Source organism: Oncorhynchus mykiss, chromosome 12 (assembly GCF_013265735.2).
Source record: "Oncorhynchus mykiss isolate Arlee chromosome 12, USDA_OmykA_1.1, whole genome shotgun sequence".
Lineage (NCBI taxonomy): Eukaryota > Metazoa > Chordata > Actinopteri > Salmoniformes > Salmonidae > Oncorhynchus > Oncorhynchus mykiss.
In genome coordinates this window covers 31,872,062-31,939,983 of record NC_048576.1, presented here as the reverse complement: position 1 = coordinate 31,939,983, position 67,922 = coordinate 31,872,062, and the positions used below count along the sequence as shown (strand labels likewise).

Genomic DNA, 67,922 nt, shown 5'->3' with positions numbered 1-67,922 from the left:
CTAAAGCCTTGTTCACATTGGCAGTTTGAAGTGACTTAAACCCATTTTTTTTGCATATCTGATAATAATCTGTTATTTTTCCTGCAGTCTGAACAGCCAAAAAGAACATTGAATCAGATATTTCTAGCTGCAGACGGTTGGTTACATGTCATATCTTGTTGCTTGCTAGCTACTCTGTTGACAGTTTGACATGAATATGTGGTAGCTAACTAACGTTAGCTTGTTAATTTTTTGCAAACAAATTAGTGATGTGCTAGAAAGCTAAACAGATACCTAGCTAGCTAGTTGACTGCTGTGGCTAGCCTAAAATGACTTGTTTTGAAAGTTGGATAATCTTATCCTTTGAGGCTTTAAGTGTTTTCCCGACACAATGATTTTTAACATTCAAAGCAACTGCCAAACATCCATGGCAGGCATTGTTGTCACCTTCGCCTGCTATATAACTTCTGAGTGATGGGAAGCACGAGCTTCACAACCATTCAAGCTACACCTCTGCGCACACACCCGTCGTTAATATGACAACCAGCGTAGCCATGTCAGCAAATTATTGCTGTCTTGAACACACACTTATCCGATTTGGTCACTTTAGGCTCCAGGAGTGAACGTCACATTTTATTCCTCTGCTTGCTCTTGCAAGTTGCACAAATGCAGCAAAGATTTTTATAACTAACCCAAGATGGACCACAGCCTTTAATTTCCAATGTCAGCACATGTATCATAGTGACCAGAACAAGCAAGGAGGTGGGCAGAACCAAGCACGAGCTAACGAGATCCTATTGGCGCGTACTAGCAGGTATTTGCACATATCTGTTAGGAAACGCCTACTCTGAAGTGCGCGTATGCAATAACTCAATTCGCACCTTGCACTCCTTTAGAAACTTTGGCAAAGGGTAAAGTCTAAAAAACGTAATCCACAATGATCGTAACGGATTGTAGTTTTGAGAACAGAACACTGTGTTGAGATCAAATGTTTCATTGATGAGAACATTTGCAGAATGTCAGCCAAAATCCATCTTCTCCCAGTGCTGGCCACTGGGCTTCCTCTCATCACCGTATTTGGTGGTGAGTGGGAATTCCAACAGGATGCTTCAGATTTATACATCTGGTGAAACGTCTCGTTTATTGTTCTATCTGTGTATGTGTAACATCTGTCCAGCGAAGAACAGAAGACTGGTCACGGTAGCAGTGTAACAGATGTGATTGTACTTCGTAACTCTCTTGCGTTGTGCTTTTAACGAAAGCACTGTCCAGCCAGCAATCCCAGTTGATTTGTGTTTATGCTAACGATAGACACAAGGAAGCACATTAGATGTGCAGGACAACAATATGTTAGTGGCCCTAGATTCGTAATTCGTCGCTTGCATGTCAATATCAGACTGGGAAGAATTTACATTTCCAATGTCTCCCTATCTGCAAGCATGACCAATGCCATAACACATTATTGATATCTAACTTCAACCAACCAATAGGAATACATAAACATCAAATGCATATTTCTGCAGTGTCAAGTGAAAACATAACCAACCTTGTTACATATGCAGTCTCTTGATCTCTTTGTCAAACCACATGTTGACTTCATGAATCATTATAAAAAGTATGGAAAAGAACTAGCAAGTATAATTGAAAGAGATATGTTTGATGACATGATCTTTGAATAATGACACTTGATGTGGTATACACATCCCCCGGGCCCCCCAAAAAGAAATATATGACATCAGAATTTGGATATACTTATTTTACAGTTACTATCCTGTCTTTGAGGAAATATAGAAAAAGGAACACTGTATCCCATGCATACCTTGCCCTTCTCAAAATTAAAGCATGAAATCAAGCTTTGCATTTGTTTGTTCTTTTGGTACCACTTTTGTTGCATCATGTAGAAACATAGTGTAACTAAGTTTAACAGGGTTTAACCACACAGTTACTATAGTTATAGAATCCACTTTTACAAGGGCATGCAATATAGTTTGAGAGATGTGTTCCTTTTCTTTCATAAACTATTCATTCATAATTTACACATTAATTACTCAATGGTGGCCAGCTGCAGTGCTTTTGACATTTTCAAGGTAAAGTCTAGGAGGATGTTTTACCTATAATTTAGTTTATTCATTTGTACATTAAAAACATTTACAAACGATCAGCAGAATATGCAGGAGATTGATATACCCATATACTGTACAATGCTTGATTTCATGCTTTAATTTTGAGAGGGGCAATGTTTTGCTGAAGAACATGTAAGTTGTCAAATACCATTAGCATACATGCTGCATTGGATTCCATGACCCCATATCCACATTTCTTCAAAGACAGGATAGTAACTGTCAAAGAAGTATATCCGAATTCACACTCCAAAAGTCAGGGCCAACACGTTGAATCCCAAAGAAGTGCCTGATGCTCGCCTTGCCCCTTCCACATCTCCTTCAGCCAATTTCTTCTTCACCTGAAATTGCAATGCAATAAAGGTGTGTTCGTAACACATACTGAAAGCTCATACATTATGAAGGCTATTAAAAAAAATAGGATTTTATAGACTAACATTTATGGACTGATTGCACGCATTTGATCCAAACAGCAAGCAGGAAAATATCATATTCAGGATGGACTAGCAGTAGTAGCCTGGCACTGATGGCTCTTCAGTGTTGACATATTGGAAGGCTCCTCTTTGCCTTTGGGACTCAACACCACCATCTTGGGATTGCATGTCAGTTACAGGGGTGTTTAGAGCCTGTTGAGGTGTGTCAAAGATGAATGCTTAATACAGCTCATCTCTTACCAATTATACTAAGTAAAACCTTCTTAATATAAAGGTACACCTCCACCAAGGCATGCTACCCACCCGCCGACCACATTTGTGACAGAGCACAAGCCACAACTACGTAGGTAAGGATTCACTTAATTTCTCTGAAACAATCACCAACAACCTAAGTAAACAATTGAACCCTTGCAACAAAGAACCATATTCTGTATGTGCATTTTGAAAAATTCTGATATTGTCAAATATAGTGGTGGAAAAAGTACCCAATTGTCATACTTGAGTAAAAGTAAAGATCCTTAATAGAAAATGACTCAAGCAAATGTGAAAGTCACCCAGTAAAATACTACTTGAGTAAACGTTTTAAAGTATTTGGTTTTAAATATACTTAAGTATCAAAAGTAAATGCAATTGCTAAAATATACTTAAGTATCAAAAGTTTGAATAATTTCAAATTCCTTAAATTAAGCAAAGCAGAAGTACCAATTTGTCTTTATGTTAACGGATAGCCAGGGGCTCACTCCAACACTCAGACATCATTTAAAAATGAAGCATTTGTGTTTAGTGAGTCTGCCATATCAGAGGCAGTAGGGATGCCCAGGGATGTTATCTTTATAAGTGCGTGAATTGGACCATTTTCTGTCTTGCTAAGCATTACCGAGCGCCAAGTCTAGGTCTAAAAGGCTCCTTAACAGCTTCTTCCTCCAGGCCATAAGACTGCTGAACAATTAATCAAATGGCCACCCGGATATAATAGATTGAATTATATTTTCTTAAAACTGCATTCTTGGTTAAGGGCTTCTAAGCAAGCATTTCACGGTAAGGTCTACTACACCTTTTGTGTTCGGCTCATATGACAAATACAATTTGATTTGATTACAATTGTAACAAGTACTTCTGGGTGTCAGAGAAAATGTGTGAAGTAAAAGTAAGTTGTTAGAAATATAAATAGTAAAGCACAGATACCCCAAAAAGCTACATAAGTACTTTACACCACTGGTCAAATATTTATTGGGTGGGGAATGTGTATACCACATCAAGTGTCATTATTGAAAGATCATGTCATCAAACATCTCTCCTTGAATTATACTTGCCAATTTTCCTATTTCACTCTTTTCCATACTTAAAAAAAAAAAAGATTTGTAAAGTCACATTTTTTTCCAAAAGGCACATCTGATTCTTCATCTGCAGGATTCAATAGTCATCATTATGATGGAATTCTAAACACAAGAAATGTGTCTGTCTATAAATTGTGTTTTGTGAAGAAGAGTGAAAAGTTCAGTCTGGTTTATCCAGGCTGGTGAGTGGTCAACCTGGTCTCAGAGCATTTCATATTATATGTATGTAAATCCGAGACAATACATTTTTGTTATGTTTCGTATGCTATGCATGAATTTAATCACCAATTTTGTATTATATGTTACGAACAACAATATGTTATGAGTTTTAAAAATGTACAATATGTTACAAATTTGCAAAACGTTATGAATTGGAAAACATATTACATGTTACGAATTCTAGCTAGGTGGCTAACGTTAGCTAGCCGGCTAACGTTAGCTAGGTTAGGGTCAGGGTTTAGCATTAAGGTTAAATGTAGGAGTTACGTTAAAAGGTTAGAGTCAGGGTAACTGTAAATCTTACTGCCGTTTATCCACATGGTTGGTTGTGTTACTGCAGTCAGTCATTTTCCTTGGGGTGGAGCTGTGGTTTGACATTTAGTTCAGAGACTGCATACACAGAACAATGAGTCCGATGTTTCAGCAGATGTATAAATATAAAGCAACCGGTTGGCATTCCCATTCATCACCAAATATGTTGAGAGGAAGCCCAGTGGCAGGCAGTGGGAGAAGATGGACCAATATGGATTTTGGCCAACATTCTGCACATTTTCTCATTGATGAAACATTTGCTCTCAATAGTGTTCTGTTCTCAAAACTAGAATCTGTAACAAACAGAGTGGACTAAGTTTTGTAGAATAAATATTGCTCAGGTTGTAAATCACAGCTGGCCTGGTAGATTGTTTGCTGCGTCTACCCATTCGGGATGCACTGTTTCAGTTTCAATGACTCAATATTTTGAACAAAAACGGACGACTAAGGCTGGGAATGTCAATACAATCAAACTAGCAAGGGCAATGATCACAACTCAGTCATAACGTGGCGAATAGGCTATCGCACATGCGTCAAACACAAGGACCGCGGGCCGAATAGGACAAACACGCGAGTATAAATGAGTCGGTGAATTAAACTTCAATTGCACTGCTTTCGTGGGTCCCGTTTACAGACATGCCACAGTATGGCTAGGCTACTAAAATGTTGCAGGTTGGCTTTGGTTTTTAAAGTTTGACAATGAATAACCAAAAAACTAAACCTGCACCAAAACACCATGCAAAGGATAAACATGTAACGTTAGGCCTATTACAGCAACATTTGAGCAGTAGCCTAGGCTGGCTACTCAAATACAATACATCTGAGCAGTAGCCTAGGCTGGCTACTCAAATACAATACATTGAGTGCATCATACAGCAATGCTGCATTCAACCGCACCGCTGATCCTTGCAGTGTACATTAAAAAAACGATGTTATTTGGAGTTGTTAAATACTTTTTGATTAGGGTCTGAAAGCATAACAGCAAAGGCAAAAGCAAAAATCTATTTTGTTTTAATATGTTAAAATGCTATATAGAGCATCCTACGTACATAAGTGGACATGATAAAAGGGACATTTTTTTCTAATGAAATCAATGCCCAATTTTTTGGGAAAAGCAAATATGCTATGTCTGGCCCTATAATTCATAGTATATTTTTTTTATATATGGCCCGTGCGCTGATTGAGTTTGACACCCCTAGGCTAGTTTATCTATTTATGTAGCTAGCTATTTATTTAGCCAGCTAAAAATAAGTAGCCTAACATTAGCAAGCTGCTAAGTCATTGGAGGGGTGGGCGAGTGACCAACTTTACCCTCTCATATCGTTTTTAGGTGGCTACAGCTCATTTGGTTAGCTAGCAAGAAATGTGAATTGCTTTTCTAGCTATGCTGAACTTGAATGACTGTTATCCATAGTTAGCATATCTCTTAGTTGTCATCAACTGTATTTGGCATCGGACGTGTTAGCAAGTTTCCATTCAGTTGTCAAAACAAGCATGCATTGGGAAGCAAACTGCAGAAGGACAAGGAGGCTACTATTCCCCATTGTTAATCAGTGCAATTTTGACAGCCAACTAGATACGTTAATCTAATGTTCCCTCATTACATTTTAGCTCATCTGGCTCTGGCTAGCATTAATTGATCTTGTTGTTGACGTGATTCAGCAACCGAGGGAGCGATAGTCCTATTGATTAAACAGCCATGAAAAGGTAGGCTGTTAAGTTCCCAAATGTAAGAGGACTCCTGTGGAATTTACAAAAATCCATTCAGGTGTATTGTGTTTTTTTGGCGAACGCGTTCGAATGATGCCACTGCCTATTAACAAGCAGTCCAGCTCAAAGTGAATAATGAAAGGCCCGTGTGGCAAATGGCTTATTTGCATATAGGCTTACCGTGGTTCTGATTGGCGCACGGGTCTGCATAGACTCCAATTCCGGACAAGACAGATGTTTATTAGGTTTTATTTACTGCAGTTTCTAAACGCATGGCCGCTTTCCCATTCTATATTGCTATAGAATTTGGACAAACGTCTTACTATACGCAAATCCAACATTCTATGGATTTATTTAAACGACCATATCCAAGTGTTCACTTGTCAGGGGTACATATGAAAATATTTTATTAAGAGTTAATTTTGCTACAATGCAGTCAGTTCTAGTTTAAGCGTTGTTCACACTGCAGGCCTTATTGCTCAAATCCGTTTTGGAATACTGACTGTCCAAACAGTGAGTTACAAATGACGGAGTTATGTAGCAGGCTGTGACAATGCCTGCCATGGACATTCCCAGTTGCTTTGAATGTTAAAATCATAGTGTAAGAACACTATGCATCAAAAGATAAGATGAACCAACTTTCAAAAATAGTAATTTTTTTGGATAGCCACAGCTGTCAACTAGCTATCTGTTAAGCTTTAACACATTCACTAATTTGTATGTAAACAATTCACAAGCTAGTTAGCTACCACATGTTCTTGTCGAACTTTCAGAGTAGCGAGCAAGCAACAAGATGTGCCAAATAACAGTCTATACTAATTGGCTTGTAATGTCATGTGTTTTTGGCTGATCAGACTGCAGGAAAAAGAACATTAGAATTGGATATGCATTTCTTTAAAAAGTGTCACTTAAACTGCCAATGTGAACAAGGCTTTTGAACCTTGAGAAACTGCAGCTATATACAGTGTAGGTGACCCATTTAGAAAAACCTGTGTTCCTTTTCTGTGAAATGTGACCACAGTTACCACTGCATATATAGTACTTTTCCCCCCACAGTTCAAATCATGCCATTGTCTTGGTATTCAGTAAGCAAAATCATCAAAACAATTTGTGAGTTGAAAAGGTTGCCAAATCTTGACTCCTATAAAGCTTTTGGGGAAAACAAATATGCCAAAGAATGCATTGTACTGTGCAAAGAAAATTCAAAACAAAAAAAATGACAGACAACATGCCATTTTGTCACATTTATGCCTCCTTTAATTGACCAAATTGTAAAAATTCAAAGCTCGTTCTTTTGGCCACTGATTGCAGAAATCACTCCTTGATATTTGATTGGACATTATGAAACACTACCTCCTTCCATTCCCAGACGAGAGAGACTCCACATTGGTAAGTACAAAAAACAAAAAATAATTCTACAAACAAAATGAAAAAGTTAGACCACAGGGGAAGGCTTTTCAGTGCTGTGTGCTAAAAGAGGTGCATGAACGATGACGGGTTGGAGGGCTTTACGTCCGTGAGAGCCCTCGGTTATCCAGATCTTTCACCTCAAGGGGGTAAACACAGGACAGTGTTAATAATGTGTTTAAAATAAGTGTCTACATCAGGGGGTATTCAACTCTTACCCTAAGAGGTCCGTAGCCTGCTGGTTTTCTGTTCTACCTCATAATTAATTATACCCACCTGGTGTTCCAGGTCTAAATCAGTCCCTGATTAGGGGAGGAACAATGAAATAAATGCAGTGTGACTGGCTTCGAGGTCCAGAGTGGAGTTTGAGGGGTTTACATGTAATGGCAGGTAGCCTAGTAGTTAGAGTGTTGGGCCAGTAACGGAGACGTCGCTGGCTCGAATACCTGAGCCGATAAGGTGAAAACACATTCAACTAGAGACATTTCATATAAATAACCCCCTGGAATGGCCTGGTACTCTACGGGTGGGACTGAATAAATACAGAGGAGAGTAAGACAGTAGTCACAGAAAGAAAGTTTACCTTGTATATCCTGACCAGCCAGTGCTCTGTAGTGTAGGCCTCCTCCAGCACATCCAGCTCAAAGTCCTTGTTGCCAATCTCAGCATTTCGTACTCTGTCATAGCCAGGGGGGCGCTCTGGAACAAGGGTTAGAAAATCAGGACTAGGGCCAAGATGATGAAGAGGAATATAATATTTTCACACAGTCCTCTGTGGAGACATGTTATGAGGTATAATGCTATTCTGATACTTCAGGAAATCATTGAAAAATCATGAGAAATAGGATATTAGTTTGAAGGGATAGAGGATGATGTCAGACAAGCATACCTGATACTAGATAGTTTCGGAGCAGACCTGCCATATGGATTATAATCATGCAGGGTTACTCACTGGCCTCTGTATAGACCTGCCCGAAGCGGTAGTAGCACATCTTGTACATGAGGCAGTTGAGCAGGACGGGGGAGCCCTCTCGGTCCACACGGAACTCTCCAGTGGGGGTGTAGTAGTCGTGCTCCTTGATGTGCTTCCCTGTGTCTGTGCTACCACCTATACGCACCATCCACAGGAACTTGTTAATGTCTGCACAGAGGATAGAGGAAGTGTTAGCAGACCTAAAGCATGATTGACATTCAAATTTATTTATGGACATGCAAAAGGTGCTCCATCTAATGTATGTATTAGGCATTGACAACTAAGTTAAATAATGTAATGAGTTAAATAATGTAATATGAAATATGTTAAAATGCTGTAATAATAAGAAGCTGTAATAATTCAACAAAGTGATGGGCATTGATAGTTTCCACTGGCTTTGTAGACATACCGTCTGATGAGTACCCCGTTAGTCCACCAAAGATCACCAGGACGTAGCTGACATCTAGCTCCCGCATGATCTCATAGGCCTTTTCCTCAGTGGACGCCATGGCCTACCGGTCAACAGAAACAGTTTAATTGAAGTTCAGCAGTCACAGGTACCAAGCAGCCATTAACAGATGATAGGATTTTCCCACTTATCAGTCCCATGTTAAGTCATCAATACAAAAAACACCTCACCTGGCCCACTCTGGAGATGTGTGTGTTGTTCCACGTGTTGTTGTCCACTAGAATTGTTCGATTGGCCATGGCCGTTATCTGATAGCCGTAATCCCACCATGACATCACTTTAGCATCCACTGGAGTGTTGTGGCGTAGCCAGTAGTAGGCCTCTCTGAAGTCGTCAAAGATGATGCGGCTGCCGTCTCCACCGCGGGCTGACAGGACAATAGAGGGAGAGGAGTAGGCCTCGCTGGTCACCCAGGTGGAGTGAAAGGTGTAAGTGATGAGGAAGAAGGTCATGACCAGAATCATCCCACTGGCCACCTGGTAGACAAAATGGTACAGGATATCAGTGGAACAAATACTAGAAAGACTTTCAGATCTATACAAGTGTCTAGGGTTTAACGGTTGTTACTGGACCGGGCCTAGATCTCACTAGAGGTCCCTTATCAGCCCTTACCAAAAGTTGGAATGACATCCAGTAGCAATGGATACATTCTCAGTGCTGCATTTCAGTAATATAAACAAACATTCACACACACTGCTGCTACTCTGCTTATTATCAATGCATAGTCACTTTACCCCTACCTACATGTACATATTACCTCAGCTACCCCATACCCCTGCACATTGACTTGGTACCGGTAACCCTTGTAGATAGCATGGTTGTTATATTTGGCGCATGTGACAAATACAATTTGAAGTATCCTTCCTCTCTTACCTCGTTCTTGAAGGGGTAGGTGGCGTCCTGCTGCTTCTTGCTCTTCTTGTCTGGCCGGCTGATATCCAGGTTCTTCATGTAAGTTGTGAGGACCTGGGACACACCAATGCCTGACAGGATGCACATGACTGGGGCCAGGACCAGCATCAGACGCACCTGAGGAGAGAAGCAGCTGGATCAGTTAAACACACCTGCTCGGCTTTTCTTTCATTATTTTAGGCTATCTGGCATTAGTTCATAAGCTTTAGGGCCTAACTGTACATGCACCAAATAGCCTATACTCCAATCGCCAAATGCTTTTAGGAACAGGCAGAAAAAGTTAGTCAATCCATGGAGGCAAAAAAGTAGGAGTTTAATTCAATAAGATAAGCTGCAAAATGGAGAGTTGAAAATAAAGGGAGGGCCAGAAAAGTAACGTTTGGGAAAATATTTGTTGAAGTGGTAAAATAGGATGATAGCATGCGATTGTGAGGCGCTATACAAATTTGAGTCACAAGACGGGGACTTCAAATAGGACTATGTCACATCAAGGGAACTGTAGCCTATTGTTCAGATGGGTTAATTGGAAACTGATATCTGGACACTGACTATAGGTCTATAATCTCTCACATAGCCTTAATATAACTCCTGCAGAAGTAAGCATTTCTTACAGTAAAATGATACACCAAATGTAGGCTAAATTTTGACCCTGGAACAGGAGTTGGGAAAGAGGATTTATTTCAGCATCTTGAGATAATGCGAATGCACAGTTAGATACCATCTGTAGAGGTGCTATCTTTATTAGTATCATAAAAGCACAAAATATGCATCCAAGCTGAAATGAAATCTTACCAGAAACATGTTAGGTAATTCTCACAGCTTTCTATTTCCTTTCAACCAGTCAAAATGATGTAATTTGGAAATTTTGCACAGAAAATCTTATAAAATGCAATAACACAAACATTTGAAACCAAGCCCCTAAATGGCTTTGCTCCGTGAAAGAAGCAGAGCTGAAAGAGAACTTTACCCATATCAACTAGATGGAGGCATTCATTCTACTGATTTATGACATTCTGGTGAGCAACGGTTTATTCAGTCTTCTCGGGCAACATATAATGACAGAAGAGAAGCTGCATGTATCGAATTATAGACAAGCTGACTAACAAATAGCCAAACCAAAATGTTGGAAATTTTAAATCCGGCAAAAAATAGTTTAAAAAGAATTGCTTCACTAAAATAGAAGTCGGTACTATTTGTGACGCTGAATGTGGTGCAAGTCCTGCCTCTCCCATCTCCTCATTGGTTTATAGAAGCAGATAACCACGTGCCATCCCCTCATTGGTTATACCCACATGGGTGATTGAAAGATGAACTGAGTTTGGTCGGTCGTCGTGGTAACTATGAAAGTTAGATGCCAATTTCCATATAAAGTCCAAAGAAGAAAAAGCCTGGGAGGAGGATAGATTACTAGAAACGATTCGGTTGACCGTTTTCTGTGGATTACTTGTCAGAGTAGAGGACCTTATGCATTTCAGGTAAAATGACAATTCAACATTTATATCCCAGGACAAATTAGCTAGCAACTGCAAGCTAGCTAGCTAAATTGCCATAAATGTTTAATGCTTTTCGACCTGTCCCCAAATTAATACAATTGGTTCAGAGTTTGTTTTGATATTTCAACCTGCGTGTCGTGATCGCGTTTGGTGGGGGAGGCCAAAATCAATTTGCAGCCGGTTTTGGTGCGGTGTAAGCATTTGTGATCCGCAAGTCCTTCAGATCAGAGGCAGTAGGGATGACCAGGGATGTTATCTTGACAAGTGTGTGAATTGGACAATTTTCCTATCCTGCTAAGCATTGGAAATAACTTTTTCATGTCAAGGAAAATGTATGGAATAAAAAGTACATTTTCTTTAGGAAGGTAGTGAAGTAAAGGTAGTCAAATATAATTAGTAAAGCACAAATACAAAAAAAAAACTGAGTTTAGATTTTTTTTTAACCTAATCCACTCCCTGTGACGTGGCAAAGAAAAATCACCACCTGCTGGAGAAGACAGATTTTGGGCCCAGTTCCCACTCTAGCATCGCCTCTTCCTCTGGTGTGACACAAATTTCAGTTAATTACTATAGCTCCTGACTTGGGCCAAACGGTGTAATTTTGTAAATCCGGATCTCTATGGCAAGACAATTCATTCACCCAAGTTTCATCAAAATCAGGCCAGTGCTGTCTGAGATATCGCGTTAGCCTAACGAAAGGACTGAGAACGATCCACAGTCCCCTCCCCAATGTAATCGTGGGGAACAACGGAAAATATTTTGCTTACAGAGCAGATGAGGGCCAGCACAGAGAAACCACTATGCAAAAGGTGTTATAAAGCAGCGCAAGGGAGGTTTAGTTGCAAAATGACAAATGATTCTACACATGACATTTTGCATTGTAATGTTATTCTACTAGCAACTAAATTCTAATTATTTTTGAGTGGCATTGACATGAACATACAGCATTTTCAGCATGACATTCATGTGAGAATTATAATACGATTACAACCCAAAAGTAATGTGAAATGCACTCATTTAGCTATGACAGCAATTTATTTAAATTAAACAACTTTATTTGTCTGGGCTTGCTAGCAGTAGCCACTAGCCAGCCAGCAGCCCTGGGCGGAGCATTGCACCCTGGGAGTTGAAATGCACTCGGAATGGTAGTATGCTGTATAAAATCCATTGTGTATAAACTTAAAATGAGTTTCAAAGTGTTCGTTGTTTTGGAACTAAACTATTCAATTAATACATAATTATTTAACTGTAATGAATCATAGGTCAAATGAATGTAATTTGATCCAATATTATGGCCATTGTAAAATTATTTTATATGCGCCGAGTCGCATAAGGACATTTTACGACATTCTTCTGTTATTTAATATGGTTTTATTTTTGAAAGAAATTGAATAGATATTCTATTTGTTATTTCAGTAGTTCAAAATGTAAAAAAAAAGAAAAGTTTTGAAAAATAAAGGACAGTCAGTGACTTTAGCCAATACGCTATTTTTCTTGGTGTGGTATCATTTCGACATTAAGTATCATTTTGGTTGAGTATTTTGCAACTAAACCTGGTATCAGTATTGAATTCTGGTATCATGACAACCCTAGAGCTGACAGTTAGGTACCACCTGCATTGCTTGCTGTTTGGGGTTTCAGGCTGGGTTTCTGTACAGCACTTTGAGATATCAGCTGATGTACGAAGGGCTATATAAATACATTTGGTTTGATCTGACCATGTGCAAGTACTACTCACAACAGCAGAAATATTGGAATATTTTAAATGTATGGTGTCAAATATTCCTCTCATTCTAATCAGCTAGCTGACTTACCATGACAGCTGAGAAGTACATGCTGGTGACTCCATACATGATGATGAAGATCCTTGCATCAGACAGGTTATTGAAGCAGTAATACAGACCCACTGTCAGGAGGAAGCAACGCAGGTTCATTAAAGCAAGTGATTTTTGTACCTTTGTCCCAAAGGTATTCTGATCGATCCATTCATCTAAAAATAATTTCACCAGCAAGATTCTGACATTCAAGACTGATTGAGAATAATCTATGTACCTGGGAACATGAAGACGAGCAGCTGCAGGTCAAAGTAGTAGGAGGACCAGGTGGTGGGCTGGTGCTCAGACACAGAGGCGATGATGGGGATGTTGTTCTTGGCGTAAGATGGGTCCAGCAGTGAGTAGAAACGACCCGTCCAGGGGGAGATCTTCCCTGAGAAATACAACAATCACAACACAGTCAAGTCATGTCAAATAAAAAGGCACTACCAAATCACTTACTGTAGTTCTGATACTTAATGGGTATACTGTTTTGCATTTTCTTAATCTTGACCATATCAGTATGTTCCTAAAAAAGGCATTTTAAATGTGGAGAATCTCAAATTTATAGAGGAATTGTGTTGATAGAGAAATGCAATTACAGGTTCAACAACAAACAACCTTTGAACGACCATACAGGCCTATAAATAGAAGCCTACATTACTGAGTAGAGTAGAGGCATTGCCCAGGCCTGTCTGAGTGGCAGACCTGAATTCAAATACAGCAGTATTGGTTCTTTCAAATATTTTAACTGGACTTGAATGAGCATATTTTACTGAGTGGATCCTTGGCGAGCCTCTTACCGGTTAGCATGAGCACAGTGCCCACAGAGAGCAGTACGAAGCCCACCAGGGAGATGACGCTCTTGAAGAGGACCTCAAACTGCTGGGCGTTTAGCTTGCTGCGCAGGTAGTCCACAAAGGCATGAATCTGACATAGGCCAAACACCCCGAATGCTGCCATGTGCTCAGACGACTGCACTGGCTTCAAATGGAGATGAGAGGGAGACAAGGAGTTGAATGAACTGTGTGTGTGTTTCCCAAAATCTCTCCACCAGCAAAAATGACTGATCGTACAATATATGATGGCTTAATCATTGTAAATAATCATATTGGGCCATCATATGGACCCATGTTGTCTTCACAAGATAACATGCAACGGACATGCAGTTTAACAACTGACAAGGCAGCTGCTGTGTCTATGCGAATGAAGGGAGAGAATACGTTTTTCTTTTTTTTACTTGGAAGCCGACAAAAGAGATCTGCATGGAGAGGATGGTTCCCAGGCAGTAGACGGTGCAGTAGGCCACGTAGATACGGTGGGAGAAGCGGCCGGTGAGCATGAGGACCAGCACGTGGAGGGGGATGAGGTTGATCAGGAACACATAGCCACCCCAGGAGGACACCTATAGACAAAGACATAAGGGGTGTGTTCAGTTTGTTTAACGTTTTTGCCTCATATTAAATACAATTTTATTAGTCACTTGCGCCGAATACAACAGGCGTTGTATTACAATGAAATGCTTACTTACGAGGCCCTAACCAACAATGCAGTTAAAATAAAATATGGTTAAGAATAAGAAATAAAAGTAACAAGTAATTCAAGAGGGGGGGGGGGGGGGGGTACCAGTACAGAGCCAATGTGCGGGGGCACCGGTTAGTTGAGGTAATATGTACATGTAGGTAAAGTTATTAATAAAGTGACTACGCATAGATGATAACAACAGAGAGTAGCAGCGGTGTAAAAGAGGGGGGGGGGGGCAATGCAAATAGTCTGGGTAGCCATTTTATTAGGTGTTCAGGAGTCTTATGGCTTGGGGGTAGAAGCTGTTTAGAAGCCTCTTGGACCTAGACTTGGCGCTCTGGTACCTTGCCGTAGCCTGCCGTAGCAGAAAGAACAGTCCATGGCTACGGTGGCTGGAGTCTGACAATTTTTACAGCCTTCCTCTGACACCACCTGGTATAGAGGTCCTGGATGGCAGGAAGCTTGGCCCCAGTGATGTACTGGGCCGTTCGCCCTACCCTCTGTAGTGCCTTGAGGTCGGAGGCCGAGCAGTTGCCATACCAGGCAGTGATGCAACCAGTCAGGATGCTCTTGATGGTGCAGCTGTAGAACATTTTGAGGATCCATGGCAAAAAATGTCAGTCTCCTGAGGGGGAATAGGTTTTGTCGTGCCCTCTTCATGATGGTCTTGGTGTGCTTGGACCATGTTAGTTTGTTGGTGATGTGGATGCCAAGGAACTTGAAGCTCTCAACCTGCTCCACTGCAGCCCGATCGATGAGAATAGGGGAGTGCTCGGTCCTCTTTTCCTGTAGTCCACAATCATATCCTTGGTCTTGATCACATTGAAGGAGAGGTTGTTGTCCTCACACCACACGGTCAGGTCTCTGTCCTCCTCCCTATAGGCTGTATTGTCATTGATCAGACCTATCACCGTTGTGTCATCGGCAAACTTAATGGTGTTGGAGTCGTGCAGTCATGAGTGAACAGGGAGTACAGGAGGGGACTGAGCACACACCCCTGACGGGCCCCTGTGTTGAGGATCAGCGTGGCAGATGTTGTTATCTACCCTTACCACCTGGGGGCGCGTCTGGAAGTCCAGGATCTAGTTGCAGAGGGAGGTGTTTAGTCCCAGGGTCCTTAGCTTATTGATGAGTTGAGGGCACTATGGTGTTGAATGCTGAGCTGTAGTCAATGAACAGCATTCTCACATAGGTGTTCCTTTTGTCCAGGTGGGAAAGGACAGTGTGGAGTGCAATTGAGATTGCATCACTTGTGGATCTGTTGGGGCGGTATACAAATTGGAGTGGGTCTAGGGTTTCTGGGATTATGGTGTTAATGTGAGCCATGACCAGCCTTTCGAAGCACTTCATGGCTACAGATGTGAGTGCTACGGGTTGGACGTTGTTTAGGCAGGTTACCTTCGAGTTCTTGGGCACAGGCACTATGGTGGTCTGCTTAATACAGGTTGGTATTACAGACTCGGACAGGGAGTGGTTGAAAATGTCAGTATAGACACTTGCCAGTTGGTTAGCGCATGCTCGCAGTACACGTCCTGATAATCCATCTGGCACTGCAGCCTTGTGAATGCTGACCTGTTTAACTTCATTGGGATAGGGGGCAGCATTGGGAAGTTTGGTTGAAAAGCGTGCCCAGAGTAAATTGCCTGCTACTCAGGCCCAGAAGCTAGGATATGCATATAATTGGTAGATTTGGATAGAAAACACTAAAGTTTCCAAAACTGTTAAAATAATGTCTGAGTATAACAGAACTCATATGGCAGGCGAATCCTGAGAAAAATCCAACCAGGAAGTGGGAATTTTGAGGTTTGTCATTTTTTAAGTGAATGCCTATCCAGTGCCTGTGGGGTCAGATTGCACTTCCCAAGGCTTCCAGTAGATGTCAAGTCTTTAGAAGTTGTTTCAGGCTTCTATTGTGAAAGGGGAGAGAATAAGACCACTCAGTAAGTGGCTCAGCTGAAAGTCATGAGTTGTTTATCGTGCGTGGCCGTGAACCGCGCCGTTCGTTCTCTTTCCTTTCTAATGACAACGGTATTGTTCGGTTGAAATATTATTGAATATTTATGATAAAAAGATCCAAACGATTGATTATAAACATCGTTTGACATGTTGACGAACTTTAATGGAACTTTTTTACTTTTCATCTGGATGTTGGGAGCACGTTTTGTACCTTTTGATTACTGAACTAAACGCAAACAAAACGGAGGTATTTGGACAGAGGGATTTTATTGAACAAAACAAACATTTGTGTAACATGGAGTCCTGGGAGTGCCACCAGATGAAGTTCATCAAAGGTAAGTGATTAATTTAATCGCTATTTCTGACTTTTGAGAGTCCTCACAAAATGTCTGTATGGTTCTCTGTGGCTAGGTGCTGTCCTAACATAATCGCATGGTGTGCTTTCACTGTAAATCGGACACTGTGGTTGGATTAACAAGAAGTTGATCTTTAAAATGGTGTATAATACTTGTATGTTTGAGGAATTTTAATTATGAGATTTCTGTTTGAATTTGGCGCCCTGTAATTTCACTGGCTGTTGGCGAGGTGGGATGCTAGCGTCCCACAAATCCCAGAGAGGTAAAAGGTCTTACATTGGCTGTGGCGAGCGTGATCACACAGTCTTCCAGAACAGCTGGGGCTCTCATGCATGTTTCAGTGTTATTTGCCTCAAAGCGAGCATAGAAGTAGTTTAGCTCATCTGGTAGGCTCGGGTCACTGGGCAGCTCTCGGCTGTGCTTCCCTTTGTAGTCTAATGGTTTGCAAGCCCTGCCACATCTGACGAGTGTCAGAGCCGGTGTAGTACGAGTCGATCTTAGTCCTGTACTGACGCTTTGCCTGTTCGATGGTTTGTCAGGGGGAATAGCGGGATTTCTTATAAGCTTCCGGGTTAGAGTCCCGCTCCTTGAAAGCGGCAGCTCTAGCCTTTAGCTCAGTGCGGATGTTGCCTGTAATCCATGGCTTCTGTACGTACGGTCACTGTGGGGACGACGTCGTCGATGGACTTATTGATGTCATCGATGCACTTATTGATGACACCAATGACTGATGTGGTGTACTCCTCAATGCCATCGGAAGAACCTGGTTGCACATTTAACATGCTGATAGAAATTTGGTAAAACAGATCTAAGTTTCCCTGCATTAAAGTCCCCGGCTACTAGGAGTGCCACCTCTGGGTGAGCGTTTTCCTGTTTGCTTATGGTGGAATACAGCTCATTCAATGCTGTCTTAGTGCCAGCCTCTGACTGGGGTGGTATGTAAACAGCTACGAAAAATACAGAAACTCTCTAGGTAGGTAGTGTAGTCTACAGTTTATCATGAGATACTCTACCTCAGGCGAGCAATAACTCGAGACTTCCTTAGATATCGTGCACCAGCTGTTATTTACAAAAGTACATAGTCCACCGCCCCTTGTCTTAACAGAAGCTGCTGTTCTATCCTGCCGGTGCAGCGTATAACCAGCCAGCTGTATGTTGATAGTGTCATTGTTCAGCCATGACTCCGTGAAGCATAAGATATTACAGTTTTGAATGTCCTGTTGGTAGTTTAATCTTCCACGTAGGTCATCTATTTTAATGTCCAAAGATTGCATGTTTGCTAGCAGAATGGAAGGAGGTGGGGGTTTATTCAATCGCCTATGAATTCTCAGAAGGCAGCCCACCCTTTTTTTTCCACCTCCTCTTCATGCAAATCACGGGGATCTGGGCCTGATCCCGAGAAAGCAGTATATTGTTTGCGTCGGGCTCGTCAGACTCATTAAAGGAAAAAAAGGATTCTGCTAGTCCGTGGTGAGTAATCGCAGTCCTGATGTCCAGAAGTTATTTGTCATAAGAGACTGTAGCGGCAACATGATGTACAAAATAAGAAAAAGTTAAACAATGCAAATAAACAAACAAAAAAAACAATCGGTTGGGGGCACGTAAAACATCTGCCATCTTCTCCGGCGCCATCCTATTATAACGATGCACACCGCTTTATATTTTTTCTTCATCTGAACGCAGTGAAAAAAAGCCTCCTTCAGATGAGCACCATGAGCGGAGTGTCACAACCTTTAACACAGACTAAGTTACTATACCTTTCAGTTTGTAAGTTCTCTCGATTCTTAAAGTTCCTCATCATTTCTTTATTTTAGAGGCGTTTGTCTCACCATGTAGAAGTAGGCCAGGGCACACATGGCGGACCAGTATATGGAGCCTGTATTGACTGCCTTGATCCACATGTAGTACGTCAGCAGCATGCAAAAGATGGCAATACCTGGACAGAAAAACAATCAATTATATTAAAGACCACAACATGGGCTAAGTCCTTTAAACTGGCATGTTAAGGGGATGAGGCCATTTCTGTACCTTCATTGTCATAGGAGCCTGCGACAGAACGGGAAATGTAGCCAGGTACCACTGCTATCATGGCAGCAGCCAAGAGCCCAGCACCTGCATCCTACAATAAATAGACTGTAGATATGAAAGCCATGGAAACAAGTGCATTTCAGAACTCTTGAGCATTTTCAGGCTACCTCCCTGCTTTCCTCCATTTCTTTATGTTGTCTACCCCCTGAACAGGACCCAGGTGTGCTGCAACCTACCTTGAGCTCCTTGGTGAAGTGGTAGGTGACGATTGCAGTGAAGGAGGAGAAGAGGGGAGCCAGAAAGACACAGACGTTACGGATGTCAATGGTGATGTGGAAGAAGTTCAGGACGTGGTACAGAGCAGCAGAGGTGATCATCAGGCCTGGGGGAACAGGGCAGAACAGAAAGAGTAAACGAAGGGCAAGTATTTCAGCTACTAGCCGTGTCAGCTTGCTGTTGCCAAAAAAATTGTGGGATAGGCCAAAACAAAATCACAGAAAGGATCTATATAACAGAGGGAAAAAATGGTGACACAAGGACTTTATTACCCAAAGCCACCTTAACAGGACTTTTTTTTAGCTGAACATTTTAATGTCTAGATAATCACCCTATAATGTAAAGTACTGTACAAAGTATTGTGTTGAACAGGTCATCCCATTCCTACCTGGGTAAATAGTGCCACCGATGATTCTCCCCAGAGGGTACCATGCCCGGTCATCAAACCAGTTATGAAAGTTGTAGAACCCCTCTTCTACCAAGAAGCGGGTTGTTCTGTAGTTAAAGTATCTGAGGATGAAGCAGAAAAGCATTCAAGGTCATGCTCCATTTCTGGTTTTAAACAACATTGAGAAAAATTGTAAACTACCATGAATCTGAGTATTAAGAAACCAAGGCAGTGGACTTACGGATCAAACTCATGGATGACACTCTCGAACCTTAACACAGAGAAAAGCCTGGTGGAAAAGGCTAACAAGAAGGGGGAGAAAGAACAAGTCTAAACCATCTCTACACGTTGCATCATCAGAGTCCGCGACAATGGCCCTAATAATAATAGTATGGAATATAAGTGTAGAGTAACAGAAAGGGATGTAAAGTGTATGTGTTCTTACAGAGGATTGCAGCCATAGACAGGATGAGCAGCTTCAGCAACGTGTCCTGTTTTTCATAGGACAGCCGCAGGAAGCCTAACTTCGTCATCTTCACACGGGGAGTGATAACTTGGCTTATCCCTATTGGAAAGAATCTACATTAGCAGTGAAGGTGCAAGGCAGCAAGCTCCATTCTAGAGGTCGACCGATTAATCGGAATGACCGATTAATTAGGGCCGATTTCAAGTTTTTATAACAATTGGAAATCGGTATTTTTGGACACCGATTTTGGCAGTTTTTTTTAGTTAAGAACACATTCTTATTTTCAATGACGGCCTAGGAACGGTGGGGTTAACTGCCTTGTTCAGGGGCAGAATGACAGATTTTTACCTTGTCAGCTCGGGGATCTTATAAAAAGCAAACAATCAATCATAAATCACTAGTTAACTATACATGGTTGATGATATTACTAGTTTATCTAGCGTGTCCTGTGTTGCATATAATCGATGCGGTGCGCATTCGCGGAAAAAGGACTGTCGTTGCTCCAACGTGTACCTAACCATAAACATCAATGCCTTTCTTAAAATCAATACACAGACGTATATATTTTTAAACCTGCATATTTAGCTAAAAGAAATCCAGGTTAGCAGGCAATATTAACCAGGTGAAATTGTCACGTCTCTTGTGTTCATTGCACGCAGAGTGAGGGCATATGCGATAATAATAAACGCTTTGTTTTCGAAATTATAGTTTCCGGATTTTACCATATTAATGACGAAAGGCTCGTATTTCTGTGTGTTATGTTATAATTAAGTCTATGATTTAATAGAGCAGTCTGACTGAGCGATGGTAGGCAGCAGCAGGCTCGTAAGCATTAATTCAAACAGCACTTTCGTGCATTTTGCCAGCAGCTCTTCGCAATGCTTCAAGCATTGCGCTGTTTATGACTTTAAGCCTATCAACTCCCTAGATTAGGCTGTGTAACCGATGTGAAATGGCTAGCTAGTTAGCGGGGTAGCGCTAACTAGCGTTTCAAACGTCACTCGCTCTGAGACTTGGAGTGGTTGTTCCCCTTGCTCTGCAAGGGCCGCTGCTTTTCTGGAGCGATGGGTAACGCTGCTTCGAGGGTGGCTGTTGGTTGTCCTGGTTCGAGCGAGGAGAGGGACGGAAGCTATACGGTTACACTGGCAATACTAAAGTGCCTATAAGAACATCATATAATTAAAAAGGTATATGGAATACAAATGGTATAGAGAGAAATAGTCCTATAAAGACTATAAACTACAACCTAAAACCTCTTAACTTGGAATATTGAAGTCTCATGTTAAAAGGAACCACCAGCTTTCATATGTTCTGAGCAAGGAACTTAAACGTTAGCTTTTTTTTTTACATGGCACATATTGCACTTTTACTTTCTTCTCCAACACTTTGTTTTTGCATTATTTAAACCAAATTGAACATGTTTCATTATTTATTTGAGGCTAAAAAAATGTTTATTTTATTTATGTATTATATTAAGATAAAATACGTGTTCATTCAGTATTGTTGTAATTGTCATTATTACAAATAAGTAAAATATATATTTTCTTATTTAAAATCGGCCGATTAATCGGTATTGTCTTTTTTTGGTCCTCCAATAATCGGTATCGGCGTTGAAAAATCAGTCGGTCAACCTCTACTCCATTCCAAACTTCCCCACTTGCATTGCTTGTGCATGAATCAAAGCAGCACAAAAAGTACACTTCCAACAAGTCAGTTTTTACTAGCTTGGTCAGTAGATTGGCCATGAGGCAAATCTATTCCATAAATTATTTTCATAGTAATTCAGGGTTTAAAAACATGGACCTTCAGTCTACAAACTAAACCCCAATTATATTGGAAAATTCACTTGAGTAATGTTAAACACAAAACCGCAATCTATTATTAACAACTTGTCTTACACCAACATTATTTGCCTGATGAAATCACTGACTGGGTATAAAAGACGTGATTCAGTCTGTTCCAACTAGGTGTGTAAGCATTAGTCCAAGCATTGCAACTAAAATTAAAGTTTATATTGGAAAATTCAGGTAGGTCCATCCCCGTTTATGACACGTTTTGCAGCAGAACCGGCGTAATGAATCGCCCCCGATAAGGACATGCGCACTTCCAGTTTGATGTGGCGAAGAATGAAACCAGGAAATGGATGCAACTCCGTCTAGACTGCAAACATTCCTTGCTATTCATACAGTTCTTTCCAACACATCATTGGTTCTTTCTCTGCCTTCTTCAACCAAATTATTAAGACATTCGTGTTGTATGTAGAAATGACCAAGAAATAGCAACATAAAAGTGACAAATCTGGCAGCCAGGCTTTGGTAAATAGGTAAAGTTAACTAGCTAGTTAATGTAGCTTAATGTGTTAGCAAATATGCATGTATGTATTGACCTAGCTAAACGCAATACGCAGTTATCTGATGGGTTTTCCGTTCCTGTAAATAGACAGTGCAGATTCCATTAAACTGAAGGAGGGCTGAGCCTTCTTTTTACATGCTAACTTGCTAACTTTAGCTGTATGAATGAACAGAAAATCTGCTTTCATTTATTCTCAAAGTTACACCTCGTGATTAATTTCAGAATAGTCATACAAACAGAGCCATAGAGCAGTTCAATTATATTTTTCGTTGAGGTAGCAGCTATTTTGAGCGGCACTTACCACTCCGTTGCTGTAACACATATACTCACAACCTTGTGTTCCCGCCCAACCACACTATGCAACGTGTTTATTGGCCTTGCACCGGCCCTCAGTAAACTCTCATTCCTGATTCGTTCATCAGCTATCATTCAAACAGGCCGCGCAGTCGCTGTTCGTTCCAGTGACGTGTCCTTACTGCTGAGAATAAAATAAGAACTTGCAATTCATGTGTAGTGATTTTTATTTATTGTTTCTGTTTATTTTATGTTTCTTTAGAGAAATACGTGTAGTGATGGCCTGTTTTTTTGTTATTGTAATTTGTAATACATATTTTTATTAAGACATTTTTAAAAAAGAGCTTGATAAAAATAGTCTGGAAGTATGAACAGAGAAGCTGTTCTCTCTAAATTATCACCCACATTGGGACATGTATAAAACACCAGAATATTTTTTGTGAATTCTTTTACAAACAAATGTTGAGATTTTTTAATTAAATATCCAGGTGGGAAAGTTAAAGTAAATTTCCTGCAATTCTACACATTTTGTAATGACTTATGACATGTTAATATGAAATTTGAGTGAGAATGACTAACAAAATCAATAGGGAACCCCTGGAGGTCAGGGCCTCTTGGCATGTGCCCTGTGTGCCCGGTCGGTATTCGGCCATGATTACTACAAGTGTAGATGGCTGGCTAGACAAACTACCAATTTAATTTAATTTTACTCTCAATAGTATGTTGATACCACAACGGAGTTCCTAAAAAATGTAAATAGAACTTTTTATTTATAATTTTTCTCTTGGTTTTGGTTGGGTCCCCTAAGCAACCACTTTTTTTTAATTATGACTGGAGCTGGCCCTGGGTGGGAAACATTGAGCAACAAAGCAGCTAACCATAGAATAACATTTGAGACAAAATAAATTGGGGTCAATCAAGATTACTTCCAAGTAGATGTAGTGTATACTGACCAATTTTATTTAGGCAATACTTTTACTCCAACCTCACAAATATCAATCTGCATACATAAACACTATGCACTTCTTACAATTACTACATACCGTTTGTTTCAAAAACACTTCCCCTTCCCCCGCAACCCATGAGATTAATGACTAGGTGAAAGCTAGATGATGATAATCCCCTTGGTGAGGTTTGGTTGAACATTAGAGCCAAGTGACATCATGTAAAACAAGAAGCCCCTACAGGCTGTTTGTATTTGCCACTGCTCATGGGGGAACATAAACACAGAGGGTTTCTCCCCTGTCTGTTACTTCAAGAGAAAATCTGTCAGAAGTTCAGCTCAGTGACATCTTCCTATTTCCTACACTATAGTCCTTGGTGTGCAATTGATTTGAAGCAGAAGTAAATCAAACAGAGTAGTAAAGAAGTTTGGCAGTTTCATCTGATCTGACCCAGCAGCAGACAGACAGCTTCACCTGTCTGTCTAATGCTGAGTTTACACAGGCAGCCCAATTCTGATCTTTTTTCCACTAATTGGGCTTTCGACCAATCACATCAACTCTTTTTCAGAGATGGTAAAAATACCAATTAGTGAAAAAAATATCAGAATTGGGCTGCCTGTGTAAACGCAGCTTAATACACCCCTATAGAAAACCGCTTCCTTAAAACAGCTAACTTCACTTATCACCACACAACAACCAGTGATTTCATATTTGGATTTTTTAGGTAAGGATACTCTTCCTTGGTAGTGTGAGGTTTAGATCAGGGCCTGTATCCACAAAGCGTTGCAGATCAGGAGTGCTGATCTAGCATCCATTTGGACTTTTAGATCATAATGAATATAAGATTGTATGGACAGATCCTAGATCTGCGACACTTTGGCTGTGTTTACACAGGCAACCCAATTCTGATCTTTTTTCCACTAATTGGTATTTTGCAGCCTACATGGATACAGGCCCATCTCCCATGCTGAAAGCGTAAAAATTAAGATTCCTCTAAATAAAGCCCTTATAGGAATAAAGTGTCCCTTTGTTTTTACCGCACAAGCTTATCCCTGGGGCAGAGGAGTAGCAGTGTCACTCTGGCTTTATAGCGAAACAGCTATTCATGAACAAGTCAGCATCCTATCAGGGTGAAAGGAATGTCACTTGCAACACAGAAAAAATTACACTTGTGCTTTACTTTTGAACATCGCACACGTCACCCCCTTCAATTGAAAAGCCGAACAGGCGTCTTTGGGTCACACACATTTTCTACTGCTTGAGCTCCTGTTTCTCTTGTAAAATATTATCTCAGATGTATTGTGGAGCTCCTGCACCAAAACAGTACCATCACCCAAAATGAACACAGGCACGGCACGTATTTCAATCCAAGTCAATCATTGATAACATCAGTCCTGGCAAAAATGTAACCTTTTTCCTTTTCTCTTCCACATCCAGTGTTTTATACAAATCAGTCTGGGATCAGTCACTGGGTTATAAACATATTAAACAAACAATAGGATAGCAAACATTGGAGTTGGAATTGAAAAGAGCAGGAAAAAAAACAAACAATGTATATGACAGCTTGTGCTGTATTTAAAGCTCTCAAATGGCACATCATACATAAAAAAAACTATTAAACAAAATAAATGAGAAAAATATATAATAACTTGTGTGTTTGAGTGTGAGGGACAGGGCAGTCAAATCTCATTCGTCATTCACATTAAAAACACACCTTGCAGGTGCTCCAAAATAATATGAAGGGCTGTGGTAGAATCATTAAAATCACATAAAACCCCCCCTTTAACCAAAGAAACATCATTCCTCTTCCTGTCCACAGAAAGAATCAACTGCTCCTCCATTTGTTTACTAAGCAGTTGCTGAGCTGCTCCTTTGTCGCCCCCTGGTGGCCATCACTGGGAGGGTAGGGGTCTCTGGCGGCCAGGTGAGACGTGGGGAGAGGGGGGCAGCTTCTCGGTGGAGGTGGACAAAGTCAAGGACGACTGTAGGTGGACCGTTTTGTGGAACAGCTTGTTGCTAATCAGCACAACCAGAGAGAAGAGGCGCAGCTGGAAGTGACTGTGTGGAAAAGACACGGGAGGAAAGAGAGTGAGTGAGCAGGGAAGAGGATTTCACTGGTTCTTTTTACACAAGTGAATCTGTTTGATCACTGGACATTGTTAGGGCTTGCAGTGCACCATACTCACTATAACTTTGTTGGGGTCTTGGCCTCGTTAGCGCTGATGATGAACAGAGGGAACAGGATGGAGAACAGACAGCCACTAAAGCAGAAAAATATATAATTTGAGTGGATCATTCAAAATGATTTGGTATATCAGTAGAACTGAAAGTCTGCATATTGGAAGAGTCTCGTGTTTGGATTGAAAGAGGGGCTACAAGTGGCGTTACCTTATAATATATGAAGAGGGGAGGGCAGTCAATAGAGCCATGGGGAGACCAAAGCCAAAGTAGTAGGGCCAGTTCCTCTCAATGTTGGACAGCCGTTGGTGCATCTCAATGCCTTGGATGAAACGGTTACAAATGGGTTGAGATTCTGCTCAGTTCCTATTACCTAAAATGAGCAAAATACTTTGAGAAGAAAAACATCTGAGTAGAAAGGAGGCACACCATGGTTGAACCAGCGATACTCAAAGCAGTAGAGGGAGTAGAGCAAAGACATGTGAAGAAGGCTGACCATCTGTCCAATGGCATCGATGGGGAAGAGACTCACAACCATACCCTAGTGGACCACAACAAAGACAAGATGATGAGCTAATATATTGACTATTAACTTCAACCAATGGATGTAATGAATTAGAGCTCTCAGCGTTGATCCCAAAGACTCCTGTATGTTTTAATTTTAATATAACCTTAGTGAACCCTTCTTTGTGAACTTGAAGACACATGGGAACGTCAATTGCTGTACTACCTGAATGAGGAAGAGGGCCTGGAGGAGGAGGTTGAAGAGCATGTCAGCGATAATCTTACTGACGCTGGGGAAGGGCTGGGCTTTCCGACCAGACACCTCAAACGCCAGGTCAGCTATGTCCTACAGCAGACAACCAGAGGGCATGTTAACCTCCTGTTTCACTGTGTGACATATGTTATCATCTCAAAAGATCCTCGGGCAATAACAGTGTAAAAACACTGGAAGGGAATATAGATAGCATAGCAATAACACATTGGAAATCCGTTACTGCTGTGAGACAAAAAGGAAAGCATAGCCAAGCATTCATTCAACTGTATTAAAGCCACTACTCCATCGCCTGAACATTGCTGGAAAGCTATAAACATCGTCAATAGAGACCGTAATTGGTTTATGATAAAAAATATGTATATACAGTGCCTTGCAAAAGTATTCATCCCCCTTGCCGTTTTTCCTATTTTGTTGCATTACAACCTATAATTTAAATTGATTTTTATTTGGATTTCATGTAATGGACATACACAAAATAGTCCAAATTGGTGAAGTGAAAAAAATAAATTGTTTAAAAAAATTATAGAAAATAAAAAACGGAAAATTGGTGCATGCATATGTATTCACCCCCTTTGCTATGAAGCCCCTAAATAAGATCTAGTGCAACCAATTACCTTTAGAAGTCACATAATCAATTATGTGCAATCTATGTGTCACATTGTCTGTCACTTGATCTCAGTATATATACACACCTGTTCTGAAAGGCCCCAGAGTCTGCAACACCACTAAGCAAGGGGCACCACTAAGCAAGCGGCACCATGAAGATCAAGGAGCTCTCCAAACAGGTCAGGGACAAAGTTGTGGAGAAGTACAGATAAGCGTTGGGTTATTAAAAAATATCAAACTTTGAACATCCCACGGAGCACCATTAAATCCATTATTAAAAATAGAAAAAATATGGCACCGCAACACACCTGCCAAGAGAGGGCCACCCGCCAAAACTCACGGACCAGGCAAGGAGGGCATTAATCAGAGGCAACAATGAGACCAAAGATAACCCTGAAGGAGCTGCAAAGCTCCACAGCGGAGATGGGAGTATCTGTCCATAGGACCACTTTAAACCGTATACTTCACACAGCTGGGCTTTACGGAAGAGTGGCCAGAAAAAAAGTTGTTGCTTTTTGGCGAACCTTTTGGTGTTCGCCAAAAGTGGGAGACTCCCCAAACATATGGAGAGACTCCCCAAACATATGGAAGAAGGTACTCTGGTCAGATGAGACTAAAATTGAGCTTTTTGGCCATCAAGGAAAACGCTATGTCTGGCGCAAACCCAACACCTCTCATCACCCCGAGAACACCATCCCTACACTGAAGTATGGTGGTGGCAGCATCATGCTGTGGGGATGTTTTTCCATTGGCAGGGACTGGGAAACTGGTCAGAGTTGAAGGAATGATGGATGGCGCTAAATACAGGGAAATTCTTGAGCGAAACCTGTTTCAGTCCTCCAGAGATTTGAGACGGACGGAGGTTCACCTTCCAGCAGGACAATGACCCTAAGCATACTGCTAAAGCAACAATTTAAGGGGAAACATTTAAATGTCAACTTGAACGAGCTGGAGCAGTTTTGCCTTGAAGAATTGGCAAAAATCCCAGTGGCTAGATGTGCCAAGCTTTTGAGACATACAGCTGCAAGTCTATTGGGGTAATTGTTATGCACGCTCAAGTTCAAGTTCTTTTTTGTCTTATTTCTTGTTTGTTTCACAACAAATATTTTGCATCTTTAAATTTGTAGGCATGTTGTGTACATCAAATGATACAAACCCCAAAGAAATCCATTTTAATTACAGGTTGTAAGGCAACAAAATAGGAAAAATGCCAAAGTGGTGAATACTTTCGCAAGCCACTGTACGACTAGTGCTCTCCGGTGCCAACTGAGCAACAGTTGTCCTTGACCAGCTATATCCCACCCTTGTTACAACGACAATCACAAAACATCTACGTCATCACCTGTGTACTAACAAAGGCCTCACCTGGAACCAAATGGCGTTGACTATCTTGCTGAGCACAAACAGAGGGAGCACCCAGAGAGCACTGAACACGGAAGTCAATATGAACTCCAGCCAGGACCACACGTTACCATGGAGTGAGGGGTCACCTGTCAAGAAATGTCTCTTTGAGTGACAGGTTTTACCACTGTTATTAACAAATCACTATGAAGCATGTGATAATGGAGTGAACCCACCCCATAGTTCCAGGCAGGCATACCGATAATTCTTGCTGTCAGAGTCTGCAGCAGTGGAATAAACACCCGATAGAAGAGGAACAGACTGAGCTGCAAAAATATTTGGAGGGATTACTAACATGAACAATGTCGTTGTAGTATTACTTCTCTGCCCCTCTCATAGAAAAATCAGTATTTGCATGATATGCATTTTTCAAACAGTTTTAAAATATAGAAAAGTATGTTTCTTACCCAAAACACTCCCCCATTCCATGCACAGCACTGAAAAATCCTACTGGCTAATTTGGGTTCACTGAAAGAGAGAGTATGACTACACATTATCACTCACCATTGTCATTAATAAGCACACAAAAGGTATAGGCCTAAGCCTACTGTTCACACTGGACAGCACACAACGATCCATGTTAAAGTTTTTTAATATGAACCCGTCATAACTAGAAAGAGCATATCAGGTTAGATAGGGAGGAATGTTAAAAATACCCTTTAATGATATGTATCAAATAGCTCCTCGGGCTGAGAGAGAAAACACATATACCCTTTTTTATACCCACAATATCGTGCCAACCAAAACAGAAATGTGCTGTCTCTGATTTTTTTCTTCAACACCACCCCTTCCAGCACGGTTCCAAAAACTGGGGGTTTTGAAACCAGTCCAGCTTGGCTCGGCAGTGTGAATAGGTTATTAAAGTCGTAATTGCCAGTGTCTACCTCTCCTGTTTGCGTTCCTCACTCTGGGCCCGTCTCTGAGCCAGGGCCCCGCTGGCTCTCCTCTTTCGCTGCTCCTCCCTTTTCTGCTGGATGCGGGCATCCAACTTGGAGATAGTTCCGATCCCCAAAATGGAGTCCTTAATCCCCTGTAGGACACACAGAAAATTCTAAGTGAGACTGGGGTAAATGCCTTATGAAGAAAATCAACACAGCACATTCTTCTAATGTTGAACACTACACTGTATGTTAGACTTGGTATGTGTATGGCCATGGGTGGAAAAGTTCCTTTTAAATCCAAAGCAGTGTTGCAAATACAAAATGTATCTTAATATCATTGAAGTCAGGTAACTTGTGCTTAAATTCACTTGCTTACCTAGTAGCACAGTTGAAATAAAAACACTTGAACTATACCAAAAAAACAAGGCTAATCTTTGTACTGCTTTTGTGGAGGAGATCTTCATCTGGAAATAAGGTAATGAGGGTCAAGGTAAACAACACAAGGGTAAACATTTGGTTAAGCCATTAAATGTAGGCTACTATGGTTTTGCCCGAAAGCAATGTTTGCTCTAAAGCAAATAAGAAAAAACACGAAAGAAAAAGCTTAAACTTTATTATAATGTTTAATTTGTCTAGTGTAAAAACATACTAACTTATTAGACGAAATGTCTAATGGGCCGAGTGGATGGCATCAATTTAACTAGAACATAATTCCCAATGGATCTAAACAGAGCTTGCTAGTTGGTTCACCAGCTCATGATTCAGACTCATGATAGCTGTACCCTCCTTTAATCCCATGTGTAGGCCTATCACTTGTGTGTGGACAGACGGGGTGTGATGGGTTGCTGTCTGACCGTCGCAACATTACGGAGGAAGGCCCTGACACTGTCTGTCATCTCCAGACCAGCTGCAGATCCATCAACTGCAGGAGGGGGTGCTGGGGATCTGGTCAACTCTCATCGCAGGGAGGGCACACCTAGCAACCTGTGACATCACACCACACAGGAGAACAGTTACGGAGAGCAGCAGGTTCACTTTGCTCCAAGTCTCATGTTAAAGAGCATGTTATTCAGCCTCTATTTAGGGAAGTTTTTATTCATGGCAAGGAGGAGCACACTAAGCAACCAGTGACATCACACAGTTAAATATTTAGAGCAGGGCTCTCCAACCCTTATGCTGCGTTCTGGACAACTGGGAACTCGGAAATCTCGGACTTCCGACTTCAGTGCATTCAAGACAACCTAGGAACATACAAAGATGTATGTTCCTGGAAGACAACTGGGAACTCAGGAAAAAAAAATGACCTTCGACTGGGGAAAATAGTTTTGAACGGTTATTCAACTAAGAAACTCAGGCTTCTTTCTAGAGCTCCTACTTTCCTACTTGAAGATCACCGCAGTCATGATTTGACCTATTTTTTCATTTATTTTGTCCAGACACAGCAGGGGTTCAAACTGAAGAAACCAGTTCCTACATTTCAATATAGAAATCTATTCTATCAAACAAAACTATGCTACATTTTATCTCTGGGACCCTCAGGATGACAAATCAGAGCAAGATTACTGAATTTAAGTACTAGAGGTCGACCGATTAATCGGAATGGCCGACTTAATTAGGGCTGAACAATCGGAAATCGGTATTTGTGGGCGCCGATGTGCCAACTGTTTTTATTTGTTTATACCTTTATTTAACTAGGCAAGTCAGTTAAGAAAACATTCTTATTTTCAATGAACAAATACCATGCTATTGTTTGAGAGTACACAACAAGAAACTTATCATGGCAACTGGTTTGATACATTCACCTCTGAAGTTAAATAATGTACTTACTAGAGGTCGACCGATTATGATTTTTCAACGCCGATACCGATTATTGGAGGACCAAAAAAGACGATACCGATTAATCGGACGATTACATTTGTATTTATTTGTAATAACGACAATTACAACAATACTGAATGAACATTTATTTTAACTTCATATAATGCATCAATAAAATCAATTTAGCCTCAAGTAAATAATGAAAGATGTTCGATTTGGTTTAAATAATGCAAAAACAAAGGGTTGGAGAAGAAAGTAAAAGTGCAATATGTGCTATGTAAGAAAGCTAATGTTTCAGTTCCTTGCTCAGAACATGAGAACATATGAAAGCTGGTGGTTCCTTTTAACATGAGTCTTCAATATTCCCAGGTAAGAAGTTTTAGGTTGTAGTTATTATCGGAATTATAGGCCTATTTCCCTCTATACCATTTGTATTTCATTAACCTTTGACTATTTGATGTTCTTATAGGCACTTTAGTATTGCCAGTGTAACAGTATAGCTTCCGTCCCTCTCCTCGCTCCTCCCTGGGCTCGAACCAGCAACACAACAGCCACCATCGAAGCAGCATTACCCAAGCAGAGCAAGGGGAACAACTACTAGAAGGCTCAGAGCGAGTAACATTTGAAACGCTATTAGCGCGTGCTAACTAGCTAGCCATTTCACTTCGGTTACACCAGCCTCATCTCGGGAGTTGATAGGCTTGAAGTCATAAACAGCACAATGCTTGACGCACAACGAAGACCTGCTGGCAAAAAGCACGAAAGTGCTGTTTGAATGAATGTTTACACGCCTGCTTCTGCCTACCACCGCTCAGTCAAATACTTAGATACTTGTATGCTCAGTCAGATTATGCAACGCAGGACACGCTTGATAATATCTAGTAATACCATCAACCATGTGTAGTTAACTAGTGATTATGATTGAATATTTTTTACAGGATAAGTTTAATGCTAGCTAGCAACTTACCTTACTGCATTCGCGTAACAAGCAGTCTCCTTGTGGAGTGCAACGAGAGAGGCAGGTCGTTATTGCGTTGGACTAGTTAACTGTAAGGTTGCAAGATTGGTTCCCCCGAGCTGACAAGGTGAAAATCTGTCCTTCTGCCCATGAACAAGGCAGTTAAACCCACCGTTCCTAGGCCGTCATTGAAAATAAGAATGTGCTCGTAACTGACTTGCCCATTTAAATAATAATATATATATTTTTAAATCTGCAAATCGGCGGCCATTCCGATGAATCGGTCAACCACTAGTCCAAACACACCAAGACAGTCGCGAAGAGGGCACGACAGCACCTTTTCCCCCTCAGGAGACTGAAAAGATTTGGCATGGGTCCCCAGATCCTCAAAAACATATACAGCTGCACCACTGAGAGCAGCTGGTTGGCATCACCGCCTGGCATAGCAACTGCTCGGTATCTGATCGTCAGGACCTACAGAGGGTAGCGTGTACGGCCCATCACTGGGGCCAAGCTTCTTGCCGTCCAGGACCTATATACTATGCGGTGTCAGAGGCAAGCCCAAAAAATGGTCAAAGACTCCAGTCACCCAAGTCATAGACAGTTCTCTCTGCTACCACACAGCAAGCGGTACCGGAGCGCCAAGTCTAGGAACAAAAGGCTCCTTAACAGCTTCTACCCCCAAGCCATAAGACTGCTGAACAATTCATCAAATGGCCACCGGGACTATTTACATTGACACCACCCCTTATTTATTTTTACACTGCTGCTACTGGCTGTTAAATGGAGCATCACGTTAGCCTGTTACAATCTGCTAGTTATCCAACCCTGTTCCTGGAGAGCTACCCTCCAATCCAATCCCAGTTGTAACTAACCTGAGTCAGTTTATCAACCAGCTAATTATTAGAATCAGGCACGCTATATAAAATAGCGTTGGAGTGAAAAACTACTGGACAGTAGCTCTCCAAGAACAGGGTTGGAGATCCCTGATTTAGAGAGCATCAGGTTTGCTTTGCTCATAACATTAATGTTAGAAAGAGCATGCCATTGTATATGGCCTATACTATTATTCAAACAATTTTCTAAAATGGTTATAGCATATTTCTGAACAAGTATAGATCTATCACTCTCACTTTGCAGCTAACAACATCTATATGCAAGCCCAAAATCCATGCCACATTTGAGCATGTGGATACCTCATGTGCAGGCCTAGATCGAGGGACTTAGTGGCTGCAAATCCCTTGTTCACGTTGGCTGTTAAAGGTTTCAGGTTAATGTAACATACACAACTACAGTGGAATGCCTTTCTTGCAAACTCAAAACCCAACAATGTAATACTAGAAAAAAACAAATAAGAATTAAGCAAGCATACAATATACAGGGTCAGTTCCAATACCATAGTTACAACGTGCAGGGATACTGGAGTGATGGAGGTAGATATGTACAGGGGTAAGTTGACTATGCAACAGGATTTAAGATAAACAGGGTGGCCCGAACATGTATGTGAGTGTGTGTGTGTAGAGTCAGTAGAAATGTATGTGCATGACATTCTTATGTTGAATAGCCAGTTACAGTATCAAGTGATGTTAGAGACACCGTTATCTAGCTAACTAGCCATCTGTTGTTAGCCAGTTATGATTGAAACGTTGTTTTGCCTCAATTCTAGGAACCCCAAGGGTCCCTGTGTCTAGGGGCAGACAACACTGAAACGTTAGCTAGCTGCAAGAACATTATACAACCAACTGTTGTTAATCACATACCTAGCTACTTGCAAAAACGTTAGTACACAGACGTTCAGTAGTAACATTAGCTAGCTACATTAGGTGTCAAAACAAACAATTATAGCTACCTAGGCAAATCGTCCAAATGCAAAAGGTGCAAGCTAACATGACCGGCAACTGTCTCGCTAGCTAACAACGACTTTAGATGATTTAGCTAATTGAATCAAAAACAAGCCAGATAATCGATTATTTAGTCAACATGGCCTACCTCATACGACAGTTTAAATAATCTCTTCACCTCTTTTTTCTGCAACAACAAACCAAACCCTGCCCCGTAACTTGTGTAATGCGCAAACTCCAACCTAACGGATTGTGGGAGATGTAGTGTGGTGTCTGGGACGGCCCTACGGAAGCACCCGTGACAACTATTTGTGTAAAGGGTTTTGTAAAGATTTTTCCAGTGAATCATCACTCATGGATTTCATACCATTAAACACTGTAGTAGACCAACATATACTAAAAAAAATAGAAACACAAGTGTTGGTCCCATGTTTCATGAGTTGAAATGAATGGTCACAGACATTTTCCATCTGCACAAAAAGCATATTTCTCCAAAATGTTGTAAACAAGGTTGTTTACATCCCTGTTAGTGAGCATTTCTCCTTTGCCAAGATAATCAATTCACTTAACAGATGTGGCATATTAAGAAAATGATTAAACAGCATGATCATTACATTATCTTGTGCTGGGGACAATAAAATGCCATTCTAAAATGTGTTGTTTTGTCACACAACAAAATGCCACAAATTTATCAAGTTTTGAGGGATGGGTGGGAAGTGGACATCGCAGGTCCCTGAAAGATTGCGGAAGTGGATGCTTTTGAATTTTTGAGTTTGAATTAAGCAGCGCGTCGAGTAAATTTGGTGAAGACGAATGTTCTGAATGGACAACAGTAGTATAAAAAACTGGAACAAAAAGGAAATTGTCAAACCTTTTATTGAAGGATACATGTGTAAATGATAATGAATTCCTTCTTGTTGGGATGTGTTTGTTGAGTAAGGATGCATATTTGGGAAACCCGTTTGAGGTGTCGAAAATGGTGAAGTATGCACTTGGAAAAGTGGTCTGTCAGAGTGACCCGGAGTGGCCTTATTTTGATTCATTGTATTTCTGAAGAGCAAATACCTACACATGTGAAGCTTGGTTATGTAAGATACGCCGTAAGAGCTTTCGTCCCCAAACCACTGCAGTGTAAGAATTGTAAAGGATTTGGCCATGTTTCAAGTGTTTGCAGACGAACAGAGTATACTGAAGAACGGTATACTGAAGAACAGTATGCTGAAGAACGGTAAGGGTGAAGGAAATTGAGGTGGCAAATGTTAAAGCGGTCAATCGAATCTCCTATGCGGAGGCGATTAAAATAATTGAGAAAACAAGAGATGCTCTTGAAGAGATGGTAGTGGATACACCACAGCCTGTAGTAAATGTTTGCTGCCATACAGCAAACCTGTGTTAAAAAGGTGGATTTTGTTGTGTTCATTGCCACAGTTATAAACTGTTCAGCACAAGTCTAAAAGAAGTGGGAAAAAAACTGGACATTATTCTGGCTGCGGCATAAACGTTTTTGGGAGTCAAAGATTTTACACCTGAAGACTTGCAAGGGGTACTGGAGCCGGAAGACCCGCCCTCCCAGGTTCTCCTTGAACCTGTGTAGGGATCAGATCGTTTTTTTTTTTGTTGTTGTTGTTGTTTTTTTTACAGAAACGTTGTTTGATTTATTTAATTTATACATTTTTTTGTAGTTTTTTTGGTAGTTCAGTTTTTTTGGGGGAAGCCTGTTTCCATCACGCAAAGTAGGTGGACATTAAATTGTGTGATTGCCAATATACCATAGATGTCACAGAATTCTAGGAGTGGTGGGTGTAGAGTCAGGCGCAGAGAGCAATACTTCCAATGGATGTGTTTATTTCGCTTGGTCTAGCCAACAATCAGGCAATGACCATAAATCAGGTATGTCTCCAAAAACCAGGAAATAACATACAACAAATTACGTAGGAGAAAACAACTTCACCACTGACAGTAGGAATAAGCCCGCACAAAAGCAGACGGGCACTGGAAGTTGAAATAGACCATTGATGAACCAAAAAAAGCAACAGGTGAAAACAATCAAGACAAAACCAACAGAAAAGAAAAAGGGATCGGTGGCAGCTAGTAGACCGATGATTTTTGAGTGGCCTTATATTGTCCCCAGCACAAGGTGCACCTGTGTAATGACCATGCTGTTTAATCAGCTTCTTGAAATGCCACACCTGTCAGGTGGATGGATTATCTTGGCAAAGGAGAAATGCTCACTAACAGGGATGTAAACAGATTTGTTCCCCCAAATTTGAGAAAAATAAGCTTTGTGAGTTTGAAAAATTTCTGGGATCTTATTTCAGCTCATGAAACATGGGACCAACACTTTACATTTATTTTTGTTCAGTGTATATATAGCCTACACTTTCTCGTTTGGAACTTCTAATGGGGTGGGATATTTGGATGGGTGTGGTTTCAGTGACAATGACCATAAAAGCAGATGATCACCGATTTGACAGCTCCAACTCAGTTACATCCCAGACTGCCTAAACAAAAGCAATGATAAGCTATGTGTTTATCGGTTAACATGGGTTACCGCTGAACCTGGCCTTAAAATGTGCAAAGTGGTAGTGCTTAAGTGCTTAACAAAAGTTGCATGCATTTTTATCATCCACATCATCAAATATTCATGTTTCCACTTACGCCATGGGATTGTGGGAGGTGGAATGTGCTATTTCTTCACATTCATGACCAAGCCCTTCTCCCCCGATTGCTCAGTTTGTCCGGGCGGCTAGCTCTAGGAAGAGTCTTGGTGGTCCCAAACTTCTTCCATTTAAAAATGATGGATGCCACTGTGGGACCTCATATAGACAGGTGTGTGCCTTTCCAAACCATGTCCAATGAATTTAATTTACCACAGGTGGACTCCAATGAAGTTGTAGAAACAGCTCAAAGATAATCAATGCACCTGAGCTCAATTTCGAGTCTAATAGCAAAGGGTCTGAATACTTATTTAAATAAGGTATTTCAGATTTTTTTTATTACATTTTCCAAAATATCTCAACCTGTTTTTGCTTTGTCATTATGGGGTATTGTGTGTTTATTTTTATTTATTTTATTTCACCTTTATTTAACCAGGTAGGCAAGTTGAGAACAAGTTCTCATTTACAATTGCGACCTGGCCAAGATAAAGCAAAGCAGTTTGACACATACAACGACACAGAGTTACACATGGAGTAAAACAAACATACAGTCAATAAAACAGTAGAAACAAGTCTATATACGATGTGAACAAATGAGGTGAGATAAGGGAGGTAAAGGCAAAAAAAAGGCCATGGTGGCAAAGTAAATACAATATAGCAAGTAAAACACTGGAATGGTAGATTTGCAGTGGAAGAATGTGCAAAGTAGAAATAAAAATAATGGGGTGCAAAGGAGCAAAATAAAATAAATAAATAAAATAAATACAGTAGGGAAAGAGGTACAGTGCCTTGCGAAAGTATTCGGCCCCCTTGAACTTTGCGACCTTTTGCCACATTTCAGGCTTCAAACATAAAGATACAAAACTGTATTTTTTTGTGAAGAATCAACAACAAGTGGGACACAATCATGAAGTGGAACGACATTTATTGGATATTTCAAAGTTTTTTAACAAATCAAAAACTGAAAAATTGGGTGTGCAAAATTATTCAGCCCCCTTAAGTTAATACTTTGTAGCGCCACCTTTTGCTGCGATTACAGCTGTAAGTCGCTTGGGGTATGTCTCTATCAGTTTTGCACATCGAGAGACTGACATTTTTCCCATTCCTCCTTGCAAAACAGCTCGAGCTCAGTGAGGTTGGATGGAGAGCATTTGTGAACAGCAGTTTTCAGTTCTTTCCACAGATTCTCGATTGGATTCAGGTCTGGACTTTGACTCAGCCATTCTAACATCTGGATATGTTTATTTTTGAACCATTCCATTCCATTTTTGAACCATTCCATGATGCTGCCACCACCAGGTTTGACAGTGGGGATGGTGTGTTCAAGGTGATGAGCTGTGTTGCTTTTACGCCAAACATAACGTTTTGCATTGTTGCCAAAAAGTTCAATTTTGGTTTCATCTGACCAGAGCACCTTCTTCCACATGTTTGGTGTGTCTCCCAGGTGGCTTGTGGCAAACTTTAAACAACACTTTTTATGGATATCTTTAAGAAATGGCTTTCTTCTTGCCACTCTTCCATAAAGGCCAGATTTGTGCAATATACAACTGATTGTTGTCCTATGGACAGAGTCTCCCACCTCAGCTGTAGATCTCTGCAGTTCATCCAGAGTGATCATGGGCCTCTTGGCCGCATCTCTGATCAGTCTTCTCCTTGTATGAGCTTCCATTTCAATATTTCAATATTATCGCTTGCACAGTGCTCCTTGGGATGTTTAAAGCTTGGGAAATCTTTTTGTATCCAAATCCGGCTTTAAACTTCTTCACAACAGTATCTCGGACCTGCCTGGTGTGTTCCTTGTTCTTCATGATGCTCTCTGCGCTTTTAACGGACCTATGAGACTATCACAGTGCAGGTGCATTTATACGGAGACTTGATTACACACAGGTGGATTGTATTTATCATCATTAGTCATTTAGGTCAACATTGGATCATTCAGAGATCCTCACTGAACTTCTGGAGAGAGTTTGCTGCACTGAAAGTAAAGGGGCTGAATAATTTTGCACGCCCAATTTTTCAGTTTTTGATTTGTTAAAAAAGTTTGAAATAGCCAATGAATGTCGTTCCACTTCATGATTGTGCACCACTTGTTGTTGATTCTTCACAAAAAAATACAGTTTTATATATTTATGTTTGAAGCCTGAAATGTGGCAAAAGGTCGCAAAGTTCAAGGGGGCCGAATACTTTCGCAAGGCACTGTAGTTGTTTGGGCTAAATTATAGGTGGGCTATGTACAGGTGCAGTAATTTGTGAGCTGTGTGTGTAGATTGATGAGGATGTTTTTTATTTAATCTACTTTAGAATAAGGCTGTAATGTAATGTAACAAAATATGAAAAAAGGGAAGGGGTCTGAATATTTTCAGAATGCACTGTATGTTTGATTATGGGTCCTCTCGAGGTTTCTTCCTTCTAGGGAGTTTTCCTTGCCACTGTGCTTCTGCTTGATATTTTGGGGTCCTGGCCAGGTTAGGTCCTACTAAAGCACTTGTGACAACTATTGGTGTAAAGGGTTTAATTGTGTAAATACCATCTTCCAATGAATCATCACTCATGGATTTAAAAAAATGTAACACTGTAGTAGCCCAACATAATTTTTCTATTCCTGTTTACTACTACTTTGAATGACAGGTTTTTTGACACTTATAATTATCATGCTGGGAATCAATGGTACCAATAAAGTATAACATCAATGGAGAGGCAACCACTTTTCCAGGATATCAACAAGGTCACTGTCTATCTTTTCCTCTGTGCCAAAACCACATGAAAACTTTGACAGAAGTTGAGACCTAAAAAGTAGGGCAATATATAGGAGGAAGAATAATGATAAGAAAAACATTTAAATGTTGTCCCTGATATACCAGCTTCCTGTTTTCAATTTGCTTAAATAAGTTCCTCAATCACAGAGCTTGTCCATTGTGGAGAACCACACTGTCACCACGCATACTTCATCACAAGAGATGGAAGACATTGTCAGAGCAGGAAATTCTGAAATCAATGTGAACCATGGAAACCTTTCCGAGGATACAAAGGATATACACATGAAGACTGCAGCAAATGATTCAGAGGAGGCAGAAAAAAACAGGTAAGAGAGCTTATCCAAATTGCATTGTACTCTGTTAAATGCAGAGTACAAATGTTAGGATGTTGGATTCAAACCAACATCCTAACATCCTGTCAGGCTAAATTACTCTTTCATGGACAAATGGATGTATAACCTGTTATAATGTGTCATGATAAGGATGCGTTTTGTTTTTAGGGACCACACAAATTAGGTTACTACCTTGCTAGTTGTGCATTCAATGTCATTGTCAAGAAGTAGACAGGCGTTATTCAGTGCCTTCCTCTGCTGTTTCCTAACCATCCCAGGAGCTGAGAATACAGGGCCAGGGAGAATAGTCTACAGACTGGTCACTGTGAGCGTTGGTCTGATGTGCATTGTACAATTCACACTCAATGTCTCCCTGCACCTCTTCTGTGAGTGAAATTATTTCTGACAAAATAGCTTTGAAGTAGAGTTAGCAAAATCAGGAAAATTATACAAACTACAGTAATGACATGCTTGTAACTGGAGAATCTTAAACTGCATGTTTTTCAAAAGATAAAGGAGTTGTACACATAATGCTGAAAATAACAAACAGCTCATGAATCATAGGCTCTTTCTGCCATCTAAATCTTAGCTTCTCTTCTTAGAGCCAACTCTGCACTGATACACTGGTTACAGACCAGTTACAATAACCTAACTGAAGAGACTGACCAGCTACGGACCCTTTTCAATGTCACTTTAAAAGATAGAAACCAACTAGAGACCAGTTTCACTGCCATGTCTAACGAGAGAGACCAGGCACAGATCAGTTTCAATGCCATGTCTAACGAGAGAGACCAGGCACAGACCAGTTTCACTGCCATGTCTAACGAGAGAGACCAGGCACAGACCAGTTTCACTGCCATGTCTAACGAGAGAGACCAGGCACAGACCAGTTTCAATGCCGTGACTAATGAGAGAGACCAGTTAATTAACGAGAGAGACCAGTTAATTAAAGCTATAGACCAGATGAAGACAAATTATGATACCATGACTAAAGTGAGAGATCAGTTTCAACTGTGTGCTAGGTGAGTTGTACTTTATCTGAAAAAGGAGAGCGAGAGTGTAAACAGTCATTGATTCACCATCTTGGAATGCTTAAACAACCATAATATTTATATATCTAAATGGATAATTCACTAAGAGGTTTTTGTGTCAATATGGACATGAGTGCTACTTTTCTACTGCTCTATTATGCTGCTTTTCAACAGGGATGGTAAGACAGGGATGGAGGTTTTTCGGCTCCAGTTGGTATTACATCTCTACTGAAACTAAATCCTGGGAGGAGAGTAGAAAGGACTGCAAGAGGAGAGGAGCAGACCTGGTGATCATAAACAGCAAAGAGGAACAGGTGAGAGAAAGAAAGGAGGGAAACTAGTGTGGGACTGTTGATGCCAGTATGCCAATATATTTTTTTCTGCCAATATGCTAGGAATTTAACAATGGATTCCAAAAGATGAGGTACTGGATTGGTCTGTCTGACATAGAAATGGAATCGACCACGACATGGGTGGATGGCACACCACTGACCATAAGGTAAGAAAATTATTTTTGTGTCTTTTACAGAATTGGTGCAACATTGACAATCTGATTGTATTGTGTGCTTTTAGGTTTTTAGATGCTTGGATAGCCTAATAACATGCATGGAACTGAGGACTGTATATAGCTGATGCACCCTGCTACCTTCAATGATCCCTTACAGAGCTAGAATGATGAAACATGCAGCAATTTGTTCTTCTGGATCTGTGAGACAGTAGCATGTCTGTAGGCCTAACTCAAACACCAGACCCACACAACGAGAAATGCATGTCAATTGCTTCGCCATAAATGAGAACTTTAGCATTATTTGCTAGGTAAATGGTAATTCATAGTATGCCTTCACAAAGTTAAATGAATGTTACTGAATGCTAACACAGTGTTACGTGTACTCCCGCTCCCCCTCTCCGGCTCTTGACGTCGGCAGATTATTACGCACACCTGCCACCATCGTTACTCGCTCCTGGGTCTCATGAGATTCACCTGGACTCCATCACCTTCCTGATTACCTCCCCTATATCTGTCACTCCCCTTGGTTCTTTCCTCGGTCGTTATTGATTCTGTTTCTTGTCTGTGTGTTTTTTGTGTTTCTTGTTTTGTTCCATGTTTCGTTTATTTATTAAATGATTCCCTCTCTGTACTTGCTTCCCGACTCCCAGCGTACATGTTACACAGAGCAGATTACGGCCGGATACATTTATTAACAGTACAACATGCTAATACTCCTTTCCCCTCTATCATGTAGACATTCCTTAAAATGGCCATTTAAGTGTTAACATCCCTTTTTCCACATCCTGTTGTGTTACAGCCTGAATTTAAAACGTATTACATGTAGATTATTTTTGTACAAATGAATTAAAAATGAAAAGCTCAAATGTCTTGAGTCAATAAGTATTCAACCCCTTTTATGGCTAGGCTAAAAAGTACAGGAGTAAAATTTGGCTTGGATGACAGCTTTGCACACATTCTCTCACACAGCTTCTCCTGGAATGCTTTTCCAACAGTCTTGAAGGTGTTCCCACATATGCTGAGCCCTTGTTGGCTGCTTTTCCTTCTCTCTGTGGTCCAACTCATCCCAAACTATCTCAATTGGGTTGAGGTTGGGTGATTGTGGAGGCCAGGTCATCTGATGCAGCACTCCATCACTCTCCTTCTTGGTCAAATAGCTGGAGGTGTGTTGGGTCATTGTCCTGTTGAAAAACAAATGATAGTCCCACTAAGCGCAAACCAGATGGGATGGCGTATATCTGCAGAATTCTGTGGTAGCCATGCTGGTTAAGTGTGCCTTGAATTCTAAATAAATCACAGACAGTGTCACCAGAAAAGCCCTCCTACACCATCACACCTCCTCATCCATGCTTTAGGGTGGGAACCACACATGCGGAGATCATCTTGACCTACTCTGCGTCTCACAAAGACACGGCGGTTGGAACCAAAAATCGCAAATTTGGACTCATCAGACCAAAGGACAGATTTCCACCAGTCTAATGTCCATTGTTTGTGTTTCTTGACCTAAGCAAGTCTCTTCTTTTTATTGGTGTCCTTTAGTAGTGGTTTATTTGCAACAATTCAACCATGAAGGCCTGATTCACACAGTCTCCTTTGAACAGTTGATGTTGAGATGTGTCTGTCACTTGAACTCTGTGAAATATATATTTCTACTGCATTTTCTGAGGCTGGTAACTCAAATTAACTTATCCTCTGCAGCAGAGGTAGCTCTGGGTCTTCCTTTCCTGTAGCGGTCCTCATGAGAGCCAGTTTCATTATAACGCTTGATGGTTTTTGAGACTGCATTTTAAGAAACTTTCAAAGTTCTTGAAATGTTCTTTATTGACTGACCTTCATGTCTTTAAGTAATGATGGGCTGTAATTTCTCTTTGCTTATTTGAGCTCTTTTTGCCATAATATGGACTTGGGCTTTTACCAAATAAGGCTATCTTCTGTAAACCACTCCTACTTTGTCACAATACAACTGATTGGCTCAAATACATTAAGAAGGACAGAAATTCTACAAATTAACTTTTAACAAGGCACACCTGTTAATTGAAATGCATTCCAGGTGACTACCTCATGAAGCTGGTTGAGAGAATGCCAAGAGTATGCAAAGCTGTCATCAAGGCAAAGAGTGGCTACTTTGAAGAATCTCAAATATAACATATATTTTGATTTGTTTAACACTTTTTTGGTTACTACATGATTCCATTCGTGTTATTTCACAGTGTTGAAGTCTTCACTATTATTCTACCATGTAGAAAATAGTACAAATAAAGAAAAACCCTGGAATGAGTGGGTGTATCCAAACCTCCCACTAGTACTGTATATCATTTACATATTTACAAAAGTACTTGGGGGATTGGAAATGATGCAGACAATTACATTGATGGAAGCTGATCTATCCCCCCCACACACAAACACACACAGAAAAAGCAGACATTGAATACCCCTTTGAACATGGTGAAGTTATTCATTACACTTGTAATGTCAATACAACCAGTCACTACCTAACTCAGTTGCCGGAGAGGAAGGAAACCGCTCAGGGATTTCAACATGAGGCCAATGGTGACTTTAATACAGTTACAGAGTTTCATGGCTCTGTTGGGAGAAAACTGAGGATGGATCAACAACATTGTAGTTACCAGTGATGTAGGAGTCTTGTATCGAGACCACATTTTGAGTGTTTCGGTCTTGTGTCGGATACAGTTGTATTCGGTCTTGACTTGGTCTCGGACAGTGAGGACATGTCATTTCTTCCAGAGACGAGCCGAGATCAGCAGAGTAAAACACTCATAATTATCAGGGATGTAGGAAAGGCGTTTCAACTTATGATATCTACAAGTAAATGCTAACTAGGGCAACAATGGGCGTGCAAACCAGGTATTGAAAAAGTTTAGTCCGAAGTCTTGGTTAGTTATTTGTGATGCACAATTCAGTCATCATGCCCCATTTTCCCACCCTCTGAGGAGCCAGGCCCACCCAATCAGATTGAGCAAAAACAAAAAAAGAATACCTTATTATTACAAAAATACTCCCCAGCACCCCCCACCCCCCAAAAATATATTTTTGTCGATTTTTCCCAGGCCTCCAAAATGGTCTCCTCATGTAGTTTAAGCATTGTTGTGGACTTAGAACATGCCATTTTTATTGTTTTTCTATAAAACAAAAAGTTTAATTTTGAGAATGCAAATCTGAAAAATATATAGGAAAAATAAAAATAACAGAAAAACATAGGAATTTTCACACAGGGTGCCTTTCCTTCGTTGTGCAGGCTGTTAGCGAAAATCTTTGCCAAATCAGAGTATACACACTTCTCCAAGCACCACTACGTAGGGCTGATGGAAAGACAGCAGCCACACACAGCATGATGTTAAAGATAAGCAGTCCATTCACTCTGGCATAATAAGCCAGTAGGTCCCAATCATAAGAATGCAAAAACACAACCATCAGGCTAATTATTTCCTTATCGAAATATACAATAATTACTTCCCATTGCAGAAAATATTTCATGTTTAGCACAAAGTAACCTGTGACCTAAAGTTTAAATGCATCAATGTTTCACACACAAGTTATTTTCAAAGAGATGGCTATCAGCGAGCTCCAATTAAAAAAAACCGTTCCACTCACCAGATGATGATCATTTATACTTAACTTATTGTTGAAAGTTATTCTTGAAAAGGGAGAAGTTAACAAATTAGCAACAACATCCTCTTCGATAACACCTGCTGCTGCCGCTGCAAACTGGCTTTCAGCAAAAGATAGCTAGCTAGACCACGGGAAATCTACTGCTCCTGTGACCTGTTGGCCTTTGAGAAGGCTGAAGTTTCCAAATTCTTCGTAAAAACTGTCAAAATGTGATTGGTTGATTCCACTGTCACTCCAAAATGTGGACCTAATACAGTTACATTTTAAATTTTATTGCACCTTTATTTAACTAAGCAGTCAGTTAAGAACAAATTCTTATTTACAATGACGGCCTACCAAAAGGCAAAAGGCCTCCTGCGGGGATGAGGGCTGGGATTAAAACGATGTAAAAAATATATAAATATAGGAGAAAACACACATCACGACGAGACAACACAACACTACATAAAGAGAGTAGATGGCAGATGCCTTCTATCTAGCTTCTGATGGACTAGCCAATGGCTGATTTAGCTAGCTAGATTTATCGCCCAAGAGACCACCAAACAAAACTCAGTGTTAACCCTTTCCTTTCCAACAAAATTGGCTCTATTTTCCTTCAGCATGCACGTATATATGTACATTTATATACATCATTGGTCACACCTCATTGTCAAGTAGAAAGTCTTAATAAACCATTTGCTGTTTCATACCATGCCATTTGCAGATTTGAAATAGATCCATATATCCTTTTCATTTCAGTTCACATATTGGTAGTCTCCTTCACTGCCTGTGTGTCTGAAGCCTGGCACGCGGCGATAACAAACAGGTGGTGCATGGGCATCTTCTTGAAACAACAGTTCCCTGTCTGCCTGTGGTTATGTCTAAAACAGCATCATTTACAGAGATACAGTGACAACGTACAGAAAGAAATCTGCAGGTTGGTGAAGCACAAAGACCAACATAGACTTACAGTATAGCAGTAAATAATGATACAGTATCATCATATAGAAGCCACATAGAATTGGTCTGCTCATATTACTGCAAATGGACCAATGATCAAAGCCAATAATTAGATTTGAGGTTAACACAACACAATACAGATGAAGTTCTTGCACATTTTGTCATAAAACATATGATTTTCATGTAAATGAGTGCCATTCAAGCAATAATAAGTCATAAAAATGACAGTGCCAAGATTAAGGGATGAACAGAGTTTATGAGACAATATGTTTCATATTTCAACAGACAGATATTGGCAGATGTTACTCCAGTCTATTTAATAAACAAATCAGAATTAAAATGTACATTCTTAAAATACTTACATTGAGTTGTGCAGACTTTGTGCAATACTGTATACATGTATATTTCTTATAGACCCTGCGTCACCACTAGCATTTTACACTGTGCAATGGGGCAGTGCTTTAGTGCAAAACAAAAGTTGCATGACATTTCTTCTTCCACATCATCAATTATTCATGTTTCCACTTGCACATCTTGAAAACTGCGGGAAGCACTGCTGCGTTTCAGCCTTTCACTGATCTGCTATTAGAGGGCTAAAACATTTGTGTTTTGTACCAAGCAAAGATTTCAAGCTTAATGATCTGAAGCGTTATTAACTCTAAACAGAAAACTGTTTTTTTTTTTAAAGACCAGCCCTTCAGTTGACATCCATCACTGACTTAATCACTTAGGTTATCAGAGCTATGTGGTTCTGTTACTATCCCCAGATGGCATTATGAATACTACAAGGTGTGGAAGACACTGACAGCATTTTTCTTCATACAAAAAAACAAATCAAATGACTTAGTTAAATACAGGGAATTCTTTAGTCGAAAGTGTATGCATAACTGTGTCATTATGCCTATATAAGTGTATCATCATGACACATGACATTTTGCTCCATGTGTTAAATGCACAAAGGCATTAAAGAAGTGGAGATTGGAGCATGGAGCTCATAGCTGGTCATATGGATTAAGTCCATGGAATTCTAATAAATGTTTTCCTATGCTAATTGGTGATTATGTCAGGAGGTATTATAATGACAGTATGCATACCCCCTCAAAATCATGATAATGGACCTTTATGAAAGCTTATCTCAAAAATTGTACTCTCTGGCAAGGTTTATTAATTTTCCCCAAACAGTTGTTTTTATTTATTTATACTGAGTTTAATGCCTTACACAGGAATCTCTTAACTTTCTCTAGTCAATCAAGTAAATTGTTAATCACTCCCACTACTATATAGAATGCATCATGTGTCTAGTGATCTGTGGAGGATGGTTGATGTTGACGTTTAGAAAAAATCTTGGCTTAACACCTCTGTGTCAAGCATACATCAATGTTCATGTCAATTTTGCATCAGCAAGTAAGGAGGTTTATATAGAGAAAATGATATAGCAGCAAAGTATAGGTATCATTAAGGTACACTGTATCTGAGACAAGAAAAACACAAAATCACAAAAACACTTCTCACCAGCAATGAGGTCAAGAGCTTTGTTTCTGTGGGTTTAGTAGGTTTCGTAGTATTTTTGTTTGTTTGGTAGGTACTGTAGTATCATTAACCTGTTTTATTCATGAAGTGACAGGATTTCTCATTGTCTAACGTCAGATTGTGTCACTCCAAACGCAACGCTCATCAGTGCAGGCGGAATCGATGTGCCAAGACAATGGGGATTTCTCTGATAAGAATGTAGATGGAGGAACCATAGAATTGGAATGAATAGAATTACAACCATATAATTACCATTCTAATTATATTGGATGAACTATACATCATGTGCAAAGTAGAGCCTCTCTTTCCTTCCACAGAGGAGAATAAAAGAAACAGCTACTAGTGTTTAACTAACCAATATGTATTGCAATGAAAGGCTCAATTCCGGAGGAGTAGGTTACACTAAAAACAACTGGCTATAGGCCTAGAAATAGATTACAATTTTAGGTACCATTCGTTTTTAAAGCCTGTAACATGGTGTGGTACCTATAATAACCCCCTACAATAGACAGTTTGCTGTTATACTGTAAATGACAGTTTCGCAAAAGTTTCTTTCCCACGTTGTGACAGAGGACATAACACATATATTGTGACATTTTCAAGTGTTACCAATAAGTTAACTGCGTCTAATCAACAAGCTGCAGTTAGAGTCCTGACTGTTGCGTGTGCAATAACACTTTAATGCCAAAGTCAATAAGTGCCAGTATTTGCATCCTGAGTCAAATGGAACAGTCTGTATTGTGTCTTTTGTTAAATTAATTCATTTTCAAAATATTGGTTTCCATTGTTTTGGGGATAAGGCTTGATAAGGTTTTATTTTGTATATATTTTTTTATATATTTGGTTATAACTAATACTACATTGCACACAAACCAGTTTAAACAGTAATGTTCGATTTGGCAGGTCCATGATATGGGGCATTTGGGAATCGGATAAAACATATCTGTAAAAAGTGGCCCATTTGAAACTTGAAGTTCAGAGTGACATAAAAATAAACACAGTCGACCAAATGTCAAACTATGCTGGCTGTTGAAGTTTATGAGTTGTACAGTACTAACTAACCTTACATTTTCTTTGTGTTTATGAATGTTCTTGTCAATGTGTTTATAATTAATCATCCAATATGACCGAGGCTTAAGCAACAAAAAAAAATTGTGGGATGTATGGTTGTATTTAGCTTTGAAGTCACAGCCCAAGAGTCACAGCTAAAACGTGTGTAGCCTGGATACCAGACTGATCAGCTCCAGAGTTAACAAATAAACTACAGTAGCTTTTAGTCTACCAAGTTCTTTGTTATCATTCAAGCCATTTAACCAGTTCAAGTAAATGGTCTGTAGACCTATCCCTCGCAGCAGGACTGTTCTTATAATATTTCACTTGCCTGACTGGATTCAGCTACTAATAGAAAAAACTGTCTGTATCAAGTCCGTATGATTAGTTAATTGAAATACACACATTTATAAATACACAACAAATGTACCTGTCCAGCACTCTTTTCCCTTGTAAAGTGTAAAATGTAACTAGATATTGGTGTATATATCCTTTGAAAGATGACTCCTAATCTGCATATTTTCATTTAAATGGAATAAACAGTAATATCGTAATTGACTGATAAGTTTTCCCCATTTAATTTGTGTGGAGTTAAGAGAAATGTTTTAACCTTAACCCACTTCACTACATAGAACTCTGTTAATTAGAGTATAGAATTTATTGGTATACATTCAAAGATACACTACATGTCCAAAAGTATGTGGACACTGGATACCCCTTGATAATTAGGGGATTCGGCTATTTCAGCAACACCTGTTGCTGACAGGTGTATAAAATCCAGCACACAGCTATGCAATCTCCATAGACAAACATTGGCAGTATAATGGCCCATGCTGAAGAGCTCAGTGACTTTCAAGGTGGCACCGTCATAGGATGCCACCTTTCCAACAAGTCAGTTTGTCTAATTTTTGCCCTGCTAGAGCTGCCCCGGTAAACTGTGAGGGCTGTTATTGTGAATTGGAAACGTCTAGGAGCAACAATGGCTCAGCCGCGAAGTGGTAGGCTACACAAGCTAACAGTTCCAAACTGCCTCTGGATGCAACGTCAGCACAATAACTTCATTAAATTAAATAACTTCATTAAGCTTCATTAAATGGGTTTCCATGGCGGAGGAGCCGCACACAAGTCTAAGATCCCCCATGCGCAATACAAAGCGTCGGCTGGAGTGGTGTAAAGTTCGCCGCCATTGGACTCGCTTCACCATCTGGCAGTCCGACGTACAAATTGGGGTTTGGCGGATGCCAGGAGAACGCTACCTGCCCCAATGCATATTGCCAACTGTAAAGTTTGGTGGAGGAAGAATAATGGTCGGGGCTGTTTTTCACGGTTCGTGCTAGGCCCTTTCGTTCTAGTGAAGGGAAATCTTAACGCTACAGCATACAATAACATTGTAGACAAGTATGTGCTTCCAACTTTGTGGTAATAGTTTGGGGAAGGCTCTTTCCTGTTTCGGCATGATAATGCCGTGCACAAAACAAGGTCCATACAGAAATGGTTTGTTAACATCGTTGTGGAAGAACATGACTGGCCTGCACAGAGCCCTGACCTCAACCCCATCCAACACCTTTGGGATGAGTTGGAAAGCTGACTGCGAGGCAGGCCTCACAAATGCTCTTGTGGCTGAATAGATGTAAGTAACCTCAGCAATCTACTGAAAAGCCTTCTCAGAAGCGTGGAGGCTGTTATAACAGCAAAAAGGGGACCAGCTCCGTATTAATGCCCATGATTTTGGAATGAGATGTTCAACGAGCAGTTTTATTTATTTAACCTTTTATTTTACTTGGCAAGTCAGTCAAGAACAAATTCTTATTTATAATGTTGGCCTACCCCAGCCAAACCCTAACCCGGACAACGCTGGACCAATTGTGCGCCGCTCTATGGGACTCCCAATCATGGTCAGTTGTAATACAGCCTGGAATCGAACCAGGATCTGTAGTGACGCCTCTAGCACTGAGATGCAGTGCCTTAGATGCACTGCACCACTCAGGAGCCTTTGTCCACATACCGTTGGCCATGTAGCTTACGTACAATTTCATGACTAGATAAATCCCCTCTGACTGACAATTGTTTTCTATTGGTTTCAACTCAGAGTGGAAGAAAACAGGGAGGGAGAAGTAGTTAATAATATACTCTGAGGTTCATCTAATATTGATGTTACTATTGTATTTTCACTAGTGCAACAATTACAATCCTTATGAAATATATTGCAGTAACATAATAAAAACAGCAATGAGGTCATACTGCTTCTTGTCTCAGATCAAATAGAATTCGAAAGAAGCATGAAGGATGTCTGACTTGGGCTTGTAATGTGGGGAACTTTCTCTGCTCTGTCATTAAAACATATCTTCCTATCACCATACTTCATGTGGGGAGAGTTTAAGATCCCCGAAGAGAAGCCTTTAGAACGTTCTTCAGGATTCCAGAATTATACCGTGATGTTAGTATTATACACAGTACTTTCCTTTAGATTCAATTATTGCACAGCCAAATTCATTTCAGAACTGGTCAACTTCAAGACCATGAAGAACATGACTTTTCATTAAAGTAAAAGGTGCACTATACAATGTCATGCCATGGATGGTTAGATTTAATAAGTGAGATGTAGACACAGGCCTGGCACTACAAGTGGGTTAAGTTTGGCATTGCCTCCTCAAATAGACTCTTGGGGGTGATTGAGTTTTGCTTACGTTGGCAACCCTAGTTCACCTTTATTCCTGGCATGCCATGGGCCTGTGCACGATTAATCCAAAAGTTCAGAAGAGAAACACGTGTGTTGATCAATTCCATTATTAACACACATAGGTAATACCAGCATTCCATCATGACAGCATGACTCAGATATAGAGATGAGGTGAGTTTGAAATGTCAATATGCTGAGTATACACAGACGTGTTGGAAGTGTTTAAGGTGCTGCTGACCTGCTGGAAACAAGCTGATGATGAATGTGACCAATCATATAATTAACAATAAGTAACTGTTTCTTGTCTCCTTTCCCTCTCTCTCAAACATAGAGAAGAAATAAAAAAGTATATTGCTTCAGAAAAAAAGCGTTTTCAAAATATTGTGAGACATTTCATTCACCATTGCTTGGGTTTTTCTAGAGCATTACATAGTCAGTCATAGGTATATTATATATATATATATATACTGAGAGATGCTGTGAATCCAAGAGATAAATTATCAATGAGTTGTGACTGTGATGAATGCCTGTGACCACACGGTGGCGCTGGTTCATCTCCACCATCCTCCAACCTACCAGCAAGGGCCAAAATGCAATACAAGCATTGATGTATTTTGCCTGGGATAGGGGCTGAAAGATCAGTCTGTCACAGTTAACATTAGGTAGTCCAAGGACACAAGCCTCAGGATGTCACAGGGAGAGAGAGAGACAGAGAGATATAGAGAGAGAGAGAGAAAGAGAGAGAAGATATGCACAAAAATGCACACACTCTCCCTCCGTCTCGCTTGCTCACCACCGTCTGGTGTCTTAGGGTAATGTTAGGATGGAGCGGGCAGATGGTTGGATGCAGTCCACTCCTCCACTTAGCGGGGATCATTTGATCTTCCCTGACGTGCTGGAGCCCCCTGCCCCTCCCTCTGCCATCTCACCCCTCTCCGACGTGTCTGCCTTCTCGGAGCCCTCGCCTGTCTTCTCGGACCCCTCTCCCTTCTCAGACCTCTCTTCCTCCTCCACCTCTCCTCCCATCTCAGATCTCTCTGACCTGGCATCTGCGTCACCCTCTGACTTCTCTTTCCTCTCCGAGCGGTCGGGATCTGTGGACGAGGTCGTGGGTTTGTCCCACTTGGCGATCTCCTCGTGTTCAGTTATACTGGTGGTGATGTTAGTTACCCAAGCCTTCAGGTCCTCCTGCAACAGTGCATCCAGAGACATGGGAATGTTAGGGATTCTACAAAACCAAGAAGCAAGACTAGTAATTTTATCAATAAATCAATCAAAATAAGTTTATTTTATAAAGCCCTTTCTACATCAGCGGAGTTCACAAAGTGCTTTACAGCTAACCGGTCTAAACCCCAAAGAGCAAGCAAAGCAGAAGCGAAAGCACAGTGGCCATGAAAAACTCCCTAGAAGGAAGGAACCTACTGTAGGAAGAAACTTAGGAGTTCTGCACAGAGAGGTGGCCTATCTAGCTCTCTAATAGGAGTAAATCATTGATGTTAAGACATTAGATGAAACATGTTCATTTTCATCACAGGCATTCTCACCTCATCCTTTGCATGGAAAATATAGTCATTGCCATCATTTTTCCTGTTGGAGAAGAAAGGAGACAGTCATTGTTATGGAATTACCAAGAGTCTATTCTCTAGTCAGGGATTTTAAAGACACTCAAAAGTTTTGAGGTGAACAAAATAATGATATGCTATAATAAGGAGTAAGTTGGAGTAAAAAAATATCCTCTTCATCAAGCCATACTTGATAACGAAGACATTTTTCTTCTTCTTGTATCCCATGGTGCTATCACATATACAGACGCTCAGGTCGAGTGGGGTTTCTTCATTGTAAGGTGTGGTGATGCTCTTGGCGTCCTTGTAGAAAATGATCTCTCCTTTTGACAACACGCAATACAAGTTCACCCAGGACTTACTGCAAAACAAGAACAGCTTATTGTGCAACATATGCGTGTTTCTTCTTTTTCCCAAAGTGAATTCATAGAGTACGGCAATAGACTACTGTATATATTCTTTAGTAATCTACAGTAACCGTTTAATTATGTGCGGTGTGTGGTGGGGGGTGTTGTGTGGTGTTTGGTGGGGTGTGTGGTGGGGTGTGCATTGTGGTGTGTTATGTGTGTGGTGTGTAGTAGGGTGGGTGTGGTAAAGTGTGTGGTGTGGTATGTGGTGTGTATGAGTCAGTGGATAGCCCACCTGCTGGGACTCTTTTGCTGGCCATCAAAGTCGTGTTTGCGGTACAGGAAGCCTTCGTTATGGGCAGTGTGTGAGGGCGGCAAGAGTTGCGCTGGACTCTGGGCTGGAGCCGAGCGAGAGCGCCGCTTCTCCTCAGGCTCTTTGGGGCGGGGTCTCCTGCGGGGTTTGGGGCGGTCTCGGGCGCGCGGGCGCTCGTAGGTCACGGGTGCTGAGAGGCTGCTGGTGGGGCGGTATGTCTCCCCTCTGGCCTGGAACAGACAGGAGAGAGGTGTGTCATTCAGAAATCCGGCCTGTGTGGCTTAACAAACTGTATCTTCACTATACAAAAACTAAATATAAAATGTGCACCAGATAAATTTACCAAAATAGGAAATACTGTTAAATCCATGTGAAATAACTTACTTGTGCTGCCTCTCTCTCCTGGGCCTGCTCCACAATCTCAGCCATTGTGGTGGCTCTCTTCTCTCTGCAATGAGACAGTTTCTGCCATGAGTCACCCAAACAGGGAATATAATCAAAACCTTCCAAATCAAAGCTTTTGGATCACAGTGGACATTGCTGACAAGACACAACTGTTTTTGTAATGAGCATGTGAAATGAGTTGCCACAAAAACAGACAGCACAGGGAATCACTGCTAAGGCTATGACCAGGCAGTCCTGGACTCACGTTGAGCGTTTGTCAGAGCCTTCCTTGGCTGACTCCATGTCGCTGGAGTCGTCCTGCTTTGGTGTCCTCGCCTTCCCACTGCCCTCCTGCTCGCTGGACGACTGCCTCTCCAGGCGTCGCCTATAGCGCTCCTGACGCACGATCATTGGCAGCTCGTTGAGCCGCGCCTGGATCTCCTGTTCACTGGAGGTCTGGCGGCCCAGCTTGTACTCCCTCTCCCGCCGCAGGTGGTCCATCTGGGGGTCGGAGCGGCTGCCGCGGGGGTCCCTTTGAAGCCTGCCATGGAGGAGCTCCAGGCCGGACTCTGGCCCGATCATGTCTACCATGGGGATGTCCCCAAACTGTTCCCTCTGCGCCCTGCTGGCCTCCAGGAGGGGGTTGACAGCCTTGTGGATATGGTTGATCCTGGGCTGCATGCAGTCGGCTTTCAGATGCTGCCACGCATATGCCATTTTGGGGTCCATGACCCCACCGCTTTGAGGCAGATAGCTAGAACTACCCTTACCTCCACTACCTTGGATTTGCGCAAGGTACCCTGAACTACCCATACCCCCACTACTTAGATTTTGTGCAAGGTAGCCTGAGCTACCCATACCACCACTATTTTGATTTTGCGCAAGGTACCCTGAACTACCCATAATTCCACTACATTGGTTTTGCGCAAGGAAGCCTGAACTACCCATAACCCCACTACCTTGGTTTTGAGCCAGGTAGCCTGAACTACCCATACCACCACTGCTTTGATGGTTTTGAGCCAGGTAGCCTGAACTACCCATACTCCCACTACTTAGATTTTGTGCAAGGTAGCCTGAGCTACCCATACCACCACTGTGTTGATTTTGCGCAAGGTAGCCTGGACTAACTATACCCCCAATACTTTGATTTTGCGGCAGGTAGCCTGAACTACCCAAACCCCCACTACTTTGATTTTGCGTTAGGTAGCCTGGACTACCCGTACCCCCACTACTTTGATTTTGCGGCAGGTAGCCTAGACTACCCATACTCCCACTGCTTTGATTTTGCGGCAGGTAACCTGGACTACCCATACCCCCACTGCTTTGATTTTGCGGCAGGTAACCTGGACTACCCATACCACCACTACTTTGATTTTGAGGTAGGTAGCCTGGACTAACCATACCCCCACTGCTTTGATGGTTCAGTCCAAGGTAGCCAGAACTATCCACTGGCGGGAGGGCAGTCTGATGGTTCACTCCAAGGTAACTGGAGCTGCTGTCCACACCTCCACAGGCCTGATGGTTTAGCCCAGGGTAGTTAGAACTCTCCAACCCCCCGCTGCTGCTCTGATGGTCCAGTCCATGGTAACTGGAGCCATTCATGACAGGAGTGTAGCTGGCCATGGTAGAACCCAACCTCTGGGATGCAGTGGAGGCAGAGGCAGCCATCCCTAGACTAGTCTGCTTGGGCCTGGGCTCAATATGCAGCTGGACCGTCTGCCTCAGCAGAGTTGAGGTAGCAAGGGGAAAGGTCGGAGTGAGGCAGGACGATGGGAACATCCTCCGACTGGAGAGTGGCATTGGGGCAGGCTTGCTGCTCTGTTCTTCTCTCAGCTTCTCTGCCTGAAAGTCAAGATTGCAGTGAAGAGTAATGAAAAACATAACAGCAAAACAATTATCAGGTATAGAGTTGGCAAACTAGACTGGACAAACTGTACTTAAAATACCTTTTTTGTCTTGTAAGCTATTTAATCAAACGTCTGAACGAAACCCTTTGACTAAGAAAGAAAACAAAATCCTAACAGATACAGAACCAGTCAAAAGTTTGGACACACCTACTGATTCAAGGGTTTTTCTTTATTTTTTTTAAATGATTTTCTATATTGTAGAATAATAGTGAAGATATCAAAATTATGAAATAACATATATGGAATCATGTAGTAACCAAAAAAGTGTTAAACACATCAAAATATATTTTATATTTGAGATTCTTCGAAGTAGCCACCCTTTGACTTGATGACAGCTTTGTACACTCTTAGTATTCTCTCAAATAGCTTCATGAGGTAGTCACCTGGAATGCATTTCAATTAGCAGGTGTGCCTTGTTAAAGGTTAATTTGTGGAATTTCTTTCCTTTTTAATGTGTTTGAGCCAATCAGCTGTGTTGTGACAAGGTAGGGGTTGTATACAGAAGATTGCCCTATTTGGTAAAAGACCAAGTCCATATTATGGCAAGAACAGCTCAAATAAGCAGAGAAACGAAAGTCCATCATTACTTTAAGAAATGAAGGTCAGTCAATCCGGAAAATATCAAGAACTTTGGAAGTGCAGTCGCAAAAACCATCAAGCGCTGTGATGAAACTGGCTCTCATGAGGACACTCACAGGAAAGGAAGACACAGAGTTACCTCTCCTGCAAAGGATAAGTTCATTCATTTACCAGCCTCAGAAATTGCAGCCCAAATAAATGCTTCACAAAGTTCAAGTAACAGACACATCTCTGTTCAGAGGAGACTGTGTGAATCAGGCCTTCATGGTCGAATTGCTGCAAAGAAACCACTACTTAAGGACACCAATAAGAAGAAGAGACTTGCTTGGGCCAAGAAATACAATCAATGGACATTAGACCGGTGGAAATCTGTCCTTTGGTCTGATGACTCCAAATGTGAGATTTTTTGGTTCCAACCACCCTGTCTTTGTGAGACGCAGAATAGGTGAACGGATGATATCCGCATGTGTAGTTCCCACCGTGAAGCAGCGAGAAGGATGAGTTGGACCACAGAGTGAAAGAAAAGCCGCCAACAAGTGCTCAGCATATGTGGAAACTCCTTCAAGATTGTTGGAAAATAATTCCAGGTGAAGCTGGTTGAGAGAATAACAAGAGTGTGTAAAGATGTTATCAAGACAAAGGGTGTCTACCTTAAAGAATCTAAAATCTAAAATATATTTTGATTTGTGTAACACTTTTTTGGTTACTACATGATTCCATATGTGTTATTGCATAATTTTGATGTCTTCACTATTATTCTACAATGTCGAAAATAGTGAAAATAAAGAACAATGAGTAGGTGTGTCCAAACTTTTGACTGGTACTCTATGTTAGATAACAGACATAAGCAAAGACTTAAGTAAATCTGCTTTGTCACCAGACAGTGCCAACAATGATGAGCCAGTGGTACATTACAGTAGACTGTCTGTATCTATCTAAAGAAGAGCTTACATTGGAGAGCTGTCTCAGTGAGCTGAAGCGCTCCTTCCAGGTAGCTGCAGCCTTACGGAAGGCCTCGTGGCGGAGGATGAGCTGCTCCACCTCGTCAGTCTGAGCCTGGGCCTCTCCTACAGCACCCCCAGCCTGACTGGAGTTGGAGCTAGAGTTGATTAGCGGCTCCTTGGCCTTTAGCCAGGCCTCCGCCTTCACCGTCTCCTGGGCATACTGGAACTGATCCTTCTCTGTAGAAAAGAAGAAGAGATGGGCATGCGCAATTCAATAGTTCTTATTGTAACAAAGTCTTTTAAAATTAACCAAAGCTCATATACTGAACACATTTATGCTGAATGGGCATGAATTTGTCTCCCACTGACATCCATGAATGATTTACATGAAAGTTACAGGTGGTTATCTCAACTCTAATGCTAGGTCAGGGTTCCCCAACTGGTGGCCCAGCGGGCCAGTGGTTTTATTTGGCTCCCCAAGTTTGCTGAGCCAAAAGTAATTATATATATAAAAATATATATTATTTATTTTTTGGGGACATAAAAGACTGTAAAACAACAGGAAATCAGCTCCAAGTGATTTACATTTTGGATTTCTGATCCCAAGTATTCCCACACATTCTAGAGAGAGAAGTGATCATATACAAATTTAAGCAAGGTTTGAAATTATTATGTTTTAGTCAAATATTATATCTGTTTGGGATTATTGTGACCAATTTGCAGTGTAAATATTATTTGTAATTATGTTCCACTCAAGAAAAAAATGGCTGTACTGTTTTGTAACGTGTCGTCTAGTCTAGTCACGTTGAAATAATTGTTGAAGCACACACACACACACACACACACACACACACACACACACACACACACACACACACACACACACACACACACACACACACACACACACACACACACACACACACACACACACACACACACACGCATAAATATTCATAGTGAAAGCCATTCGCTGAGGCACGATCTAAAACCAGTACTTCTCTTGAGCACGAGCCCTTCCTTCCTTCCATATAAAAAATTCTGCAGTGCTGCCTGAGAGCTCTTTGTGCTCCCTCCACAGTGCCTTACAGTGTAGTGAGTCACTCACTGCGCTGTAGCTTTTCCTGGTGTTTGTCCCATCTCTCAGAGAGATCCTTCTGCTTAGCCAGGAGTGTGTCCAACTTCTCCTTTATCTGTGGAGAGAGAGAGAGAGTGAGAAAGAGAGAGACGGGGTGCATTCAAGATTATAGGAAATGTAACGTTATGACAATTTATCAAAATATTTTAAGTCAGTCTTGACAGAGAATCTCATTCATCATCATATGAGGTTAATTGATACACCTCCTTACGCACATCATTGACGACACACTTATACAGTATCTATTGTTCTTTTTTAGTTACAATAACACTGCATGATTGAAATATGGTTTTGCTGCATTGTGTGTTGTGTACCCACTGGGCACAGATGTCAGTTCAACGTCTAGTATTGATTTACATTTGGTTGAGTTGTCAAATATTTCAACATGAAATCAACAAAAGATGTCACGCCATTGGATTTAGGTTAAAAGTTAGGTGACAAAAATACGAAATGCCCTTATGTTGATGACTTTTTACAAATCCAATGAGTTCTCCATGTCATCACATACATTATTGGGGTTGATATGATGTGGAAACAACGTTGATTCAACCTGTCTTTCTGCATACAGTGTGTTGTGTTGCATGTGAGGCTGTGTGGTTTTGCTGCATAGAGTGTTGTGTTGTTTTGCTGCATACAGAGTGTTGTGTTGTATGTGAGGCTGTGTGGTTTTGGTGCAAACAGTGTGTTGTGTGTGATGCTGACCTCCTCAGCTGCTGGGTTGCCTGCGGCCAACAGGATCTTTCCCAGCTCAACACACTGTTGTAGGGTCTTGCTGCGGCCGTCCATCTTGGCTTTCAGCTCACCATGTTGTTTCATCATCACCTCCGCAGAGGACGAATCCCTGGCAGATGCCACCCCATAGGACCAGGTCAGACAGGAGGGAAGCACACCATGCAAATGTCAGAAAAGAAGAGTCCAGTGAAGAGAGGGACCTATTACCATTGTAACACCATATCGTTCCGGATCGAACCATACTTTCTTGTGCTGGCTTGGATATTTTATTTTCAAGTCGTCCTTTCCAGCATGGTTCTAGTAACTATATGGTGGATACATATTGAAAACATGCCAGCGAAGTACAGGCTGGCCCGGCTTAGTTCAGTAGTATGTAAAGTGTATGTGTGAAATGTTAGCCAAGTGCCTGGTTAGTGTACTGAGAAACTAGCTGTAGAAAGTAGAGTAAATGAGCGATGTGAACATCCTGTCATACATAAATTAGAGGAAGAATCAGGACTACTTAAATACTGTAAACAAAAACTGAATGGCAGAAGACATTCAGGTCAAGGTGGCTAAGCGTTTTATTTTTAAACTAGGCAGTAAAGAGAGCGTTATTGCATAACATGAATGGGACCATACACCCTACAGTATGTGCAAGCCAAGAAGGAATTAGCTCAACTAGGGGTACTGAAATGGAATCTAAAATAGAACATTACATATACATTACAGATACAGTTATTTTTTACCCGTAAATTAAGCAGAGCCTATTTCTCAAGTCAAGTATCAGAGGTATGAGATTAACAAAATGGCTGACAATTAGACTTCAGTTCAGGTAAGGAGACCTTCAATTACTTACCTGGGGTCGTCCCCTCCAATCTGTCCCATGATGCCTTCCATCCACATGAGATGCTCACGCACCACTGAGAAGAACTGGACCTTGTCTGTCACCGAGGTGACCTGCACGCGACTGGCCTCACAGGAAACCAGCAACTCCTTCCATGCTGACATCACTTCCTGTTCCTTGCTCATGATGGCCTCTGCCTTTTCCCCGGCGTAGATGGCCCTCAGCTGGGCCGCGTTCTCCTGCAGCTGCCTTACCTGGAGTACCACACAGGACATGCCTCTGTCATCTCAAATCATTTGGTCGTCAGTTTAGTTTACAGCCAAGTTAATCAGGTGTGCTAGCTAAGGTTGAGGCAAAAGTATGACTCGAGTTCGTGCACAATATCTTTCATCTTTGCTACTGTGCGCATAATGCTATTCTGTTTACGGCTCCACTGTGTATCTTGGGGTTAACATCTGTAACATACTTATGCCCTCCAGGATAATTACTTATTTGACTGATGGGTGTTAGAGGAGATCCAGAGAGCATTGATGTTCCTCAAGGTCATAGAGGAATTTACACTCACCTGTGAGACAAGCAGCTGGAGGGCGTGCTCAAAAGAGCGCATGAGCCTCTGCAGCGTGGCCGGGTTGGCGATGCTGGCTTGGCACGCCCTCACCTCTGGTAGTTGCCTCATCTTCCCAGCAATCTGAACCAAGACCTACAGCACAGCACAGCACAGGACAGACAGCATCATCACCATCACAAGACCCTCAGAAATAGTACCTCACACATCAGGATAATGGCAAGACCACAGTGTCTACACTGTCTACGGTCTACCAGCAGCTCGAAACATTACGCTGTCTGATGTTATCTAATATATATCCAGCCGAGCCGTACTAGGGTTATTTCACAATTGTACAGGGAGGTCAGGCCTCTCTGCCTAGCTCTGTTTCCCTCTGCCTACATTTATTTGGATTCAATTGGTTTCACTTAAACATTTTGGTTAACGAGGACCTTGATGTTGATTTGGGGGCCTATGTGCCCCGCCTAGAAAATAATCTTGTGGAAACACTGAGCTATACCTCTTTGCAGTCGGTGAAGAACTTGTGCAGCTGGTATGATGCTGTTAGCATCTGCCCTCGGGTTTCCATGAGCTCCAGTAGGTCGGCCCATGACTCGTTCAGTCCATCCTTCCACTCAGCGATTGTGGCCGCGTCCGTGTGGCCGCAGTCTATCATCTCGTTCACCATCTTATTCACCTGCTCCATCCTCTGTTGGCCTATGCTGTTGGTCTCTGAGCAGAACTTGGTGAATTTTTCTTGTAGCATCTGTGTGAGAGAGAGACCAAAATAAGCTTGGGACCAAAGTTATAGAGGGCATCATATTTCACATTTTCATTTCATTGATGCTATTTTTATTGCATTTTGTTTTGTCTCACTCAGTTCTGTGTTTATGGTGCACTTGAAAACTCAAATACTCACATAAAATTATGTTTATTGAATAAACACATGACAATGCCATTTGCCAGGGACTGATTGTGAACATGAATCATCAATTGACTGATTGATTGCCTGACTGATTGATTGACAGACTGACCGTGACATCTTCCAGGTCTTGGCCCAGCTCAGTGGAGCTGGCAACGGCCTCCCGCTCAGTGATCCACTTCTCTAACTCCTCCACCTCTCTGTTGAGCTGGTACATCCAATACTGCTGCTCCAGTTTGGTCTTCCTGTGCTCCACCATGTCCTTCAGAGACACGTACAGACGGTCTATGTGGGACTGCTGCTTGGTGATCCCCTCACTGCCACAGAGAGAGGGGATATTGAGGGTGATGTTTACACAGTAGACAGTAAGAGAACTGATCATTCACTGACATTTTGTAGCCTATACAAACTGAGATCATTTTATTTGCTCCATGGTCTATGGTAAAATTCCACTAATAAATTAGCCGTTGTTTGTGGGTATCATTGAAGGATGTGTTTAGATCTAGTCTGAGCCTGAGAGTGACTGTCAGTGTGTCTCCTCGTGCCTGTCTGGGTGTGCCAGTTCCAGCTGCCTCTGACACTGCTGGGAGAGCATGCCCACTGTCTCAGCGTAGTTCTCCACCATCGCCTCCAAGGCCAGGTGCTCCTTCAGTAGCTGCAGGGTGCTTGCTTCGTCCTACACAAGAGGGACCTCATATTAGGGACCAAATCCGTGTTCACAGATACATACATTTTACAAACAAACCATCACTCAGATGTAAATTGTTTGTAAAAGAAAGGCACAGCAGACAAATGATGGTAAAAGTCCTCCTGGAGCACTGTGCACTAACCAATGGGCCAGTCTCTTGCCCACCCTCAGTTCAGTCTCATGATACAATGCCAGCAATACGTACCATACCCTTCTCCTCGCTGATGAGGTGCAGTTTCTGGCCTGCCAGCCAGGACTCGACTTTGGCCGCCTCGCTGTAATACTGCTGGGCCTGCAGCACCACATCCAGCATCACAGTCCTCCTCTCCGCCTCTAGCCTTAGCACCTCCCAAAGCTGACGCACGTGCCCTGCCCCCTCGCGCACAAAGTCCACCTCGGGGGTCCGCAGAGAGGCGATGATCCCCGCCCGGTCCAACACCTCCTCAACCCGCGCCCGGCGACCCTGCAGATCCCTCTGCAGCGTCTGACGGACCAATAAGAGACAGGGGTCATGTTCAGCTGGAAGAAAACGCCTCCAAACAGAGTGAAATGGGAGGTAGTATCTGGGAAGGTACTATCGTTTTCCTTCACCACAAATGTGTGGCGGTGTTCTCTACTGAACACAAAAATGGTTTAGTGTTGTGGGGAGTGTAAGGTCTGAGTTGAGCAAGGCTAGTGATTGAGTTGATACTGTGCTGTGAGCAGATAGTGTTGTGTGCTTGTATAGAGGTAATCTGTCTCTCACCTGGTTGATCTTGACATGCTGCTGAACACTCTGCAGGTTGTTGCCGTAATCCTTAGAGGAAGCCAGAGGAAGCCGCTCCTGGATCCACAGCTATAACATCAGCAAATTGTCATCAGTGACTGTCTGTACATACCTATCTCATTGATAGGAGAGCCTGGTGGTTTAATTGATCAAGGATGGGAGACATATTAAACCTTTGGCCACATAACATAAGAAACATTTAGAAAAACATATTAGAGACCTTATGAGGCTATAGGATAGAAACAAACTGAATATATGGATAGATTAAGTTATGCCAGGAAGAGAGGGATAGATAGAGAGTAAGAAAGGCTGGAGGCACAATGGAGTAATGAAGTGTGTCAGTCACTCACTATCTCTTCCTCCAGGTCCTGGGCGACCTGATGCATCTCCTTGGAGGCCAGCAGAATGCGACGTCTCTCCTTCAGGGGCTCGATGAGGCGCACGATGCGGGTCTCCACCACAGCTGGCTGCTCACCCCCTTCTCCTTCCCCGCCTTTCTCCAGGCTGCCTCGCTGGGGGAGGCACACCCCCTGGAAGGACCCTAGTTCCCCTACGTCCTTGTACAAGTCCCCCATCTGAGACTGAGGAAGGCCAGCCCGAGAGAAGGAAAGGTCATGTTAGAGCTAGATGATGAGAGACTGATGCCCCAAACACACAGCACATGGGCTTGAACAGCACTTTCAGCTATTTTCTTATGTGTGTGTTGTGTTTCAACGTTATGTAATGGGTTAGACGGCTTTAAGAACAAAGCATACGGTGCATTCTTTAATGTCAACCAACCTAGTGGCTGGTGGGCGGGAACTTGGCACAGAAAAATCACAACAACGGCTTCTATAGCATTAACAGACAGTAGAATGGATTGTAAAGATTACATAAACTCATTGAAAATGTAGTTGAAATCGTAAATGTAGTCTCCATGTTCTGATATAAGTTGTCCAAAGCACAAAGTCTTTGTCACAAAATATCTGCCTTTAAACAAAAAACATAAAAAACAACCTGTAACAGTAAACAGACACCACAGGAGGTTGGTGGCACCTTAATTGGGGAGGACAGGCTCGTGGTAATGACTGGAGCGGAGTCAGTGCAATGGTATCAAATACATCAAACACATGGTTTCCAGGTGTTTGATGTCATTCCATTTGCTGTGTTCCGGCCATTACTTTGAGCCGTTCTCCCCTCAGCAGCCTCCACAGATAGACACCTGGAATTTATGCAGCTGCTCATTGAAGGTGGGCAGATGGTGAGCCTGCTCCAGCTGAGGGGGCTGTTTCTCCAGGCCAGAGAGCTGGTGGTCCAGGTCTGAGTAGCTCTTCACCACCGGCTCTGGCTTGTTGTTCTCAAACAGAGCCCGGGCCTTGGCCTTGGTGGTGCTCTCCAGGTCCGTCCAGCACTCCCTGATCTCCTCCAGCTTCTGCTGCACCACCGAACGCAGCTCCGGCTTCTCATCGATCAGTTCCTGACCCTCCTGAAGGTACATAAAGGAGCGAGAGAGAACGGTGGTTACATACAGTCTCTGCACTACCAAAGTTATTTTCTTAGTTTTAGTTTATCCTAACTACTGTCATTTACATGGCCAACAATTCATTTCACTGTTTGTATGGTTAAATATAAGCTGAGGTAGTTCAGTTGATATGCCGTTTTTTAAAATCATATACCATTATAGTAACGGTAAAGGCACCCTGCTGGTACTGTGATAAAATCAAACTCAGATGTTAAATAAAGTAATGAACAGTCGGATTTCTCAACTGAGAGATTTCATGGTTCTCTCCAACATGTACACTAGTATAATGTCAGCTTTCCCTTGGAGGGATGTTACTCACTGGCTGTACTGATTGTTGCCTCATTTAGTACAGTATGCTGAAAATCTCTCAGATATAGGCTACAATCTCCATACAGTACTACTCTTTAGTGCATAATGGCAGAAAATATGAAATGATTAAACCCAAGCCTAATATGACCAGATCTGACTAACAAAGCATAGTGTGAAATGTGCAGGATGACTGCAGCAGATTGAAACATAGACAACGTTTCATGGCTCTCTATTGCTGTCTATGCGTAGGGGGATTGATCTTCCGTAATGTCATACTTATGTTCATCGTGGCCATTTAAAGATGCTTGGTTGTAGGGCAAGCTTTTCAATCAGGTTGATTTTAGGTTGATTTTACATGAATTCCAATGAAAATCATCCTGTGTCTGCACACAAGTCTACAGTGTCTCAATAAAAGGCTATGGCTCCCAGTCATTCAAAGCAGAATCCTTTGAAGTCACCACAGAAAAGCACAGCACTGTCTCTGTTTAAAGTAGTGCTGAGCAATTAATGCTTTTTGAGGTCGGTTCAGTTTCGGTTCGATTACTAAAAAACAATCGCGGTTTTTGCTTTCGCTTTCAATTATGTGGGTTGAATGCTTTAACAACACATAAATAAAACAATCAAGTCCCATGGTGGTAGTGACTGCCCATTACTGCTTATCACTTATTAACCATCATTTATTCACATTACTTTAATAAAATATTTCAGTTGTGTATTTTACATTTGTTTATTTGATTACTTTATTATTTAATTCCAAGTCATCCCATTTCTATAGAACTGCTGCCTACGCTGTCTGACAAAATCACAATTTTGTAGTTCTTCAAAGTAAAAAGGCATACTTTTATGACTGCTGAATGCCAACTATCAATCACTTAGATCATGTATTTTCAGGTGAGATCGTGAAGCAGCAGCTGCTCTCTATATCCCCTCACTATCCTGGATTCTTCTCTCTTCAGTAGCAGGCCTAAAAGAAATAGACTGGACAAGTAGACGAGCAATAGATTATGGTCATTGTAGTTAATTACCCATTATTTATTTATTTATTTATTTTATGCACTAAACTATGTAGAATATTGGCCTGTTGGAAACTACAACTCCCTACTACATCGCACAGTTCAGGCTGGATATGAGTTATCTCTAGAGAAACTGCAATGTGCGGATTGAGCTCACACAAAAAAACTGAAATAAATGGAATCCAAATAATTTAACCGACGTCAGTCAATTAGTTGTTTAAAAACAGAGAAATAACCCGATCACCACTAGTTTAAAGGTCATGACCCTAACTAAAAGGTTGTTTAGGAAAAAGAAGACAAATACCTTTTGAATGAACAACTGATGTTATGTCTGGTCAAAAACACCAAGACAACCCCAATTGTCACATCTTTTGTTCAAACTCTGGGCTATAACAAATGTGTGGTTAATTTATAATCTTGGTCCCTGAATCTAAGTCAACACATGAGCAAGGCTACAATGGCCCAAGAAATGTCAAAAGGCGTTTTTATTTGGACAGTGGAAGCTAGAACTTTAATTTTGCTCTTTGCTCCAGAATTTTAGATTTGAGATCAAATGTTTAGTATGAAGCGACAGTAAAGCATGTCACCTTTTATTTGAGGGTATTTCCATACATACACTATGTATACAAAAGTATGTGGAGATCACCGTGTAAAGCTCGCCACCATTGGACTCTGGTGCAATGGAAACGCTGTCTCTGGAGTGATGAATCACGCTTCACCATCTGGCAGTCCGATGGATGAATCTGGGTTTGGCGGATGCCAGGAGAACGCTACCTGCCCCAATGCATAGTGCCAACTGTAAAGTTCGGGCTAGGCCCCTTTGTTCCAATGAAGGGAAATCTTAATGCTACAGCATACAATGACATTCTAGATGATTCTGTGCTTCCAAACTGTGGTAACAGTTTGGGGAAGGTCCTTTCCTGTTTCAGCATGACAATTCCCCTGTGCACAAAGCGAGGTCCATACAGAAATGGTTTGTCAGTGTGAAAGAACTTGAACACTTTTGGCTGTTGAACCTTTGGGATAAATTGGAATGCAGACTGCGATCCAGGCCTGATCGCCCAACATCAGTGCCCGACTTCACTAACGCTCTTGTGGCTGAATGGAAGCAACTCCCCGCAGCAATGTTCCAACATCTAGTGGAAAGCCCATGATTTTGATGTTCACAGAACAGGCGTCCACATACTTTTGGTCATGTAGTGTATCTGTTTACTGTTTGGACACTTTATGTATCTAGTCACCCCATTTGAAGTTGCCATAATTATTTTGACAAATTCACTTATAGTGTATTACATTTAGTTAAAGTAACTGTAACTGTTTTAAAGTCGGTGAAATCCCTGAGCGGTGTCCTTCTGCTCCGGCAACTGAATTAGGAAGGACGCCTATATCTTTGTAGTGACTGGGTGTACTTCATCATGCTCAAAGGGACATTCAATGTCTGCTTCTTCTTTAAAAAATGATATACCAATAGGTGCCCTTCTTTGTGAGGTATTGGAAAACCTCCCTCTTCTTTGTGGTTGAATCTGTGTTTGAAATTAATTTCTCGACTGAGGGACCTTACAGATAATTGTATGTATGGGTCACAGAGATGTTAGTGTTTAAAATCATGTCAAAAACTATTATTGCACACAGAGTGAGTCTAACTTATTATGTGACTTGTTAAGCACATATTTACTCTTGAAATTGTTAAGACTTGCCATAACAAAGAGGTTGAATACTTATTGACTCAAGATATTTCAGCTTTTAATTTTTATTAATTTCTAAACATTTCTAAAAACATAATTAAAGTTTGACATTATTGGGTATTGTGTGTAGGCCAGTGACAAAACATCTCAATTGAATATATTTTAAATTCAGGCTTTAACACAACAAAATGTGAAAAAAGTCAAGGGGCGTGAATACTCCCTGAAGGCACTGTAACTTCAAATGGGGGGATTAGATACATAAAGCGCTTTCATTTCTAAATGGTATAACAGAGATATATTTGAAAATACCCTCAAATAAGGGGTGGCATTCTGTACTGTCGCCCCATATAAAACACTTGATTTTAAATCCACAATGGTGGTATAGAGCCATATTAAACATCTTAGCTTCACTTTCCAAATAAATA

At 41.4% G+C, this 67,922-nt stretch overlaps 4 protein-coding genes across 8 annotated transcripts in view; 1 reads left to right on the top strand and 3 right to left on the bottom strand.

Annotated features, from left to right (window-relative positions):
• Window positions 1-7,345: 7,345 nt before the first annotated feature.
• Window positions 7,346-22,949, bottom strand: stt3a (Dolichyl-diphosphooligosaccharide--protein glycosyltransferase subunit STT3A). 3 transcript variants are annotated; one of them, XM_021622430.2, is made up of 17 exons: window positions 22,827-22,949; window positions 20,153-20,272; window positions 19,949-20,009; window positions 19,708-19,829; window positions 19,280-19,425; window positions 19,044-19,134; window positions 18,845-18,951; window positions 14,420-14,584; window positions 13,983-14,163; window positions 13,418-13,573; window positions 13,180-13,271; window positions 9,834-9,989; window positions 9,131-9,436; window positions 8,901-9,003; window positions 8,471-8,659; window positions 8,102-8,217; window positions 7,346-7,658 (listed from the first exon to the last, which is right to left on the bottom strand). In XM_021622430.2, the coding sequence occupies exons 2-17, from the start codon at window positions 20,238-20,240 to the stop codon at window positions 7,620-7,622; spliced, it is 2,118 nt and encodes a 705-aa protein (XP_021478105.1). In that variant the 5' UTR covers window positions 20,241-20,272; window positions 22,827-22,949; the 3' UTR covers window positions 7,346-7,619.
• An 807-nt stretch (window positions 22,950-23,756) lies between these two features.
• LOC110537452 (etoposide-induced protein 2.4 homolog) lies at window positions 23,757-34,503 on the bottom strand. 3 transcript variants are annotated; one of them, XM_021623510.2, is made up of 11 exons: window positions 34,373-34,503; window positions 30,462-30,591; window positions 29,611-29,756; window positions 29,134-29,194; window positions 28,926-28,992; window positions 28,691-28,815; window positions 26,672-26,791; window positions 26,371-26,482; window positions 26,152-26,263; window positions 25,950-26,024; window positions 23,757-25,821 (listed from the first exon to the last, which is right to left on the bottom strand). In XM_021623510.2, the coding sequence occupies exons 2-11, from the start codon at window positions 30,501-30,503 to the stop codon at window positions 25,656-25,658; spliced, it is 1,026 nt and encodes a 341-aa protein (XP_021479185.2). In that variant the 5' UTR covers window positions 30,504-30,591; window positions 34,373-34,503; the 3' UTR covers window positions 23,757-25,655. The 3 variants fall into 3 exon arrangements, with proteins under 3 accessions (XP_021479185.2, XP_021479188.2, XP_021479186.2); XM_021623513.2 differs by having other exon boundaries at window positions 34,403-34,502; XM_021623511.2 differs by lacking the exon at window positions 34,373-34,503 and adding an exon at window positions 34,233-34,366.
• A 4,893-nt stretch (window positions 34,504-39,396) lies between these two features.
• Window positions 39,397-42,374, top strand: LOC110537451 (C-type lectin domain family 4 member E). Its single transcript, XM_021623509.2, has 4 exons — window positions 39,397-39,963; window positions 41,175-41,314; window positions 41,396-41,499; window positions 41,927-42,374. The coding sequence occupies exons 1-4, from the start codon at window positions 39,936-39,938 to the stop codon at window positions 41,973-41,975; spliced, it is 321 nt and encodes a 106-aa protein (XP_021479184.2). The 5' UTR covers window positions 39,397-39,935; the 3' UTR covers window positions 41,976-42,374.
• An 8,154-nt stretch (window positions 42,375-50,528) lies between these two features.
• Window positions 50,529-67,922, bottom strand: part of LOC110537450 (spectrin beta chain, non-erythrocytic 4) — a 25,122-nt gene continuing 7,728 nt past the window's right edge. The window contains exons 2-19 of the mRNA XM_021623508.2: window positions 64,191-64,454; window positions 63,340-63,570; window positions 62,969-63,058; window positions 62,429-62,707; window positions 62,081-62,211; window positions 61,648-61,852; window positions 61,134-61,379; window positions 60,635-60,769; window positions 60,082-60,323; window positions 59,214-59,352; window positions 58,482-58,566; window positions 57,381-57,610; window positions 54,209-55,785; window positions 53,944-54,007; window positions 53,542-53,789; window positions 53,090-53,260; window positions 52,882-52,924; window positions 50,529-52,525 (exon numbers count right to left, since the gene is read on the bottom strand). Coding sequence (XP_021479183.2) covers window positions 52,211-52,525; window positions 52,882-52,924; window positions 53,090-53,260; window positions 53,542-53,789; window positions 53,944-54,007; window positions 54,209-55,785; window positions 57,381-57,610; window positions 58,482-58,566; window positions 59,214-59,352; window positions 60,082-60,323; window positions 60,635-60,769; window positions 61,134-61,379; window positions 61,648-61,852; window positions 62,081-62,211; window positions 62,429-62,707; window positions 62,969-63,058; window positions 63,340-63,570; window positions 64,191-64,454 — 4,695 coding nt within the window. The 3' untranslated portion in view covers window positions 50,529-52,210. The remainder of the gene's footprint in view (window positions 52,526-52,881; window positions 52,925-53,089; window positions 53,261-53,541; window positions 53,790-53,943; window positions 54,008-54,208; window positions 55,786-57,380; window positions 57,611-58,481; window positions 58,567-59,213; window positions 59,353-60,081; window positions 60,324-60,634; window positions 60,770-61,133; window positions 61,380-61,647; window positions 61,853-62,080; window positions 62,212-62,428; window positions 62,708-62,968; window positions 63,059-63,339; window positions 63,571-64,190; window positions 64,455-67,922) is intronic.

Coding starts and splice junctions, on each gene's coding strand:
- stt3a (XM_021622429.2), bottom strand. CDS start 20,240: ATGACGAAGTTAGGCTTCCTGCGGCTGTCCTATGAAAAACAGGACACG. Junction 14,164..14,419: donor TCTCTTTTGTCGGCTTCCAA/GTAAAAAAAAGA, acceptor CTCCATTTGAAG/CCAGTGCAGTCGTCTGAGCA. Junction 13,272..13,417: donor GCTCGTCTTCATGTTCCCAG/GTACATAGATTA, acceptor TCCTCCTGACAG/TGGGTCTGTATTACTGCTTC.
- LOC110537452 (XM_021623510.2), bottom strand. CDS start 30,503: ATGACAGACAGTGTCAGGGCCTTCCTCCGTAATGTTGCGACG. Junction 26,264..26,370: donor GTATCGCTGGTTCAACCATG/GTGTGCCTCCTT, acceptor GTTTCATCCAAG/GCATTGAGATGCACCAACGG. Junction 26,025..26,151: donor CCCTCTTCATATATTATAAG/GTAACGCCACTT, acceptor TTTCTGCTTTAG/TGGCTGTCTGTTCTCCATCC.
- LOC110537451 (XM_021623509.2), top strand. CDS start 39,936: ATGATTCAGAGGAGGCAGAAAAAAACAG. Junction 41,315..41,395: donor TAAACAGCAAAGAGGAACAG/GTGAGAGAAAGA, acceptor CCAATATGCTAG/GAATTTAACAATGGATTCCA. Junction 41,500..41,926: donor GGCACACCACTGACCATAAG/GTAAGAAAATTA, acceptor TGACGTCGGCAG/ATTATTACGCACACCTGCCA.